Source organism: Eubalaena glacialis, chromosome 5 (assembly GCF_028564815.1).
Source record: "Eubalaena glacialis isolate mEubGla1 chromosome 5, mEubGla1.1.hap2.+ XY, whole genome shotgun sequence".
NCBI classification, from domain to species: Eukaryota; Metazoa; Chordata; class Mammalia; order Artiodactyla; family Balaenidae; genus Eubalaena; species Eubalaena glacialis.
In genome coordinates this window covers 109477364-109538311 of record NC_083720.1, presented here as the reverse complement: position 1 = coordinate 109538311, position 60948 = coordinate 109477364, and the positions used below count along the sequence as shown (strand labels likewise).

Here is a 60948-nt window from a genome sequence, read left to right as displayed (position 1 = left end):
TGCGGGCTCTAGAGCGGAGGCTCAGTAGTTGTGACACACAGGCTTAGTTGCTCCATGGCATGTGGGATCTTCCAGGACCAGGGATGGAACCTGTGTCCCCTGCATTAGCAGGTGGATTCTTAACCACTGCGCCACCAGGGAAGTCCCTGTAATTAATTTTCAAACAAGGCAGTGGGTATATTTCTTTTCTTGTGGCTAGTGGCAGTAAGGGTAGGGAACTGTAGAAATTTCAAACAGAAACAATCTTATTTAGATGGATGAGACCACAAAGATCACTATAGTGAAAACCTATTTGATTGCCCAAATTTCTCTTCTTTTGTGAACTCTTTCCTGCTCTTCTTACCCCTGAAGTCTATGTAAATTATCACTGACAGATTGGTTTTACTGTGGACAACTGTCCAAAACTGGGCCAATCCTAATCTTCGGGAATCAGAAAATTCTTTCACCAGGTGGCTGGACCTGTAGGCTAATAAAAATTGGGGATGTTTTGGCAGCCAGGTTTTCTGCCATGTGGCTTGGGAAACAGAGAAAGTTGGTCAGCGAGTAGAGAAAAATGGTGCCAAATATTTCCTTGGTTCATTAGGATGCTGTAGGCATCCTACTTCCAGTCTACCGCCATGGGTCCCAGCCTCTTTATAATAAATTCTCTCAAGTTTTCCCTCTCTCTCCCCACAACTCTCTCCCTCTCTCTTTCTCTCTCTCTCACTCTCCCCATCTCCATCTCCATCTCCATCTCTTCTTAGTGCTGGCTAGGGTTGGTTTCTCCTATTTGCAGACAAGACAGTTCTAAAGAATACAACCACCCACCTCCCTTTTTTGTTTTTTTTCCCACCCTACCTGAGAATAAACAGCATGCTAATTATTTTTAAGGGGTGAGGAAAGGATATATTTTCTCCGCTACTGCCCTTATTCCATCTGCTCTCTCTTTTTTTAGCAAAACAATTGCAAACCATTTATTATCACAGTGTTCTTATAAATGTAATCAATTTAACTGTGATCAATTCAATTAGCAAATGTAATCAATTTAATTGTAGGAAGAGGTTATTGTATGATTGCCTTGGATATTCCTCTTACTCAAAAGAATTCTAAATCTTCTAAAGGGCATTCTAATTAATTATTTTTCTAGGCACAATCTTGTAAAGTAAGCATGTTTTGAGACATACTGTTGAAAGATTTTCTTGTTCAAAAATATTTCCCCATTTGGGGTGATGAAAACGTTTTGGAATTAGATAGCAGTAAATATATTTTTAAAAATCATTGAATTATCCACTTTAAATGGCAATTTTATGATACGTGAGTTAAATATCAATAACAATTAATAAAAACAACAACAACAACAAACTTAGCCACAGTGGGTAATACATGTTTAAATTAGAACATGATATAATAAAATTAAATTTGTTGATGTTATAATTCAGAAAAAAAATACCTCCCCAACTACCATGCCAAGATGCTTCTAATTCTATTAGTGGAGAAATTGGTTCTTTAGTTAAGGCATTGCCACTCTGGAAACCCCTATTTATAAGCAAGATATTTTGCAGGGTTACCTTTAAAAAAACCAGTATCAGCTGTTCACTCCTTTAGTTAACCCTCAGGTAAGCAGCTGTCGTTTATTGGGACCTTGAGGAGAGAAAATATGATGGAAAAGTGTAAGTTCTTTTCAATGTGGACAGTTGATAGGGGAAAGCATAGTGGTGAGAAGGTGGGCAATGGTCAAAGAACGAACTATGTCCTGCTAGGTCCTGAACACTAGAAGGTAGCATTAATGTTTGGGGCCTATGAGAGGGGTAGTGGGGGATCAGGTTGTGGAGTAGGGAGAAGAAAGAGGAAAGAAGAGTGTAAAAAAGGACAGAAGTGTTGGTGGGTAGGAAAGTACTTAAGCCACACTTTACCCCTCTTATAACTACCCCAGAGTGGATCCAGCCTGTTATCCTTCCTAGAATCCTGGCTTTCCATGGAAATTGACGTCAAAGACAGATCTTAGAACAAAACTAAATTATTAAGGGTCCCTGAAACAAATGGACTTTTTATCTCTCTGACCAGATGCTTGTTCTCCTTTGCTTATTAACTGCTGATCACACAGCTTACATTTCCCTTTGTTCCCCGAGAGGCACAAACACTTTTTGAATTCTTGCCATGTGACAGAATGACAGGATGGGGTTTCTATATGAGTTGTGATGGTAAGTCAGTTACACAGGCAGCCATGCACTAAACTTTTCACTAAGTCAGACCCCATTCCAAAGAAAGACTCTTAAGAAAACAATAAAAAATAAATTCTTTAGAAATAGTATTTACTGGGACTTCCCTGGTGGCGCAGTGGCTAAGAATCTGCCTGCCAATGCAAGGGACACAGGTTCGAGCCCCGGTCTGGGAAGATCCCACATGCCACGGAGCAACTAAACCAGTGTGCCACAACTACTGAGCCTGCGCTCTAGAGCCTGTGAGCCAAAACTACTGAAGCCCGCACAACAAGAGAAGCCACCGCAATGAGAAGCCCGTGCACCGCAACAAAGAGTAGCCCCCGCTCGCTGCAACTAGTGAAAGCCCACATGCAGCAACAAAGACCCAATGCAGCCAAAAATATATAAATAAATAAATAAATTTATTTTTTAAAGAAGAAATAGTATTTACTAATCTTTAAAAAAAATAATTAAAATGGTACCAATATTCCCATCCAAAATTAAAGTGAATTTACAGGAAGAGGATTAAGTGATGTCTTTGTAATTCAGTATGTGCGTAGAGAGTTTAGATAACATGTTACTTTCTCATCAAAATGTTTTGGGAGAAATTTGCCCTGACCATTGTCTTTACCCATGTGAATAACTGCCTATGAGCCATGATAGGTAAGGGCGTTAGCTACTACCCAAGAGAGACCAATTATGTTACATGAATGCAACGGTTATGGTTAGGTACTAAGATAGAATTGTTCTAATAATAATAGCTGAACTTTACTAAGCACTTACTGTGTACCAGGGTTTGTTCTAAGCATTTTACCCATGTAACTCAAAGTTTTACCACAACCCTATGAAATAGGTACTGTTAGTAGCTCCACTTACAAAATGAGGAAACTAAGGTACCAGCCTGGTAGTGGCAGCATAAAATCATGAATTACAGAAAGATCCCAAATATAATGTAAAATTCAAGAAGGTAAGTGGGTTTGGTTAGTTACTCCCCTCTCTCTGGAAATTCTCCTTCCAATGTTAAAACCTGGAGGTTCTGGGTTTTGTCTCATTATGTCAGTTCTGAAGCATGGTACCCTGAATGCCTTGTCCAAATCCCCTAGGACCTTCATGATTCTGTATGAATTCTGTGTGTATAGATCTAGAATCTCCCAGACTAAAATAAAGTGAGTTTTGATGCTTTGCTCTCCTTACCTAGAAGCCATGGTAAGGACTTCTGACTTTATTCAGAGTGAGATGGCAAGCCATCTGAGCATTTTGAGCAGAGAACTGTCATGATTTAATTTTTGCTTTTCACAGATTACTCTGGCTGATATGTATAAAATAGATTGGGATGAGGGTAAGGATTGAAACAGAGAAACTATTTGAAAACCAGTGAAATAGTCCAAGTGAGAAGTAATGATGTTTGGATTATAAGGTGGTAGAGGAGGTAACAGGAGATAGATTTTTAAAATATATTCTACAACTAAAGCAAATAGGATTTGTTGATGGCTTGATTGTGGGCTATCTCCAAGTTTCTTGGCATTAGAAGCTGGTTGAATGGTAGTATTTCTATTCAATAATATGGAGAAGTCCATGAAGGAGAAGGGAAGAAAATCAAGAGTTTTCTTTTTTGTTGTTGGGGGGAGATATTTCAAGTTTGAGCTGCCCTTTAGACATTCAGGTGGCAATATGAAGTTGGCATTTAATATACGAGTCTGTAATTTAGAGGATAGGTACCTTCATTATTTTCCCTCCTTCCCCTGTGTTCTCAGGCAAAGACTCAATTCATATCAAACTACAAATTTTGATGGAAATTTTACACATTCTCCTTTTAGAGATAGTTTAATTTCAATAAGGGACAAAGCATTATGCCATTTTCTGGTGGCAAAATTTCAGACATTCATATTGCTCCAATTTGGGGTGAATAAAAAAGGCACCTAAGTGCTACTTGAGCTATACCCCATAAGTAGGTATTTACAATACTTTTTAGTCAGTCCTTATGACAATCTCAATGATCAAGAAGCAGGCATCCTTTTAGAAATGTGAATGAGTATAGTGACATTTCACCACTTTGCAAAGGAAATTTCTTGGAGTAAATATGTTCTTAGATTAAACAGATAGCTGGTAAAACTGTGCTTAAGATAAACTATTTTGCTCAATAAATGACACTAGTTTTTTTAAATGGCCTAAGAGAGAGAGAGAGACAGAGAGGTAAATATCTTTCCAGGCTGAAACTTTATCAGGAAATAAAGACACAAAAATCACAGCACCATATCAGAATGTGTAAGAAAAATACAAAATATTAAAAATGTTTTAAAGTCAGTCTTTTTTAGATGCAAAAAAGCACAAGTTTTCTTTGTGAAGTACACTTAAACTTAACTGTATTTCTCAGTAGCTAAATTAAATTTCTCTATTTGGATTTATAGCTGGAAAAAAGAGAACTTTCCCCAAACGGGTTCAACAGAAAACACTGCCAAAACCACTCTTATTTTATTTTTATGTTATTGTTTCTTATTCCCAAATGTTCTTCAAAATAAAAACCTTTATCTTATTATGTTTTGCATTAAGAGTGTTGTGTTTAACATGTCTAAGTTATAGTACTTTAAAAAATATACTTACACATGTGTTATATTATCTAGCTGATCTCTACAACAACCTTTTGGAGCAAGTGTTATTAATATCCCCATTTTGCAAGTGAGGAAATTTGAGGCTAAAAAAGGTTAAAGGATATGCCTAAGATAATATAAATTGATGGCTATCGTCTAGTTCTTCAGATTCCATATTGTGCTACTTCTTTGCATTTTCCTCCTTCCCACCCACAATACTGGCTCAACTTTGACTCATTTTTCTCTACCTTGAAACAGTAACTTTTCTATCAATAGAGGTTTTTTCAAGAAAATACACACCACCTTGCCAAGATACTTACCCATGCCAAGGGTGAAAGGACAATCAAATGCTTTCTATGAGTCCGACAGAGAAAGGGGAAGAACTTGTCTGTATATGTCATTTGTCCCGTTTTCTCCCCAATTTCCCTCTTCCATCTACAAATCCTTTTCCAGATCTCTATTCTGAGCATATTTCCATTTATCTGATTGAACATAATAACAGCTGCTTTAAAGTCCTTTAAATTCTACCATCTGGGTCATCTCATAGTTGACCTCTGTTGATTTTCTTTCCCTTGAGAATAGCTCAGATTTTCCTAGTTCTTTGTAAGTCAAGTAATTTTGGATTATATCCTAGACATTGTGGATGTTATGTTGTAGAGACTCTGGATTCTATTTCTCTGAAGAATGTTGACGGTTTTGTTTTAGCACATAGTCAATTTGGTTAGACTCAATGGAAACCTTATCTCACCTGTGGTGGGTGGCAACTCAAATCTCAGTTCTGTTCTTTTATCTTTAGCTTCACTGCTTGCAGTCTGACATCATGAATAATTCAGGAGTCAGCCAGCATTTGGCACAAAGTTTACACACAAAATTTTTGGCTCCCTTCTCTAGCTCTTTCCTTTCTGGGATTCCTCTCTCATGTTCTGGCTACCCTTATTTGCCCCAAACTTATTGTTCAAATCAGAAAGATAGCTAACTTTCCATTGGAGTTTTAGTTGCTCTGTGCCTTCCTCTGACTTTGGTCTACACTCAGGGAAAAGCTGCAAGTAAATGGGAAACTCACCCTGTAATAGTCCCTTCTTCCAAGATTCAACTCTTCTCCAAAACTTACTGCTTTGACCAGACTTCATAGCCCTTGAGTAGTTGCTTCTTATATTTTTTCCAGAGTTTATAATTGTTATCTGCAGGCAGTTTGAGCTGATAGCTTCTTCTACAGTACCAGAAGCATAACTCTCCATATAGATCTCTATTTCAATTATCTGTTGCTATTATAACTAATCACCACAATCCTGGTGGATCAAAATAACAACTATTTATTTGTTCACAATTCTGCAATTTGGGCTGGACTTAACTGGGTGGCTCTTCCCCATGTAGTGTTGGATGCAGCCGTCTGGAAGCTTGAAGGGGGCTGAAAATCTAGAATAGCGTCACTGGTAAGCCTGACACCATTCCTCTCATTGCTCCTCCTCCTTCCCACACCTCTCCTTCTAACCCATCCTTCTTGATCATATTTATCGCACTCCCCACCTTCCACTAGTACCTTATTTTTATACCTTTCCCTTTTTTCTCTTTGACTGAGTTCAATTCAACTACCATTTGTTGCATGTTCAGTTATGGGCTGTCTGAAGTTGAGCTGAGTGGGTTAGGGCATAACCATGAAACTCCTGAAACAAAAGAGAACATTTACAATACCTATATTCCAGTCAACTTTGCTTCTGATTGATTTAATCACCGTTATTTAGTTCATGGGAATACGTACTTGATATAGTCACCAAAATTGCTAAGGATATCTGTAACAGGCTTCAGATAGACACAACTCCTTCAGGTGCCCAGATGTAGCATGAAAATAGTGAGGGAGAAAAAATATTCTATAATCAGTCATATTCTCTTGCTAGGAAACAACTTTCATTCCCTCCTTAACCTTCTTTTAAAAGGCTGAAGACAACCTGAAACAGAGAGCCAAATGTATCTTTATTATGCTGCTATGTTAGCACGTAAAGGTCATGTAATCTCTGCCTAGAGCAAAAAAGGAACCTCCCTAAAACACACAGAGTTCATTTGAATATAATACCTGCTGAAGAGTATGCAATGAAATAGTTTTATATTGCTTTGCATTTAGTTTAAAATCCTCAATCATCTAAGATTTCTATAAAGACAATCAATATTGAAGACAATGTCTTAAAAAGAGAATGAATGCTCAACATTGATTTCTAGAAAACACAGCAACCTTATTCAAGTTTCCTAATCTTGAAATTTTAAAGTAATTTCAGAAACCTAAAAATACTCTCTCCCATCAGAAACATCTGCCTTGGGACTTCCCTGCTGGCGCAGGGGTTAAAAATCCTCCTGCCAATGCAGGGGACACGGGTTCGAGCCCTGGTCCGGGAAGATCCCCCATGCCGCAGAGCAACTAAGCCCATGTGCCACAACTACTGAGCCCGCGTGCCACAACTACTGAAGCCCATGTGCCAAGAGCCCAAGCTCTGAAACAAGTGAAGCCACTGCAATGAAAAGCCTGTGCACCGCAACAAAGAGTAGCCCCTGCTCGCCGCAACTAGAGTAGGCCTGCATGCAGCAACAAAGACCCAACGCAGCCAAAAATAAATAAATAAATATAAAAGTACATCAATTAAAAAAAGAAAGAAACATCTGCCTTCCATTTGTTGTTGTAGTGTATATGTTTAGGGTGAAAAACCATCACTTTGCTGTCACATATATTTGAGTTTACACATTGGTGTAACTGTGTGACTTTGGCCAAATCAGCTGGCTTACCCGAGCCTTGGTTTTCTTTTTCTGTAAATTGAGCATACTATCACTTACCTCATAAGGTTATGAAGTTTAATGAGGTAATTTTATAAAATAACCACATAATACCTACTGAATCGTGGTCATTTAACAAATATTAATCTCCTTTCCCTGCTCTCCTTCTCGAGAAAAAAAATAAAGACACCCAGAATGCCTCTTCCCAAACTCACAGGTAAAGAATTTTGGTTCTGTTATCTGGCTTCGTGTTCCTGCCACCTGCACAAAGACAAGAGTATCCAGGTACATGGCAACAGCTTAATACAGAACTAAAGACTCCGGCCTTAGTGATGATGAAAATGATGATGATCATCGTCAGAGTTGAGGCACATTATTAAGGGCTCACATTTTAAGACTCTTAGATATTCTGGTATGTCAACCTCTTAGCACAATGCCTGATGCATGCTAAGTGCTATTCAGATAACAGCTTGCTTTAATTATTTAGTGTCCACTAAAGAGCCTCTTCATACACATCATAAAAAGGAAACAAATATCTATCTTTCAACACTTAGCCAGAAACACTAACTATTTATCCATTTGATGAGAAAGATTACACTTCTAAGGGTCCACTGTCCATTTACTAGTGTAGGAGCAGCACTGCTCAGCGGGCTGGATGAGAACTGCATCTCTAAGTGCAGGGGTGGACAGGGAACTTACAACGAAATTGCTCAGCTTTTGCAAAGCAAGTCAGCTCAGGAAAGCTGCTGGATAGCTTGCAGTCCTTAAGGCAGTGAGATGAGTGCCTTCCATCCTGCCCAAACTTCACTGCTTGCTCCTAGGGGGCAGCCACCGGAGCAGTGTAGGGGAGGGGTGGGAGTTAAAGAGTAAGAGGAGGGGTGATGAGGTAGAGAAGATTCCACACCACAGAATTTCTCCTAGGGAGAGCCCTGAAGCTCTGTTTGGAAGCTGCTAGTGGAGGAGGGCAGGGCATCAAGAGCCTGATGGGACAACAAAAGATGTAAGCAAGAATATGCAAGGAGCGAAGAGGGAGGAAAGGGGCTGAGCCAGTAGGACGGCAGAAAGCCCCACGCTTCCTCAAATCCTCAGAAAATTCTACAATCCACAAACACCTGGTGTAAATTGGTTTCTTGCAGAAATCAGTGAAGGGAGAAGGGCCAGGAGACCCCAGCTAACATCTGGGTTCCTACTGAAAGCCTTATCTCACCCTCTCTTCCTGACCTTTGAAGGGGTGATGGCCGTGAACAAGCGACAAAGCACTTCATCAGTCTCTCTGACCAGCCTCCAACTTAACCTCTTTGCTCCTATCTTAGATAACTATGTGATCTAAGGGCAGGACACTCAAATTCTAGACGCCTGACTGCCCAGTGCCATAGAGGCAAAGCTGTGAGACAGGTGTGAGAAGTATCATCCCATCTTGGGGAGAAATGAATTGAAGTACGTTATGTGATTTGCCAAAACAGCACTCTGAATTTAGCATTGGTGCCATCTGAAATTCTGCCAAGGAAAAACATCTAATCAGGGTGATTGAGCAAAGTGCTTTTCGCCTGCTATGATGCTGCTGAACTTAATCAAAAAGCATTTGTGAAGTACTTAATTATGGGTGTTGCTGTGCTGGATACCCACAGAGAGAACTAGGTGCCCCAGGCCCCCCTCCTGCAGTTTACAGTATAGAGAAGTGGGGGGGGGGGAGGCAGAGGGAGAGACAGGAAGGAAGCTAACATATCATGAGTTCCTCATTTGTGCCAAGTCCCATCAACGTGTGAGTTAATCCTTATGGAACCTTATAAGACAAGTATCATTTTGTCCATTTTATATATGAGGAAAGTGAGGCTCAGAGGGGAAATTGTAGAGCTGGAATTTCCTAAGTCCCAGACTCTTTTCTGGACACCACAGTGCCTCCGAGAGGACAGGCTGATGTGCAAAGTGTGCTCAGAGCAAAATGGCCCCTTAAAACAATAAGACGGCTTCCCAGCATTTGGGTATGGAAGGCAGAGATGATGAATGAAATGTAATTTGGGATCAAAGAAAGTATGTCCTGTAGACATCCTGAAAGAGACTTCTTTATTCAGTCCCGAAAACTTGAGGCAAAAACACTTTGCTTATTCTCTCAAGCTTGGGGTGCTGCAGAGTGCAGGGGGCTGAGAAGCGGCTGCCCCTCCCACGCCCCTCCAGGCTGTTATGAGATCCCGAGATTGCCCTTCGTATTTAACGCCTCTGGACAGTGAATCTGCCGCAGATGCAGGACCATTCGGAGAGTAAGGCTGCAAGGCTACGGCGGGGTCCACAGAAACGCCCAAGTGCGGAGCCCGCTGCTGCTGGTGGCCGGGCCGGGACCCTGTCACCACGCAGACGTTTGCTCGCTGCCTGGCATCCATCTGCCACTCACTGTCAGCATGGACTGTGTGTTTGGTGCCTCTGCTGCCCTACGCCAGGCACCTACACGGTTTATCTCACTGTGCCCCTACCAGCCCTTGGTGTTTCACGTAGACCTCGTTCTCCAGGTCTTGAACTAACTGAGGAGGGGCGCGGTGACTCCCCAGGTCAGTGCCCCTCAGGCCTCGCCCCACTGCTTTTCTGTACCTCTGCTCAACTGCCGCAAGCGTTCTTATCTCTTCCTCCACCATCCCTCTCTCTCCTCCTCCTTCCCACGTCTCTCCTAACCCATCCTTCTTGATCGTATTTATCCCACTCCCCACCTTCCAGTAGCATCTTATTTTTATCCCTTTCCCCTCATTTCTCTTTGAGTTCAATTCAACCTCCATTTGTTGCTTGTTCAGTTCTGGGCTGTGTGTGTGGATCACCCTTTAAAGCATCTGATTTTAGGGGGGCGGGGGGCGTAACCATGAAACTCGGCGATTACAGGAAATCATTATTGGAAGTCAGACAGAAACACGGTGTGGACTGGAATCTAAAGAGAAGAGAAAGGCTTTGGTCTTCTTTTTAACCTTCTAAACTCTAAATATCTGGTTTAAACTTTGCTAATTTCTCAGTCACTAAAGGATAAAAGTCAATTTAAAATGTATGTTAAAAGGTATGAGAAAAAGATACCTGGAAAGAAAGAAATTCAGGTTTGTTACTTTCAAGCGGCTGGAGAAAATCTGCTGTTAGGGAAGGAAGAGGAGCCACCGGTCCAGACAGGATCGTCAAGGAGCCAAGGGCATCCGTGCGTCTTCTCCTGAGTCCGGCCTGATCCTGGCTCAGGAAACCTTTACTCTCTGACTCCCCTTGTCCAGGACTCCTCCTCACATTCCTGTTGATGTTTGTTCTCCTTACAGTATTTTTCTTAATTTCTTTGGTTATAGTTTCCCATCTTTGATTCAATATATTTAATTCAAACCATGTTTTAGGCATGTTGACTATGAGGTAGGTTTTTAAGTCATTGTCCCCCCATTTTATTTCTCTTGGCTACTTTCCAATGACACATAGAGAGACACCTTCAGCCTTTAAATATATATTCTATTTACACTGTTGGATACTTATGTCTGAACTTTCCAAATTTATGTCTAGTAGCCTTCCAAAGCATGATTCTTTGTCAAACTATTTTTAATTGTAAAAATAACATACCTGTTGCAGAAAATGCATCAAGAAGCACAAGTGTACTTAAAGAAGGGAGTAGAAAAATGTTCATTTATTGCGTTATTTGAAATATCAAATAAAACAAGCTAAATATCCATTATTTGATGATATTATTATTTGAGGATATATATTATTTGAGTTTATATAATATGTGAGGATATATATTGAGGTTAAATGAACTATGATATTCATAATTAGAATACTATTCAGCAATTTTTTTAAAATGAAGTGGATCTATATACATTATCCAAAAAAACTCGGTTCTACAATGTAGAAAAAAATAGTTATGATATCATTTTATTCATTAAAAAATGTATACATAATAGAAAAACCAAATGCAAATATATGCTATAAAAGTACATGGAGGGGCGGGGCTTCCCTGGTGGCGCAGTGGTTGAGAGTCTGACTGCCAATGCAGGGGACACGGGTTCGAGCCCTGGTCTGGGAAGATCCCACATGCCGCGGAGCAACTGGGCCCGTGAGCCACAACTACTGAGCCTGCGCGTCTGGAGCCTGTGCTCAGCAACAAAAGAGGCCACGATGGTGAGAGGCCCGCGCACCGCGATGAAGAGTGGCCCCCGCTTGCCGCAGCTGGAGAAGGCCCTCGCACAGAAACGAAGACCCAACACAGCCAAAAATATAAATAAATAAATAAATAATATTTAAAAAAAAAAAAAAAAAAAGGGTATATGGAGGGGCTTCCCTGGTGGCGCAGTGGTTGAGAATCTGACTGCCAATGCAGGGGACACGGGTTCGAGCCCTGGTCTGGGAAGATCCCACATGCCGCGGAGCAACTAAGCCCGTGAGCCACAACTACTGAGCCTGCGCATCTGGAGCTTGTGCTCCGCAACAAGAGAGGCCGCGATAGTGAGAGGCCCGCGCACGGCAATGAAGAGTGGCCCCTGCTTGCCGCAACTAGAGAAAGCCCTTGCACAGAAACGAAGAGCCAACACAGCCAAAAATAAATGAATAAATAAATAAATAATAAAAATAAAGGAATTTCTTTAAAAAAGAAAAAAAGTATATGGAAAAAAGTCTGCAAGAAAACACATGCCAAACTGCTCATGGTGTAGTCATGAATTACCTGTTTAATGAAACATTTAAAAGTTACCTGTTTAATGAAACATTTAAAAGTTAAGTGTTAAAAGTCACATACAGTAAACATTTTAAAGTGTGGAAAAATTTAACCTGGAAAGAAAGCATTCTTCAATACCCCTAACTCCTACTCAGTAGAGGTAACCACGACGGAAACATATATAATATACATATAATTGCAAATTGGAAATTTTTTATTTGCTATGTCATTGAGATCTACCCCTATGCTTTTTAATGTTAAGTTTCTTTAGTGCAATATTTTATTTAACTAGTCCCCTACTGATGGATATTCAGATTGTTACTGTTTCTATTTTTTATTTTTTTTTAATGCTATTCTTGTCTGCTTACATTCTTTTTATGTATGTATGTATGTATGGCTGTGTTGGGTCTTCGTTTCTGTGCGAGGACTTTCTCTACTTGTGGCAAGCGGGGGCCACTCTTCATCGCGGTGCGCGGGCCTCTCACTATCGCGGCCTCTCTTGTTGCCGAGCACAGGCTCCAGACGCGCAGGCTCAGTAATTATGGCTAACGGGCCGAGTTGCTCCGCGGCATGTGGGATCCTCCCAGACCAGGGCTCGAACCCGCGTCCCCTGCATTGGCAGGCAGACTCTCAACCACTGCGCCACCAGGGAAGCCCGTTACTGTTTTTAATAAAGAGGAGAGTTTAGAAACAATATTCCAACAAATGTCCACAAACAAATATCTTTCTTATCTTTTCTAGTATAACATCAGGAAAAACTCCTAGAGTCAAAGGATAAATATTTAAAACTTGGATTTGATTTGGTGGGTTAGGTAGATTTGGCCAAATTTTTCTCAGAATGGTGTGTGAATGTTTCCCACACTGTCACCCAGACTTTCCATCTTTGTCAATCTGATAAGTAAAATAGCATCTTCTGTTGTTTTAATTTGCCTTTAAAAAATTATGGGTGAAATTGAACATACTTTTCCTATGCTACTAGTATTTCTGTTTCCGTGAACCACTTATCATTTGCCCCCTCCCCTTTTTTTACATTTTTGTTTAACAGTGATTTGAAGCACTCTTTGTATAATAAGGAAATTAGCTCTTTATCATGTGAGTTAAAGTTAGAATCATGCAATGATTCATAATTACACAGTAAGCAGTTTTGTGTGTGTATTCCAGACTTTTTATTCACTATATTTTTATTGTGGTAAAATATTTATAACATATCATTTGCCATGTTCCCAATTTTTAAGTTTACAATTCAGTGGCATTAATTACATTCACAATATTATGCAACCATCACCACTATTTATTTCCAAAAATTTTCATTTCCCCAAACAGAAATCTTTACCCATTAAACAATAATTCCCTACTTCCTCCTTTCTCCAGACCCCTGGTAACTTCTGATCTAGTTTCTGTCTCTATGAACTTGTCTATTCTAGATATTTCATATAAGTGGAAACATATAATACTTGTCTTTTGTATCTGGCTTATTTCACTTAGCATAATATTTTCAAGGTTCATCCATGTTGTAGCATGTATCATTCCTTTCGATGGCTGGATAAGATTCCATTGCATGTATAGACCGAACTTATTTATCCAGTCATCTGTTGATGGACGCTTGAGCTGTGAGTGAGGGGAGGTGCTGGAAGGGAGAGGCCTGGCCTCCACACCCCCACCCCTGCAGAGAGAGGCTCATGTCCCCGAGATGCCCAAAGAGTTCAGACCAGGTGCTGGGGCCTGACTGGCACAGGAATTGCTAAAAAAGGAGTTGTAAACAGAGGACTTGGTGGGTGATTATGTGCATGGTGTGACTGCCCTGTGTGTCTTGCCATGCACCTGTGAGGAACAGCTCAGCTCTGAAGCTCTTGGTTCCATCTGTTTACATTTGTGATGTTTCCAGAGCCTCATCTGTCAATCTTCTTAATTTCAGTGGCAGGAAATCATAACTCTAGCTGAAAATTACAGGGATTTAAGTCCCCTGACTCCTTTCATATGTAAATATGTAAAGTCTATCCTATGTGTACATATACAGTATATATATATATGTATATTCACACACACACATATTACCATTATTGCCTTTAACAAGACTGCTATTATTTCTACTCATACTATTTAATGATGTTTATATTTCCTATCTGTAATTCTAAAATAAACATGGAGAACTGCAAAACAACAACAACAACAAAACAGAAAGAAAAGAAAAAGGAGTGTTCCACCTTTTGACTATTGTTAATAATGTTGCAGTGGACACTGTCAGACAAGTACCTGAGTGCCTGCTTTCAATCCTCTTGGGTATATACCTAGGAGTGGAATTGCTGGGTCTTATGGTAATTCTGTTTAGCTTTTTTGAGGAACTGCCAAACTGTTTTCAGCTACATCATTTTACATTTCTACCAGCAATGTTTGGGGATTCCAGTTTCCTCACATTGTTGTCAATGTTTGCTGTTTTCCATTTTTCTGAGTATAGTAGGTGTGATGTGCTATTTCGTTGGTGTTTTGATTTGCATTTCTCTGATAACTAATGATGTTGAGTACTTTTTCATGTGCCTGTTGGTTATTTGTATGTCTTCTCTGGAGAAATGTCTGTTGAAGTCCTTTGCCCAACTTTTAATTAGGATGTTGTTGAGTTGTAGGAATTCTTTATATATTTTGGATATTAAACCTGTATCAGATATATGAGTGTCAAATATTTCTCATTCTGTGGGTTGTTTTTTCACTTTCTTGATAGCATCTTTGGATGCACAAAAGTTTTTCATTTTAATGAAGTCCAATTTATCTTTTTATTCTTTTGTTGCCTGTGATTTTGGTGTCATATTTTTAAAAAATTGCCAAATGCAAGGTCATGCAGATTTGACTCTATATTTTCTTCTAATAGTTTTACAGTTTTAGCTCTTAAATTTAGTTTTTAATCCATTTTGAGTAGTTTTTGAATATGGTGTGGATATACAGTTTTCCCAGCACAACATGTTGAAGAGATCATTCTTTCTTTCATTGAATGATCTTGGCACCTTTGTTGAAAATCAATTGATTATAGATGTGTGGGTTTATTTCTGGGATATCAGTTCTATTCTACTTGTGTAAATGTCTTACCTTATGCTAGTATCGCACTGTTTTGATTACTACAGATTTGTAACAAGTTTTGAAATCAGGAAAAGGATGAGTCTTCCAAATTTGTTCTTCCTTTTCAAGATTATTTTGGCTATTCTGGGTCACCTGAAATGCTGTATAATTTTTAGCATGAGCTTTTCCATTTCTGAAAAAAATACTGTTAGGATTTTCACAGTGATTGCATTGAAACTGTTTATCACTGTGGATAGTATTGTCATCTTAACAATGTTAAGTCTTGCAATCAATGAATGTGGATGTCTTTCCATTTATTTAGGTCTTTAATTTTTTTCAGCAATGTTCTTCAGTTTTCAGTGTACAAATCTTGCACCTCCTTGGTTAAATTTATTCCTAAGTATCTTATTCTTTTTGATGCTATTTTAAGTGGAGTTCTTTTATTCTGGAATGTTTGTTGCTAATGTTTAGAAATGCAAATCATTTCATGAGTTGATTGTGCATCCTGAAACTTTGCTGAATTTGCTTCTTAGCTCTAATGGTGTTTTTGTGGATTCCCTAAGGTTTTCCAGATGTAATATCATGTCTTCTGTGAATAGAGATAGTTTTACTTCTTTCTTTTTTATTTGAATGCTTTTTATTTTCTTTTTCTTGCCTAATTTCTTTAGCTCTGTATGCTTTTATAGCATATATTTGCATATCAAAATACTTGTTTTTTGCATTATGTGTGTACTCTCTTTTTCATGAAAAAATTTTGCAACCTGCTTTTATGACACATAAAATTATAGAGCTGCTTTTTTTTTTGCCAACATATATAGATCTATCTCATTTAAAAAATTGTTGGATAGTATTCTAATTATAGATACCATAGTTTATTTAACCATTCCACAAATAATGGATATTTAGGTTATTTTCAATTATTTGGCATTTATATTTTGAGTTTATGCTGTCTTTTTTTCTTATGCAAAATTTCAAACCTTTTATATAGTCAAATTCATTACACTTTTTTCCTTTGGTGCCTCTGGGTTTGGGGTTATGCATGGAAAGTCTTTCTTTACTATAAGACTATGTTAAAAATGTTCTTTTTTCTAGCACACTTGTTGATTTATGTTTAAATCTTTATACTTTTAGGAACTTATTTTGGCTTAAGGAATGTGGGAGTGATCCAGTTTCATTTTCTTCTAAATGGCTGTCTGGTTTTCCCAACATCATTCATTAAATAATCCATGAACTAGGAGGTACTTATAAAAGAAATATAAAGTTCAAGTTGAAAAAGGACTAGGACATTTTTACTCCTAGGAGGGTTATGCAGACAAAGACTCATAGTCTGGAGCATGAGTCTCCTGAAAGAAGATGAAACCTACTTATCATTCAGAACTGAATTGGAGCCAGATTAGGAACAACTGCTCAGCCCAGTGTGTGAGACTATGGCTTCTAATTTGGGTTCTTTGCTCATTCCCTTTAATCTAAATATCCCTCCCTTTCTACTTTTCTCTGTGAAATCCAACTCAGTTACCACCTCAACCACAATGAAATATTTATTTGCTCTCCAAAAGTTTCTGGTTTTTCTCCTGCTTTACTTCAAACACACATATCAGGACATCCAGGAATCCTTTTTAACTGTCAGCTGAGAATAGAAACCTGAAAATGGCAAAGGGTTGACAGGAGATATCAGAGAATTGGACTAACGCTGGAGACCAGAACATCGTGTGAGGGTATAATTGGGAGAATTATGGGCATTTGTGAGTATAGTGTACTCAGTCCATGTAGAAATTAAGCCTGAAGACAAGAGTCTAAGGGCAAATCTGAGAGCAGCATTTACAAAGACTAGCCAGGAGGCAAAGAATAGAAACAAGGAAACAGGACTTACTAATTTTTTTAGTTTCCCACAGTGCCTATCAGTTTCCCATGTTGGAGGACTTTAGCAAATATTTATTGATGAATGAATAAATGAATGAGTGAGGCAGTGCTGAACATAAAGTCAAACTCCAGTGTCCCTGTGATTAACAGGTGATCTTGGGAAAGTCATTTAAACACTCTTACCAATTTTCTGAACTATAAAATGAAAGTAATAATATTGTGCAACCCCACCTCTGAGGATTATCATCAGGACCAAAATAGAAATGTTGTTTAAAAATGTGTAAAGTCTTTGTCAATTGTCATGCCCCCATAAATGCTGTACCTAGGATCCTTCTTAGAGAGAGGCAGGATATACACAGGTCCGTGTACAAATTTACATATTATTCCTTTTTGTCTTCTGTTTTTTCTCCTTTTAACACTCTAGTAACTTAATTTTCACTTATTTTAAAGAACAAATTCATCTCTAGCTTATATTAACAAAGATGCTGTAAACAGCAAATCATCACACATCCTGCTTTATGTCACCTTTGCCCACACAACTTCAGAGACTGAAGCTACAAGCGTTTCTAAATACTGGAAAATCAAAATAATTATTTTATAAGTTATTGGAGGACATTTCAAATGTCACAATTCAGCACACAGAATTGTGAATTGTATTTTAAAAGAAAAATTTTACTTCTTAATCTTACTTGATTAAATGAGACATCACTGCAGAAAGCTGAAAGCCTCATCTTCTGGTTATTTCTGGTATAAGGAAATCCTCCATGAAAATGTTAAGAACTAATCTGGCTGAATTGCAGAGCCTGGGACTTAGCATTAGAGTAGAATAAGGCAAGAGCAGAGATCAGATGAGACCAGCTCTAGAATTACTAAGTAGTAGCCTTGATTTCCATGAAAGTTACAAAATTCATTTCTTCCTGAGTTATGGTAAAAGTTTTTTTCTAAACTTTCAGGGAAATTTTGGTTCTGGTCTAAAACTTCACATATTTGGTGCCTATCCAAGGACAAATTATTTTTGGAAGTTTTAGCAAATTTTTTCTCCCACTCTCGAATTAGTCAGTGAAACCAAAATAAAAATTTTCTGTCTTCAAAAACAAGTGTGTTTTTAAACGTCAGGCACAAGAACTCCTGGAGAACATAAACCAATAACGTGGGAGGAAGTACTGGATAATGTCTGAAATTTCACTGGTTCTGAGGACCTCTAATAGACCATTTTCACCCAAATTTGAAATGTGTGGTTGCAGTTGGATTCTATTTGTGGTACACAGTGCTCTGAAAGACACGAACATTTATGGAACAAATAAATGGAAACTGTGGAATATTTCCAATTACTCACAATATCCTTACATTTCTTTCTGGAAAAAGTTTTCTAGAAAAAGTACATAAGCCAAAAATAATTTGACACACTAAAATAACTGTTGACTTACTTTTTCTGACTGTTCATTGAAAGGGAAAATTTCAATGACACATCTCTGGGGAGCTAAGAGAAACTTAACTACAAAGCATTATCCAAAGCCAGAATTTGGAATATGTGCATTTGTGAGGTACAGGGAAACTTAAGAGAATTGTGAAAATGTCACAATTGTGAAAGAGAGTAAAGAGATCTCACTTTAAAATCAATGATGAATATTAATTAGGCACCTATCGTTTGCATGATACATGATACTAGATATATTAGGCTGAAAAATGTGTGAAATAAAATTTGTATTTTATGGCAAGACAAGAAAAATTTAAGCATAAAAAATTTTCTCTGCCTTTTGGCCTCCTATCTCCCCCCACTGTGCATTGTGTGTCTGCATTATTCATTGAACAAACCTCCCCATTGGCAGAAATACCTGCTCAACCATAAAGAGCAACATTCTCCTAGCACCAACAAGACAACTCCTTTAAAGATAATGTTCCTTCTTAATCTTGTAAGGGGCCACAGTGACCCATGACCCACTACTCGCTTTGTATGTATACACCTGGATTGTGTAAACTGTCAGTAATATGTACGTCATTTGATGGACAACTCTGTCTCAAAACCTTATGTAACTGTGCTTTGACTTTTAATGGGTAGACTAGTTTTTGGAGCTTTCTGAGAGGCTGTTCCTGGCTTATAATCCTCACTTTGGTTAGAGTAAAATTTTCCATTTCTTTGTTAGATCAACATTAATTTTTCGTTGACAAATGGAAGTTACAGTGAATTAAGGACACATTGTGTTTTGATGTTGGAAAAAATGAGATATTATTAACACTGTAGTATCTGTGACAGGGGCTAAGCACTGTGCTTGGAACTGTATAAATGGTGACAACACTCATAGGAAAGATGGCACTTCAGACCTGAATCTTTACCAGGTGAACTGTTTAGCCGAAAGACAGATTCTCTGCTCTCCTCTTACTCCTCATAGGTAAACAAGTGCAAGAATCTTCACCAAAAATATTTTAATCATGCAAAAGCGAAGTGTCAGACACTTTTATAAATATAATTTCTTCATAGGGCTATGTTTATTTAACTTGTTTTGTCTATCACTAGAGCATTATGTAGACATGAGATTTTAATCTTTCCTGATGATGAATAAGTTTTAATTCCCCATACCTATCATATATGCGTTTGGTTCTATAAAAACACCATCTGGAGACTGAATTTCGGACAGAATTCCACAGAACCATATTCCTGTACCTAACCCATTGTTTCTGCTTGTATTCTTAGTATGGATATTGATGACTTTTAGTGGCAATTATATATTTCTCTTTATTTCTAACTTTTGACCCGGACACAGTAAACATGACATAGCACCTACTCCTGCATGTCTAGGCCTACACAAATTGGTGAGGCAAAGATAAACTTGTTCTACTTCTTCCTTCTGAATATTCACTCTTACCTTTCCATAGAGCACCCTTTCCCCCACTCACTGTTATTCCTGGAAGTCAAGGTCTCCTACAGAAGCACACCTCCTAACCTGACAACCTCACTCCCCACCAACCCACTCCAATAAAACCTCATGAAGTTCAGAATTCTATTTCTTAAGACCATTGCTCCCCCTGGTTTATACTGGGTAATCACAGATTATTTCTACCCTAAAGTGTAAGCAAGTCCTTTAACCTATCAAGTACACCATCATCTTTGTCCCCTTGTAATAGGGAAGAACCTTTGTATTCTAAGTTAATCACTAAAGGGATGTTGCCTATAAGCTTAAATTATACATAATGGCCCATCTCTGGGAACCGTGCCTCCCAGGTAATGAGCATTAAGCTAAAATACCTTTGTTTAGCTCACAGGAAACATCCTGACCAGGCCCACCTGTGAATGACTGCAGGGAGGAAGAAATTAACACATTCCCCTCCGGAGGCTGATGGGAACCAGGAAGTGTTTGATTTTACTCCCTCCCCTTTTAATATAAAAGAAGCCTGAATTCTAACTCAGGCAAGATGGTTCTTTGGGACACTAGTCCACCATCTTCTTGTTTGGCTGGCTTTCCAAATAAAGTTGGTGTTCCTTGCCCCAACAACTCGTCTCTCGATTTATTGGCCTGCTGTGCAGCAAGCAGTACAAGCTTGGACTTGGTAACACCCCCAACTTTTTTTATTTTGAAAAATGTTAACCTTTGGAAAAAAGACTTGCTGAACTATTTGAATAACAGTATTTTAATGTGTTATTAAAACAGTGACTATGCATATTAATAATGCTTCAACAAACCTGAATTAGACAAAAATGTGACAAATATTTGCTGGGTGCTTTGTAGAGACCACCCGTACAAGAGCATTACATGCATATTTCATTTAGTCAAATAGCTCTCTGAAATTAGAAATAGTAACAGTTCCATTTTTACAAATGAGGAAACTGAGCCCTAGAGAACTTAAAGATCACACCCTTAGTAAGATGCAGAATTCAAACCTCCATGACTAATTCCAGAACCCTGGCTTAACCAGTTTACTATACCTGTTAAAATACATGTCAACATAATAACTAAATGCAGTGTGTGAACCTTGATTGGATCCTAGATGGTGGGAAAAAAAGCAGCAAAAAAGACATTTGGGGGACAGTTTGGAAATTTCTTGCAAATATGGCATTACTATTAGTTTTCTTAAGTGTAATAATATAATTGTAGTTAGGTAGGAAAATGTCCTTATTTTTAGGCAATGAAGTATTTAGGAATGAAGTTTCATTATGTCCTCAACCTACTTTCAAATGCTTCAGTTAAAAAATGTGTGACACACACACAAGCACGCACCCTCACATAGAGCAACTAACTGTTGGCATAATGCTAACCACTGTTGAATCAATGTGAAGGGTACCTGGATGTTCACTGTACTAGTCTTTCAACATTTCCCTAGGTTTGAAAATTTTTTAAATAAAATGTTGGGGGAAATGCACATTTAGACAAGGCTCTTAAGAAATAATTCATAGAATCTCAGGAAATTTTAAAGATTTAAAATTTTCATGAGATTTTAAAGATCAAGTGGAGTCTTACACCATCTTTTTCTTTGCTGCTACTTAAATGATTTTATTTCACCAACGGTATAAACAAGATTACAACATACACAATGTACAAATAAGCATTAAAAAGTATGAAAGTGTATGTATTGTAGTATCAGCATAGGGACTGGTATTAACAGAAAATTTTACTTTCCTTACATTTTTACAACGATCGTGTATTTTCAGAAAAATGTCATAAAATTTTCTTTTTCAATTCCACTTAAAAAAAGGGAGAGAGAGAGAGAGAGAGAAAGCCCTAAAAATTCCTTATTGCCTCCTGTCCCACTGGTGAAAACTGTATGTTCTGGAAATCAGTCTTTATTCTGTTCGTGTCCCTCTGCAGGTGGAATTTTGAGCTATAAATGGGAACCTGGGATTCCACCGCTGGTTCTGTGCACGGAGCTGAGCCGCAAACAATAATTAAGCAAGACCGAGAAAAGTTAATGTTTTACAAAGAAGCAAGTGGCGGCCGGAAACAGTTCAATTCTTGGATTTGGAACGCATCCTTTAGTCCCCAAATCTCCGGCCAACCTAGGACGCGAGCGCAGGTTGCGGGATCCCCAGGCACCGTAGCCTTCCCAGAGGCAGCGGCGGCCGGAGGCTGGTCTTCAGGGAGTAAAACGTCCCCCTCCTCCTCGGCCATTCCGGATCTAGGTGTCGGGGCATCTGCCAATAGTAAGCGAGAGGCGAGGCGCGTCCATCCTGTCCCCTCTGCCAATCGGGAGCGAGGGGGCGGGTCCGGGAAGGCCGCTGGCAGTGGAGCCCTGGAGCGAGGAAGAGGGGTCCGCCCTCTGCGCTTCGGCTAATTGAAAGCGAGGGGAGGGTCCCGGGGCGGGTCCCGGAAGGCGGTGCCAGGCGCAGGTGCGAAGGCTGGGCGGTAGCGCTGCGGCCTCCGCCGGCGGGCAGTATGGAGGACGTGAGTGCGCGGATGCTGCTGGCAGCCTTGGCCGGAGGGGCGCCTCCTGCGCGGGGCTGCCCGGGCGCGGGGTTGTGGGAGGAGGCACCGGGGCGGTGTCGGGGTCCACGCCGGCCCCGGGCTTATTTTCCCGGCGGAAGGCCGGGCGGGCGCCAGCCCCATGCGGACGCGTGTCGGGTCCCGGAACTGGGGCGGCCCTAGGTGGGCGCGTGGCCCCGGGAGCGGGGCCGCTCGGACGCCCGGGCGCAGGGGCGAGTCCCCCTCCTCTTGGGTCCCGGCCTTGGCCCTGAGGGCTGTGACTTGGAGCGGCTGCGGCGTCCCGCGGGCAGACCTGTCGTTATCATCACCCGAAAACCCACATTGGAGAAAATGTCGTGATGTTTTGAATCGGGGCATGGTAGGAGTGAAGGGATTTTTAAATCTCTTTACTTAGATGGATCCAAACCAGATTACTAAAAAACAGTGCATTAGTTACAGTGTATATAGTGTACAGAGTGAAGAGTAATTGCAAAAATCTTTGCTTAAATGTATTAAAACATTTTTAGGAAAAGCATGTATTTGTACCCAAAATTAACTGGGTTGCGCATTGGCACAAAATTCTTGCTCTTGAAAAATGCAAAGTTGATAGTTATATTAAAGCACTGATTTGAGTTAATAGATTAATAGGAATATTACTGTGATCCTACCACTGAATGAGGTGCATCAGGCAAGACACATGAAACAGTTCCAGCCCTACACAACACCTTAGATTCTTGTGCAAATAGTGACTATAGTTCAGTTATCTTGACTAAATAAAGACCGAACAATTTCTAATGATAAGACTAAAAAATTCTATTTTTTTTTTCAGTTGAGAACATGAAAAGCTAGCTGTAACACCTGGAAGTAGATTTGAGACATATATATTTAAAGAAAAACTTATTGTTTCTAAATTTTTTAAGGGTGAGATTCATGAACTGACAATGTATGGAGAAAATGAGTAAGGAAAATTAGAGACTCATCAAAATGTGTGCAGTAAATGCTTCTTGGTTGGTGCTAAGCTGCCCCAGGGTTCTTGGGTCTGTAGCTTTTAGCGTTAGGATTAGTACAACCCTAGAAATTTGTTTCACCAAACAGTTGGAGAGTAATGTTTTACCAATAGCTACATAGCTTTAGATCTGAGCAAGTTGCCTGCTTTTGGTATTTTGTGGATATGGTCTCTACCACTCAGTAGAAAGCTAAAAACTGTGTGCCATGTCTTAGGCCCAGACACCTCAATGAGTTAAAAGAGGCAAAGGCTTTTTAGTTAACGGTTCTTTGTTTGCAAGTGGGTGAACCAATTGTGGCTACTTTAAGGAAGAAAGGGATTTATGTGAAAGGATATAGGGTAGATGAACACCTAGGCCTCTGAAAGGATCCAAACAAGGGCAGCTCAAGGGATCCAGAGACACAGGAGTCCTTTCAGAATCTGTCCTGGGATGGATCGCCTCAACCATGGACTCTGTTTGCTTCGCTGCTCTGAGAGAGAGTTGGATTGGCCCAGCCCTTTTTGGTTCCATGACCACCCCAGGCCAGAGGAGGGTGAAGAGCATCAAAAGATGTTCCCCTTGAGACTTAAAGCAGAGGTAGACATTGGGTCCCCAAAGGAAGTAGCTGTTGTCACAAAAGAAGAGGGAGGAGATGGTGTGGAAAAAACAACAGCTATCTTCACTTGCAGATGGCGGGTGCTGTTTGTATGGTTTTCCCACATTTCCTATAGGCTCCAAAGGGCAGTGTATTTGATGTAGTCACCAAATACTCTGTATTTCATGAACATTGAATAAGTGACATAGAAACCATATTGTCCCCAGCCCCTTCAGTGTAGTCAGGGAAAACAAAAGGCATACACATAAAGGAAACAATACAAGGCAGCATAAGAAATATTCCAAATTAATATTATGGGCAGTACTTTTTTAGGAGTTTTAAGGTAGAAAGAAAACACTTGGCAGGACAAGTTTTATAGAGAATATAAGTTTTGGTTGGGCCTTGAAGGATGAGTTGGATTCTGAAAAAGATAAGAGAGGATATTTGTGGGGCATTCCAGAAAGCTCATGCAGGCTAGAGGAGAAGGTGCATGAAAGGGAACGAGTGGGAGATAAAGTAGACTATTGTCTTACAGTCAGGGTTTCAATGCTACCTTTTAAAAAGTTCCCAGATCCCAACTGTTCAAGAAGTTGGGCCGTCTTTCATTCACTCAGCACACATATTGAGTACCTGCTGTGTATCAGGTACTAAAGGTACAAAGAACATAGTATAATGTAGAGTCCTGCCCTTGTGAAGCACACCTTATTCGAACCACTTTGATACCTTGTCCTTCCTTCTGCCTGAAAGAACCAAAAACCTGTATATAATATATGAAAAAACAGGCGCGGCCGCCCCCGGAAGTGGACTTCACCTCCCCAGAAGCGGTTTCACGGGGAAGGTTATCAGGAAGGCTATGAAGAAGGAAGTAGTTTGGGTATGATTGAAGGAAGACAGTATGGCACGTTACATGGAGCTAGAATTGGATCTGAGATCGGGTGCTACCAGGGTTTTGCTTTTGCTTGGAGATGTCTCCTGCACCGCTACGCCACTGAGAAAGACAGCAAAAAGATGAAGGTCTTAGAATCGTTGATTGGAATGATTCAGAAATTCTCTTATGATGACCCTACTTATGATAAGCTTCATGAAGACTTAGAGAGAATTAGAGGGAAATTTAAGCAGCTTTGTTCATTACTAAACGTCCAGCCCAACTTTAAAATTAGTGCAGAAGATTCCCGACTTTCATTTTGAGGATGACAGACGCACAAAGACAAAACATCAGGGAACAGATGTTCGTGTGTCAAGTGTTTAAAAATGTGATTAAAGGCAAAACAATGATGGGGGATTCATTGTTTTGCAGGGAGGGTTCCAGCTTGGCCGGTGAAAGGGCTGCCTTCCCCCGAGGTCTGCCGGGTAGCCTCAGTGCCGCCCCCCACGGGGCCCCTCCACACAGGCCCGTCCTTTGTTGGGCCCTGTCTGCTCTGCAGCGTGAACGCGGCCCTGGCAGAGCCCTCACCAGTCTGCTCTTCTCTGGTCCAGGGTCCAGGCTCCTGGCTCACGGGTTCTCGTCACCTGGCAGGCCTGGCTGGATCTAGACTTGGGTTGGCTCTGGATAGGATAAACCTCCCCTTTACCCCCCGGGCTTTGGTCAGCGCTCAGAGGGACAGTTTTTTTTTAAATGAGAGCCACAGGGTTGACACGAAGCAGGTTAATGGGAAGGAGTGATGGGTACTGTGACATTTATTGACCCTTGAGATGTGCCAGTGCTGTGACCTGCTTCTCATGTTTTATTTAGTCCCTTCAAGAGCCCATGAGGTAGGCGTTATTCCCATTTTATAGACGAGGAAACTGAGGCCCAAGAGACTGCCTGGTCCAAGGGCAGTGGGCGGCAGAGCTGGGACTCCAGCCCTGTCTCCTGGTGCCCGCTCTGGAATGCATGGTCGCACCCACAGTCTCGGGGTCCCTGCCTGCATGTCCCCGCTATGCCCCGTGGAGCCCTGGGGCATCTCATGTGGCCATGGACGTGGGCGTCTGGCTGAGAGGAGGAGAGGCCAGCCCTGTCCCCAGGGAGCCGGGACGTGCTCTTCCTGTGTCCCCGGGTGGGTAGGGCTCTGCAGCATCAAAAATGGTCAAGGGGAGGAGACTTTAAGGCCACCGTTCTATGTGCAGAAACTTTGGAGCCTTACTGCAGCCTTCCTTCTAGTGTGAGTTCTTCTGTCTTCTGCCCGGACTTAAAAGGCATCATCTGTATGCGGTGCACGGCCTCAGGTGCGCCTTTGTCACAGACACCAGCAGCGCTTATCTCTGGCTGGTGGGATGGAGGGGCTTTTGTTGTCGTTTTCCTGGGTGGATTTTTGTGCTTCCTATGCTGTCTGTTTGGATAATGTATTATTTTTATAATTGGAGAAAAAAATAAAGAGTATATTTTAAAGCAAAAAAAAACCCAAAAAAACAAAACAAAACAAAACAAAAAATATATGAAAAAATACTTGTTGAGATCATAGACATCAGGCGATGAAGGACAGTGAACTTGGAGAGATGGGAAGCAAATGACGTGAGCCATGTGATTGCCCCAGCTCACTGCCTTGAGAGAGTTTTCGGGGTGGGCAGAGGAAGGGGGACCAAGTGGGGCTTCAGTAGACCCCGAGTTGAGGAGATGGAGCTGAATCTGGGGATACCGAAGCAGCTGGAGTTCACAAGACAGAGAACCCAGAAAGGAGAGCGCTGCGCAGAGGGAGAGCTTGGAAGAGGTGCAGAGTCCCCTCAGGTATTCAGCTGAGTCCTGTTCTTCGTGCCTCTGAGGAAACTCCCTGAGGACTGGGGGGAAAACCACTCAGAAAGACTAGAGGGAGCAGTGCTGTCATGCAGGGCCGGGAATAGTGCCTGTTCTTCCAGCCAGACTGGAAACCTCATAATCACAGGGTATTAGGTTTTCAGAAAGGTCTTGCCTCACTTGTGGGGAATAACTAGCACTAGACCAAACATGGTATGATCCCACCTAAGAAAGCACCTTAAAAGAAAGACCAAAAAGATCAAACTGTTTCAACTGACTTAACTGAATCCCAGAACAAAGCTCAATAATATAGGAATACAAAAATGTCCAGCACCCAAAGAGGTAAATTTTGCAATGTCTGGCATCCAGACCAGAATTACCAGGCATTGCTAATTATGTGATTTAGTGGAGGTGTTAGGTAATGCTATGGTGGTAATCATTTTGCAATATGTAAGTGTATCAAATCAACTCATGGTATGCAAACTTACACAGTGTGACATGTTAATTATATCTCAATAAAGTGGAAAAAATGATCAAGCATGCAAAGAGGCAGGGAAATATGATATAATGAGTCAATTAAAACTGATTCAAAAATGACATGCTAGAAATAGCAAACAAGGACATTTAAAAAAATTATTATAACTGTTTTCTGTATGTTCCAAAGGTTAAAAAGACACATGGGAGATATAAAATAAACCCACTCAAACTTGCAGAAATAAAAACTACAATGTCAGATGAAAAAGGCAGTAGGAACAGCATTGAGGCATCAGAGAAGGCAGCATTTTTGCTAAGACAGACACTTGACAGGTGGGGAGGGATGCATGGGCACAGAGGCTGGAAGGATGGCCTGGAGAGGTTCATGGACATTAGTTAAGGGAAGAGCCATAAAGGTGGGACAGCTGCTAACTGAGAAAGCTAGAAGCAGAGGAGTCTGGAAGAGAATAGAAATCATCAGAATTGCTCCATGAGTTATGGCAAACTAAACAGGAAGCTATCTAAGCATTGAATAAAAAAAATTGCAGCAACATTGAATGCCTGGGAGTGGAAATTGAGAAGCCCATTCCAGATCTGGTCATTTCCCAGATGGCTGTGTTATCTTTATAATCCTGGTGCACAGCAGCCTGCCCTTACACCATTGGTCCCCCTCTCTACCCCTTCCAAAGTGAAGAGCCCATATCCTCTATCTCCAAATCCAATTCTCAGGCTTCGCCTTTTCCCACTAAATTTTCATTTCCCTCTTGTTCTAGTGCAATTATCTAACCTAAATTTTTTGCATCATTTGTGCTATTCATTTGCTAATTTATTATGTACTGCCCCATAATATGCCACACACTATATTCTATTGTGCATTCTTATATTGTTCAGTCCTGCATGCCTTTATCCTAACCTCCCTGATGAAAATATAATCTCCTTTTGAATAGGGACTGTGTCTTATATTCTTTTATCTCAGGAACAGTGCCTTATATGTAACAGTTTTCAGTAAGGCTCTGAGACTGAGAGATTGTTTTATGCACCAGATACCTAAGATGCTGTTCCTGTCAAGACCCTAACTTTAAACATGACTAACAAGATTTTGAGGTTGCAGCTCAGCCTTTGCTGGCTACTTCAGTGACATTGCAGCTAGTTGTTTTCATTGAGAATCTGGTATCTACAAACTGAAATCTCCTGGAGGGTCTATCAGGGTGATCTGTTTCTATTAACACTCTAACATATTTCTCTCATGATTGAAAGTTTAAGACCTCTTAGTAAAGCCTCAACCAGCTTTCCAAAATTTTGTGGAACATCGAGATATAGCTTAAGAATTGCAACCATATGTAATTATTTTTATCAATAATATAAATAATGTTGGGGACTACCCTGGTGGTCCAGTGGTTGAAACTGCGCTTCCCACTGCAGAGGTCACGGGTTTGATCCCTGGTAAGGGAACTAAGATCCCACATGCTGCACGGCACAGCCAAAAATGTAAATATATATATATGTGTGTGTGTGTGTGTGTGTATATATAATGTTAAATAAATCAATATCTAAATTTTGAGGGCTTGAAGAAAATTATTTGAGATTAATGAGATTAATAATTGATAGTTAATGAGATTATTTATACATAATCTCATGTCTTACCTCATTTGGAGATAAAGAATTAAGATTTCTTCTACTTGTTTTAATAATTGTTTTTACCAGTTTGTTTACAGTAGTCATCAAGAAGTTTATGGTATTTTTTCAAAATTGGCTTTAGGTAGGGAGTGTGTTTTCTTGTCTATAATTTGTGTAATGAATTTTAAATCTTTATAGTTCAGTAGATTTGTCTTGGAAACATAATCCAGAGAGTGGTGATTATAGCTTGCTTCCTTTTTTCTGCACCTCAGGGTTCCTTGGATCTCATCCAAAGTATTGAAGATGACCCCCTTCTGGATACCCAGCATCTCCCACATCACTCATTACACGCTCATTTTAGGCCCAGATTCCACCCTCTTCCTACAGTCATCATTGCAAATCTTCTCTTGTTGATACATGTAAGTTAACTGGGAGAAAGTGATCCATCCAAAGGCGATGTTTTTCAAAAATTTATAACCTCTTCAGAGGGCAGTTTGGCTGTATCTATTAACATTTAAAGTGTGCATACTTTTTTACTCATATCTCTACTTCAAATAATTTATTGTAGACATATTTGCACACATGTAAGGATATCTTTTATGATAGCAATGTTGTCTGTAATATGAAGAAACTACAAACTGCCACCATCCAGAAGATGCTTTGTATGTCCTGTCCATATGAAGGAATACTTATACAATATTAAAAGAGAAACTTAGAAGAGAAACTTGGGGTGGATGTGTATATATTTAGATTACCCTTCATTGTTGAATGGAAAAAAATGAGGTTTACAATGGTGTGTATAGAATGTTCCTATTTGTACATTTTAAAAGGGTGTTGAGAGAAATGTGTATATGGGTGATATTGTGACTTATAAGAAATATATTTGGTCATTCAGATGATCAAAATATAGTTCTCATATGTCTTTGGTCTTCATCCATGGTTTCTGGCTCACAGCTCCCAAAACCCTTGGAATTTTCTGAGTGATAAGAGCAATGGGAGCATCTTTTGTTATAATTTTTGGTCTTTTGTCCTCAGTCCCTAAAATCGCTTCAAAGTCATAAAGGTGAAATGGGTGTCTTGATATTCATAACAACCCCTTTCCACCACTGCTGGATTTATGTTGGTGAGATGACTTTGGAAAGCACCTAAGGATGGGGGCTGTTGCCAGGGGAACCAAGCAGGAACAAAGGGTTGGAACTTTCAGTCCCACACCCTGGCCTCTGGGGATGCGAAAGGGGCTAGAGGTTAAATCATCCACCGATGGCCAATGATTTAATCAACCAGGCCTATGTAATGAAGCCTCCGTAAAGACCCAAAAGGAGGGGGTTCAGAGAGCTTCCAGGTTGGTGAGCTAGAACACTTGTTATGAACCACCTGCCAGGCCCCCTAACTCCACCAGGACAGAAGCTCCTTTGCTTGGGAACTGGCAGGAAGTATGTCTTCATCGGGCTATTGATTTGTATCTTTTAATATCCTTTGTAATAAATTGGTAATGTGGTGAGTAAACAGGTTTCCTGAGTTCTGTGAGCCAGTGTGGCAAACTAATTGAACCCAAGAAGGAGTTGATGGGAACCTCTGATTTATAGCCTGTCAGTCAGAAGTGCAGGTAACAGCCTGGATTTGCAAGTGGTGTCTAAACTCCAAGGAGGGGGTTGTGGGAACCTCTGATTTGTAGCCAGTGGGTAAGAAGCACTGATAACAACCTGGACTTGCAGTTAGCATCTGAAGTGAGGGCAGTCTTGTGGGACTGAGCCTTTAACCCATGGGATCTGATGCTCTCTCCAGGTAGTGTCAGAATTGAGTTGAGCTGTCTTCATCAAGACACCCATTTCACCAGTTGAGCTCCCAGTTGGTGTCAGAGATTTGCCGCCCCACTCCGCCATCCCCTCCCCCCGCCCACACATTGGAATTGGTACTGGAAACTTTTAACGTTTATTCCTGTATTCTGTGATAGAATATTTCCAGAAGCATTCACAAGACCCTTTTAATGCTAGTTGCACTGAGCGCCTCAGTGGAAGGGACACCTAATATATTTTAATGTTTACTTTTTGTACTATTTGAATTTTTTTTTACCATATGCATGTATTACTTTTTCAGTTATAAAAACAAAAAAAGATACAGATAAATCTATATATGTTGACATGGAAATTTATCTATTTATTTACACCTAGGAAATAGTGTTAAGCAGAGAAATCAGTGTACTGTTGCCCCATGTTTTATATGATAAAATTACAAATGTCTGGGGATTTTTAAAAATGTGTGTTGCAACCACTAGATAAATAAATCCTGGAGATCTAATGCATAGCATAGTGATTATAGTCAACACTAATATAAATTTCAAAGTTGCTAGGAGACTAGATATCTTAATTGCTCTCACCACAGAAAAAGAAATGGTAATTATGTGACATGATACAGGTGTCGGCTAAAGCTACGGTGGCCATCATTTTGCAATATACGAATGTTTCAAATCAACACATTGCACACCTTAAACTTATACAGTGTTATGTCAATTATATCCCTCAATAAAAATAAATAAAGTTCAACGTCATAAAAACAAAACAAGACACATGTATGAATGGTCTTGTAGGCTTACTGGGGGCTCTGCTCTAAGTCTGTTAATTATTTCCTCATTTTGGTTACTACAGTCTCAAACACTAGGGGCTGTAGTTGTTCTTTGCTGCAATGTGAAAGATCAAAAGAAGGCAGATTCTCGCCACTCCTTGGGTGTTCATGAGGAGGGGGGATGTGGTTGAGGACTGGCCCAGCTGCTGCTCCAGTGAGGTGCACTGTGGAAGACTTGCACTCAGGACTGAGTGCATTGAGGACAGAGGTGCACCCGTTTTCCTCATGTAGATCTAATAAGTGGCCTGATTCTGCCATGGCTTCCTGATCCCCAGATAGCAGCTGAAGCGCTTCTTTCCTTGTGCCTCTTTGTATTAATATAATTTATAAATTATATAATTATAAATTATATAAAGAGTATAACATACTCTTTATGTATGTACAGTACACACACACACCACTTAAAAAAAACTTTTTACGTTAAATTGCCTGCCTTCGATACTACGGGATTGATTGCCCTAATTTTAGGACTAAGAAAATCTTACGTTAAAGAACAAGAAAAACTAATGTCTTTATATGCTACTTTGTATAAAATGGATCAGTTGGGTTCAATGTACAGTATATTACAGTAGAGGGAATATGTTGACTTTTCCACTTTTTGCTTTATGAGGATGTGCATCTTGAGCTGCTATAGCAAATATTACTGCTCTTGACAAACCACATAAATTTTAAATAGATTTATTACATGCTAAGATTGGCTGCTATTGGATGCTTGGTGATGGAAGCTAATGACAGCATTTAAAATTTCCTTTGATTTTTTAAAAATTACAGAATAATACTGCCTTACGGTTAACAAGTAAAACATTACCAAAGTATACAAAGATATAATCTTCCCTTTTCTCTGCTTCACCCCTTCTCCCTGAGTTAATAAATGGGGTCAGTTCACTGTATCTCTTTCAGTGTCTTTTGTTAAGTTCATACAAATGTATACAAAAAGATTACCAAGTTATAAAAGGATGTCCCCCATTTCCAAAAAAGAAAAGATTGGATAATACGGTATTTATTACTCAACAGCAGTGTTCTTCAAACTTGAGCATGCACCAGACACCCTGGCAGGCTTATTACACTACAGGCTGCTGGCCACACCCCCAGAGATTTTGATTTGGGGCCTGAGAATTTACATTTCTAACTGGTCTGGAGACCACACTTTGAACTACTACTTTACACCTTACTTTCTTTAATCTTAACATGTCATAGATATCCACCCAAACTAATACATAGAGCTTTAGTTAATTCTTTTTTTTTTTTTTTGGCTGTGTTGGGTCTTTGTTGCTGCACTTGGGCTTTCTCTAGTTGTGACGAGAGCGGGGGCTACTCTTCGTTGTGGTGCATGGGCTTCTCATTGCGGTGGCTTCTTTTGTTGTTGAGCACGGGCTCTAGGCATGCAGTCTTCAGTAGTTGTGGCACCAGGGCTCAGTAGTTGTGGCTCGTGGGCTGTAGAGCACAGGCTCAGTAGTTGTGGCGCACGGGCTTAGTTGCTCCATAGCATGTGGGATCTTCCCAGACCAGGGATTGGCAGGAGGATTCTTAACCACTGTGCCACCAGGGAAGTTGCCTAGTTAACTCTTTTATAGCTGAATAACATTCTATTATGTGAGTGGGTATACCTTAATTTATTCAAATATTCTGCTATGGATGCCTACATATACTTGGGCAATTTACAGTTTTTTTTTCAAATACAGAGAACACTGCAGTAAATATATGTGTCCATATATCCTAGGTACTGTGCTTTTACTTCTGAGTGATAGGGTCCTAAGGTAGGATTTCTGGGTCAAGATATTTCCAAATTATTTTTCAGCAGCACTTCCCAGACCAGTCAGCATTTTATGAGGCTGTCTGTTTGCCCATATGTTGACATCAATCTTTTAAATTTTTGTCAGTCTAATTGGATAGTTATTCTTGTTCTCTTAAAACTGAAGCTAGAAATAAGCTTTTTTAATTCATGATTTTTATTAGTTAGTTTTGAGGTGCTAAATTAACTTTTTACTCTTTTTTTTTTTTTCACGTTCTTATTTATTTATTGATTGATTGCTGTGTTGGGTCTTCGTTTCTGTGCGAGGGCTTTCTCTAGTTGTGGCAAGCGGGGACCACTCTTCATCGCGTTGCGCGGGCCTCTCACTATCGCGGCCTCTCTTGTTGCGGAGCACAGGCTCCAGACGCGCAGGCTCAGTAGTTGTGGCTCACGGGCCCAGTTGCTCCGTGGCATGTGGGATATTCCCAGACCAGGGCTCGAACCCGTGTCCCCTGCATTGGCAGGCAGATTCTCAACCATTGCGCCACTAGGGAAGCCCCTACTCTTTTTAATAAAAGAGAAGTGGGCAGGAAATTGAATTTAACATTAAGTACTCATCTTTGTTAGATGGGATTTGGGGTGATTTTTATTTTCTTATTTGTGATTTTATCTGTTTCCCAAATTTTCTGCAAATTTTTCTCCAGATTATCTGTTTAAAAAGTTTGTAAAAATGGCAAAAAGAAAGTATTTTTAAACTCATAAAAGTAGGATACTGAAAGTCATAGGTATAAGAGTATGTGCTGGGGATGGTCATTATTGTTTCTTAAATCCAAATATTGAATATTAATTCTACTGTTTTCCTTTCCACCAGATTGTGTTTGTTATTTTAGCATTTTTAACAGGTGTGCTTTGTTCTTACCCCAATCCAATTGAAGACAAGTGCCCAGGAAACTATACCAACCCATTGAAAGTTCAGACAGTCATAATCCTCGGAAAAGTGATTTTGTGGATTCTGCATTTCCTTCTTGAACGATACATCCAGTATCACCACAGCAAAGTAAGAAACCGAGGCTATAACAAGATCTACCGGTCAACAAGGCATCTTAAAAGCCTTGCGCTGATGATACACTCCACTGGTAAGCCCAGTTGTCTCACTCAGCTATTCGGCGGCTTGCTTGAGTGTAATAAGTGACAGCAGAAAGAAAACGTTAAGTTTGATTTTATAATCAAATACATGCTCTCATTTTTTTTTAATTAATTAATTTATTTATTTATTTTGGGCTGTGTTGGGTCTTCATTGCTGCACGCAGGTTTTCTCTAGTTGCGGCGAGCGGGAGCCACTCTTCGTTGCGGTGCGTGGGCTTCTCATTGCGGTGGCTTCTCTTGTTGCGGAGCACGGGCTCTAGGCACACGGGCTTCAGTAGTTGTGGCACATGGGCTCAGTAGTTGTGGCTCACGGGCTCTAGAGCACAGGCTCAGTAGTTGTGGCACACGGGCGTAGTTGCTCCACGGCATGTGGGATCTTCCCGGACCAGGGCTCGAACCCGTGTCCCCTGCATTGGCAGGCGGATTCTTAACCGCTGCGCCACCAGGGAAGCCCCATGCTCTCATTTTTGTGAGAGTGATGTGGCCACTAAAATTAGGATCACCTTAATGTCTTGAAGTTTTTCTTATATTTCCCTTTGAAATCTGTATTTGTTATGTAGGGGAGGAAAAATATTCCCTCTACCCTTCTAGGTTCTTGGCTGAGATTCCACCAATAAAAGACAGATTAACAGGAGAAAAACGAATAGAAGTTTAATAACATTATACCTCCTGTATACATGGGAGAGACCCAGGAAAACTGAGTAACTCCGCAGTGGCCTAAGCCACCCTCTTAAATAATATCTCCAGCTAAAGACCAAAGAAGATGGGGAGGGTTGGGGGAGGGGCGATAGTTCTGGGAGGTGACCAGGAAAAGCACAGTAAACAAGGGTAAGTTTGTTATGCTTGCCTTCTGCATTGATTAGAGTTTCTAGAGATTTAGAGTCATCCTGGTACAGAGAGGGATATAACCTTACAAATGGAGATTTCCCTTATAATTGTAAATGTCTCTTATAAAAGGTAACTCCTACTTGGTTTTCAGAGCTTCATCTGTGTCTGCCGTTTCTTAAAAATAATCAGCTTAAAATAATCCTTAAGACAAAGGAGGCATATTTTGGGGTAGCATTTTCTGTCCCCTTCATTATGAGCAAGGTACCCCTGTGTGAAATGTGGACTTTTTCCCCCTTTTGATACTAGCAGACTTATTCATCTCAAGGAGATATACAGCTGATGCTAGTTGATACTTGTAGGATAAGAGGGAATTGTTTTATTTTAAATGAAGCTCGGTGCTTTTCTCGCAGTAAGAGAAAGACTGTTGTATAATAAGATGTATTACTAAAACAGAAAACCTGGAAAACAATTTTGAAGGCAAGGTCAGAAAGTCCATCCAGGATGCAGACAATTTAAAGGCTTAATGGAATTAAACTGAACTTCTTTAGGTATTTTTGCCTAATTGTCAAGGTTTCTACCTTTTCTAAAAAGCCCTCTTTTTCAATTTGAGTCCAGAATAAATGTTTGAACATTTTGAAACCAAATTAGAAATTAATTTTTCCCCAGAAAAACAGCTCTACAGAATTTAATGTTTTTCCTGTGTTCTGGTAGTGCATTTTCTTAAAGGGCAGGCTGTGAGTTCATCTGCTCAGCGAGGTTGTCAATGGGAGCGGGAGGGCCCAGCGGTTGCAGTGAAAGAAGCGTTGTATTGGAATGGCTTGTCTTGAAGCATCTCCAAGGGGCGGCCCTTACTGCCCCCAGAGGAAGAGTGCGGTTTCTACATTCTACTGCTGATTGCAGTACTTGTTTATGGCCAGAAGATGTCCCTATAATCTTTGTGCCTCTGACAAAGAGAAAAGCAGAAACCTATTTGTATACTGACCAAAATAATGTTCAGTTTCTCCACTGATGGTCTGGAAATAGTATTTTTGAGGCCCACCAAGAGATTGTCTAATCTTTGCCTTTCCTCTGACTTTCAAATTATTGCTACACATGTGACCCTTAATCACAATCTGTTTCTAAACAATTGGACCCTCAGTTTAATCACAGACGGCATCACTTTTAAGTTACTCATATAAGGACCCAGAAAATCCAGGAGAATTGGGGCAGGTGTTTACTTTGTTTCTATTTTCTTTAAATATTTTTTTATTTTATTTGAAGAAAAAGAAGGTAAATCTATGAGGATATAGAACTTCCAGCTAATCCGAAGAGTGTAACCATTCTTTTTTTTTTTTGCCTGTGATAGTATTGCTGGGTATCATTAGCTTCATCCTGATGCTTGTTATTCTCTGCAGAGAGAAAAATAAAGTGATTTTACTTTATTTTGTGGAGATGGGAGAAGGGGCTTTGCTTTCCTTCCAAATAAGTTGAAAATGTTTATCTGATTTATCTGTTCTCCTTCCTTAGATCGAAATACATCCTGAACTCTATCAAATGTTATTAGCTGCATAGCAAGTTGCATATTTAGTTGTTCTTTTCACTGAAGCGAAAACTTGACCCTTGGAGACATGGTGCTGGGCAAGGTGCTCTCATGATGTCCACAGTGCTTATCATTCAGGGGAATGTCTTACTTCTGCAGTCTCTTCTGCCAGCCTGCAAGTTCACCCTGTGACCTGCCACGCTGCTGACACAGGCCTTGCTCAGGGCATCAGAAATCCTCTGGAAACTGTGTGTTCACTTTCCCTGCAGAGGTTTTTCCCTAGTTTTTTCCTCTCCCTAAAGCTGTAAAGTTGTATATGTCTTGTACACAAAACTAATTCATAAATTGAGCTATTGGTCAACATGCTAAGGCACTGTGACATTTGTGAGTGTAAGGGAAGGGCTTAGGGATTTGTGCTGGACCATTGCTTTGTGTAGAGGGACTTCTGATAGGTTATTTAAACAGGGTTCTTGGGCTCACAGTCACCCCTTTGTACCAAGAAGCAGAAGGTAAATCAAATTAGCATCTCCCCAGCCTTGATCAGACTTGGATAGATATGTTAGTTTTAGGAAATTCTAAGATAAAACACTACAGGAATGACTTCTGCCCCTAAACTTTTCTTTGACAGTCTTCAGACTGTAAGTGCAGAATGAGGTTAAAATGGTCTTCAAAAATAAATAATGGATATGCTGAGCAGGGGGGAAACAGCTCATATTTATTGTCACCCTATTTTTCAGACGAGGAGTGGAGGTGTTAGGTCATCTGTCCAAGGTCAGCAGCGTGTCCCCGGTTTTTTTCTGGATGCTCGCCTCGTCCTTGACTGTGCTGCACGACCAGAAGGGGCTACCGGGTCCTCGTAGAAACTCACTCCTTGAGTTTTAAAAAAGTCCAGATTCTTACGTATTTGTGTTATGGGGCATCATTTGCTCTTAGCCGTGTTGTGTTTGATTTCCATCCTCTACCTTCCTTCGTCGCCGCGTAGCTGGGTGGGTGCCCGCGCCCTTGCGGTACCCCTGCGGGGGCTGCGGCAGTGGCGGCGGCGTGTGATCGGGGACTCCGCCCCGCCCCACCCCGCTCACGCACCCACGCTGCGTCTCCTCCCCGCAGGCAGCACGGCGCTCCTCCTCCTGCTCTGCCTGCAGCACTCCTTCCCCGAGCCTAGCGCGCTGTACCTGGACCTCATTCTGGCCACCCTGGCTGTGGAGTTGGTCTGTTCCCTGACGTGCCTGCTCGTGTACACAGGTGAGAATGACAAGGAGCCTGTTCTTATAGAAAGGCCTTTCACTGCTGGTCGCATCCCCACCTGAAGCCCAGCCCATTACCTTTCTGGCGGGAAACCCTTTCTACGTGGCCGAGACCCTATTGAGCACCCATAGCTCATTGCTGGCCACATCCAGACTCCTCTAATTTAAAACCACCAGGAACATACCGGTGAGTCGCATTTCTAAAGTTGTGTCATCAACAAATTCTTATCAACTAGAATGAAGGCTTTTCATTAAAAAAAAAAAAAAATGAAAAAAAAGATCTACAAACTTTTGCGTCCTCAAAGGCAACTGAGATGTAAGTCTGGCTTTAAATTAAAATATAGCTAAATATAGGACTTCCCTGGCTGTCCAGTGGTTAAGACTCTGCGCATCCACTGAAGGGGGCATGGGTTCAGTCCCTGGTAGGGGTAAGATCCCACAGGCTGTGCGGCAAAATAAAAGTAACATAAAATAAGTAAATAAGTTAATACATGCAAAACTGCATTTAGCCCAAACTTGATTTTGATAAACCATTTAAGAACCCACTTCTTTCTAAATTTAGAACTGTCTGAGGATTGTTCCGTCTGACTGTCTCTCAGAACTCTCAGTGGTAAGATTAAATAAGCTTCAAACATGTTAACATGAAAAATAGATGGAAGGATACTTGAAGAGAAAAAAATCCAAGCCCGAAAGAAACAAGATTCATTCCTGCTGCAGTACTGACATGCACTAAAATCTGTAATAGCAGCTAATTTGGTGGCATTGAGCAACAGTTGTTTTGTGACAATAAAATACCTTATCTGTCCATTTTGAAAGAGATTATTTCTTCAGTTATGAAGGAAAAGTCACATGGGCCAAAGCTTGTGTTTCATTTTACTGTTTTGTGCCTCTTCTTAAGGCTTCTAGGACAAATGTTGACTTTGTTCAGTGTATCACAAAAAATTTAAGGTTGATTCCCTGATACATGCATTTTTCTTGCTTCTCTATATTAAAAAGATTTAAAAGATACCTAGTTTTGGTAATGCTGATAGTAACTCTTCATGACATGATTCTTTGATATAATAATTCTAATCTAAATTTGACTAATTTGTCTGCAGTAAAGTGGTTAATCTCTAGAAGTCAAGACGGACTCTTCTCATTGGGCACCTGACTGTCTCTGTAGGAAAAAACTAGGAAAATAAAACTTAAAAGATTTGTGGTGATTTGATTAGCTTTCCATTTGTTTAAAAATAAGCAAGGATTCAAAAAAATGCCACTCAGTTACCAGCCTTCCAGTAGCCCTGATGATCGGGCTTCAGCTCAGGAGGAAAGGACTGTAAGGGGCAGCAGGCCCATGTCCAGTGTCCTGCGGTTTAGTGAGAGCTTTCCTTGGCTTATTGTGGTGGAAAGGAAGAGTGGAAGATTCTCATTCCATGTAGATTGCACTGGTGTTATTGCCTGGCCTGTGATCTGATATATGCTGACTGCATGCAATTTAATTTATTTTAAAAACCACAAACACCAGAAACTATCACAACATTGTAAATCAACTGTACTTCAATTAAAAAAAAAAAATGGAACACCTTCAGGAAAAAAAAAAACCCACAAAGATGAGTCTGAAAGATGGACATTTTTATATTGTTGAGCTATTGTCTTTTATTTCTGCCTCTTAACTTTTACTTTAATATTCTGTAACTGTTATTTCCTTTTCCCCAATTCAAGAAACTTAAACTTGTTCCAAGTTTCTTCATTTATCTTGGAGTTATTATGTGGAAGACACCATTATAAGGAGATGCCATATGAACGTAACTCCAATTTAGAGGCAAGCCTCATGGGACAGTCGAGTCTCAGCCTTCATCTCCTGAATGGCACTGGACACAGTGGCTCGCTCCCTCCTTGAGATGCGTTCTTTACTTGTCCTGGGAAGCTGGCTTCCTGGCATCCCGCCTGGCCCCCTAATGGCCCCATCTTCTCTTTTGTTGAGCTCTCCCGGCCTGCGTGGTGGAGCCCAGCGCTCAGTCCCCGTCTGCCCTTGGGTGGGCGCGCTGTTCTCGTGCCATCAGAAGCCGAGGGGCTATTCATATCTTTTTTTTTTTTTTGAAGTATAGTTGATTTACAGTGTTGTACTAGTTTCAGGTGTACAGAAAAATGATTCAGATATATATATTCTTTTTCAGATTCTTGTCCATTATAAGTTATTACAAGATATTGAGTATAGTTCCCTGTGCTATACAGTAGGTCCTTGTTGTTTATCTATTTTACATACGGTAGTGTGTATCTGTTAATCCCAAACTCCTAATTTATCCCTCCCTGCACACCCCATTTCCCCTTTGGAAACCATAGTTTGTTTTCTGTGTCTGTGAGTTTATTTCTGTTTTGTAAATAAATTCATTTGTATCATATTTTAGATTTCACATATAAATGATATCATATGATATTTGTCTTGCTCTGTCTGACTTATTTCACATAGTATGATAATCTCTAGGTCCATCCATGTTGCTGCAAATGGCATTATTTCATTCTCTTTCATGGCTGAGTAATATTCCATTGTATATATATGTCACGTCTTCTTTATCCATTCATCTGTCAGTGGACATTTAGGTTGCTTCCATGTCTTGGCTATTGTAAAAAGTGCTGCAATGAACATTGAGGTGCATGTATCCTTTTTTTTAAAACAGATTTATTTATTTTTATTTATTTATTTTTGGCTGCGTTGGGTCTGTTGCTGCGTGCGGGCTTTCTCTAGTTGTGGCGAGCGGGGGCTGTTCTTCATTGCATTGTGAGGGCTTCTTATTGCAGTGACTTCTCTTGTTGCGGAGCACAGGCTCTAGGTGCACAGGCTTCAGTAGTTATGGCTCGAGGGCTCTAGAGCGCAGTCTCAGTAGTTATGACACATGGGCTTAGTTGCTCCACTGCATGTGGGATCTTCCCAGACCAGAGCTGGAACCCGTGTCCCCTGCGTTGGCAGGCAGATTCTTAACCACTGCGCCACCAGGAAAGTCCCCTGCATGTATCCTTTTGAACCATGTTTTTCCTCTGGATGTATGCCCAGGAGTGGGATTGCTGGATCATATGGTAAATCTGCTTCTAGTTTTTTAACAAACCTCCATACTGTTCTCCATAATGGCTGTACCAATTTACATTCCCACCAACAGTGCAGGAGGGTTCCCTTTCCTCCACAACCCCTCCAGCATTTATTATTTGTAGACTTTTTATTTTATTTTATTTGTATTTGTATTTGTAGACTTTTTTTTTTTTGTAGACTTTTGATGATGGCCATTCTGACTGGTGTGAGGTGATACCTCATTGTAGTTTTGATTTGCATTTCTCTAATTAGCCATGTTGAGCATCTTTTCATTTGTCTGTTGATCATCTTGATGTCTTCTTGGAGAAATGTCTGTGTAGGAGTTTTGCCAAATTTTTTATTGGGTTGTTTGTTTTTGATACTGAGCTGTATGAGCTGTTTGTATATTTTGGAAATTAATCCCTTGTTGGTCTCGTGGTTTGGAAATATTTTCTCCCATTCTGTAGGTTTTGTTTTTGTGTTGTTTATGGTTTCCTTTGCTGTGCAAAAGCTCTTAAGTTTAATTAGGTCGCATTTGTTTATTTTTGCTTTTATTTACATTACTGTAGGATATGGATCCAAAAGAACATTGTTGTGATTTATGTCAGAGTGTTCTGCCTATGTTTTCCTCTAGGAGTTTTATAGTCTCCAGCCTTACATTTAGGTGTTTAATCCATTTTGAGTTTATTTTTGTATACAGTGTTGGAGAATGTTCTAATTTCATTTTTTACATGTAGCTGTCCAGTTTTCCCAGCAACGCTTTTTGAAGAGATTCTTTTCTCCATTGTATATTTTTGCTTCCTTTGTCATGGATTAATTGACCATAAGCGTGTGGGTTTATTTCTGTGTCCTCGGTTCTGTTTCATTGATCTGTGTGTGTCTGTTTTTGTGTGAGGGGCTTCTCATTTCTAACTCTCTTGGCCACCACCTAAAAGTCAAGGGCTTCTTGTTACATTCCCTCACTTGGTTCTTTCGGCATCTCACTGACCACTTCCTTCTGGTCCTTTCTGATGAACCCTCTGCATGTCTCCTAACCTTCTCACATTTCTCTTTAACTTCTTTGTTTAATCTTCTTCAGCCTCATTCTCATCTGAGAGTCACATCAGAATCATCTGTGGGTCCTGGCAGTTCCCTGACAGGTTGAACATATGACTCAGCACATGCACTTCTGGGTCCATGTGTACTTTTACACAGATGTTCCAAATGGCATTATTTATAGCAGCCAGAAGTGGAAACAACCTAAATGGTGTTAGGATAAAGTGATGACTAGACCAACAAAAGGTGTTCTATCCATACAGAGGATAGTATTCAGCCACAAAAAGGAAGGAATAATGGAATGAAGCACTGACACTTGCAGTATGGATGAACCTTGAAAGCATTATGCTGAGAGAAAAAAAAAGCCAGTCATAAATATTGTATGATTCTGTGTACTTGGAATGCCCAGAGCAGGCACATCTATAGAGAAGGAGAACACATTAGTGGTTGCCTAGTCCTGGAGGTGGGGGTACCTAGAGAGTGACTGCTCATGGATCCCAGGCTTCTTTTTGGGGTGACAAGATGTTCTAAAATTGATTGTGGAGACGGTTGCACAACTCTTTGAATGTACTGAACCATTGAATTGTACACTTTGAAGGAATTGCATTGTATGTGAATTATATCTCAAGGGTTGTTACAAGAAAGGAAAGAATCATATGTGGAGTTTTAAAAAATTGTGCTGGGGCCTAACCCACCTCCCCTCCCCCTTCCCACATGTTGAATACTTGACCCATTTGGAGCTGCACGAACAATTCTTAAGGCCAGTCTCATTGGACAGTCACTGCCATCACTGAGGCCTGGCTCAGCCCTTTCTCTTGACCCCTTGTCACCATCTGTGGTGGGAGTGCTCATTCCAGCCGTGTCCCAGGGTTATTACGCAGGTGGGGCAGGGCCCCCGGACAGTGGCTCTTACTCAGACATGCAAATTGTTCGGCTCAGTCTGTAGCCAAACCTGCGAGGTTGGGAACAACAGCCTTGTTGTGTCTGATTATTCAACTCTCTGCAGCAGACTTCTACCCACGTGCATTAGGCTGCTGGGGCTGCCAGAGCACATACCCAGCCTGGGTGACTAAGACACACAAACTTATTTTCTCTCAGTTGTGGAGGCTGGACCTCTGAGATCAGGGTGTTGCAGGCCTGGCTTCTCCAGAGGCTTCTCCCTTGGTGTGTAGGTGGCCGCCTCTCGCTGTGGCCTCACGTGGCCTTTGCTCTGTGCAGGTGCATTCCTGGTGTCCCTTCATCTCTCAGATCAGCACTGCCCCCATTACTTTGTTCTTACTTTGATTACCTCACCAAAGGTCACATCTCCAAGGACACTCATGTTGGGGTTAGGGCTTCAGGTTCGTCAGTGGCCTCCAGGTCGCCGAATTCCCTGGCTCTTCCACGTGTCTTCACTTCCGGGCAATGAGCGCTGATGGCTCTTTCCTGACTCTTCTCCTGCCTCTGCATCAGCATTTCCATTCCCTTTTAGCACATTTTCCCTATTTGTTTATTCACTTTATGAACCGTTTTTTTTTTTTTTTTTTGCATATTACTTGAAAAGAATAACCAATTACTAATGAAATTTGAATAAATGGAATTAGAAAATTTTTCGTGATTGGATAACCTGACAATAATGACTTTATTATTTTAGTGAAAATTCGAAAATTTAATAAAGCCAAGCCACAGCCTGATGTACTTGAAGAAGAAAAAATCTATGCTTACCCCAGCAATATTACATCGGAGACTGGATTCAGGTAAGTATGGAGTAAAAGATTAGCGAAAGAGATTTATAAGTTTATTCCATCTGGAAATCTAGAGACCATTCTGATGCTTGGAGTTTAGGACTCTGCATATGTTAAAATATGTCTACAACTATGTTTGATTTGTTTACTTCCTCTCAGCTGTGGTGAAACCAAGTCTAAAGAAAGAATCTTGTTTGGGGATATTGCCTTGGCTTATAAAATCTAAGAAAAAGTAAACGGATATAACGTGCTGTACTGAAAACTAGTAGAGATCCATTTGCAAAGAGACTGTTGGTGAACATGTGTAACCCATGAATACCTTGGTTCTGTGCAGGACTCTCTCGAGCCTGGAAGAGATTGTGGAGAAGCAGGGAGACATCATAGTGTACCTGAAGCGACACAATGCCCTGCTTAGCCAACGTCTGCTGACCTTCACGTCTTCTGACCTCAGCTCTCAGCCAAGTGGGATTTGACAGCAATTCCAGAGGAGTCAGAGTAATTTAGACTGACCGGCTACCTGACAAGCTGTCTTAGGGAAATGCAGCTTTGCCAAGTAACATTCTACAATTTCTGTTGGAAACCTGAATTTGGTTCTCACCTGTGTGGCTGTTTAATAAGTAGGACTCGTGGATCATTTGAAAGACACTTTGTAGCGCCTTGCGAACTCAAGGGGAATGTCTGTTTTGCACATTTTGAAATTATTTAACTGCCTGGTTTATGCTAGGATCAAAGGTATAGATTAAACATCTCCTTGACCAACACTTCTTCCATACTCACTGGGACCTGGTAATAATTTGGCTTTTTATAGAGGAAGTCTGAAATGACAACCTATTTAAAACTGGGCTTGAGTTTTTCCCACTTCTGTACTGGTGAGAGAAGTCATCATTTCTCATGGTTAGTGTTTTATCCTATGGAGCCTTATGTATTTTATATGCTTGTGTGGTATTGGATGGCCTTGGCCCTTATAGCTTTTATAAGAATTTCGTCACTGTAGGACCAAGGTCTCACTGGATGATTTACTTTGCAGCCCCTACAGGTTTCCATTCTCCAGAAATAAGATTTGAAGATTACTTGGACCAGCGTTAGACCGACCAGTGCTGCCTGTGAAAGCAGGAGCGCCTGCCATTGGCAGCAGCTGAAATAGTTAGAGAAGACTTCGGGCTTTCTCTTTATTTTGGCCCTTCTTTGAGAGGTAGCCATGTATTTCAGTATTGACTGTCTTTGGATCAATAAGTTCAGTGATAGGAAAGGGGTCTTCTGTAGCTTTAAGTTTGAAAGGAAAGAAGAATAAGTTTTTTAGTCTTGGATTATACTTAAAAATTATGATGAAAAAAATGTCATATCAACTTATATATAGATATTAAACATATCTAATTCTCCAGATAAAATGAAGCATATTTATGAGTAAATGGCATTTTTTCTCCAGTTTTCCTGGCATGCCCTTTTCATGTATCAGTTTGCTTTTGGCACCTTTACATGCTGCCTCAGAAAGCCTTCTGTGTGAAAGCTTAACATGAGGGAAGGGGATATGTGTGATTATGTCTGCTGCTAAATTTTTTTTTTATTTAGCTGAATAATCAATATTTGATTTAAAAATCCTTGAGCTATACATAACTATTTGGCAAGGGATGTGTTCATTGGGTCATACCATACATATGAAAGGCAAACATCTGTTTCCTTTAGATACAGCCATTGTGGAGCATTCTCAAGGTTTTCTGCTGAGGTCAAGGTGATTGTGTGTCACCTGTAGTCAATACCATTGAGTCCCCAAATTGACAACATTCACAAACTAAAGCCAAAATTGTATTTTTAAAGTTAAGATTGTATCCAAGTTTCCTGACTTTTCCTTCCTCTCTTTTTTTCTTTTTTCCTTTCTTTTTAATATGTCTCAAAGCCATTGCCTTCTGTGGAAACCTGTCTCTATGTTCTGGAAGAGCTTTTGCCTTTAGCTGTTTTCCTTAGGGAAAATACATGTGGTAGATAATTAATTCTCATTTACTTTTAAATTCAGTTTGGATCTACAGTCAGTTTCTAAGGTTTATGTGATGAACATTGGTTTACAGAGAAAGGTATAGTTAAAAAGTTATAATACTCAAGTTCTGATGGGCTGTCTGTATAATCACCAACACTCTTTTCTAAACTCAATACTGAACATTTCAAACAATAAAAGAAAATGAAAGAAAGGAATGAACAAAACAATTTAAATGTTAATCATTCTGCGCACCAAGTAGATACTGTGCTAGCACCGTGGATACAAAAATTAATAAGACAGTCGTAGCTTGTAGCTTACATTCTAAGGAGAGGACTAGGATTTCCAGGCTCTGTGCTAAGTGAAATGATGACAGTAAGCCCAAAGTGCCGTAGGGGCTCCAGGTCATAGAGTTTCCTGGGGGGAAAGGCTTTAGGTATTCCAGGGAAATTTATGAGTAAACAAGAAGGTCGAACAGCTACAGATGATCATCTGCACTGTGTATAGCTTGAGCCCAAAGAGTGATGCTGGACATGGGAGGAGGAACGACCAGTGGCAGATTCTGGGGACCCTAACGCTCTCTAGGCCAAGGGGCCTGCAGCGGAATGGGGCCCACTGAAGGGTTCCAGGCAAGGAAGTGGCAGTCGGTTTTAGTTTCAGGAGGATCAGACTGCCAATGTGGTGTAGGAAAGTGGGTGGCAGAGTATATGGCGCTGAACTAGGGCAGGTAAAGTAACATTTTATTATGGGTATATATGTATACATCTGTATTGTATTTCTATATTGTTAATTTGGGGATTTTATTTCAAATGACAATAGCATCATGACTTACTGCATTTCTTTGAATACTAATGAATTAGAGCTTTTTCCCCATATTCTTTGGCCTTTTACAAATCTTTTGTGATGTACATGTGTAAGTCTTTTGCTTATTATTCTCCTGGGATATTCTTTTTCTAACAAACATCTTCCTTTATATATAAGGATAGTCTTCAGTTTATATTTGTTGGAAATATTTTCTAGTTTGTTTTGGGTTCTTTTGCCATGTACTCTTCAAACACTACAGCCTGGATTCTGTCCCCGTAGCACTGGTGGAAAGTTCACACAAATGAATTCCTAAAGCCACATCGGGTGAGAGCCAGCAGTGTTTGAGGGAATTTTAATATACCCATGCTTGGGAATTCCCTGGCTGTCCAGTGGTTAGGACTCTGTGCTTTCCCTGCTGAGGGCCCAGGTTCAATTCCTGGTCAGGGAACTAAGATCCCACAAGCTTCGCAGTGCAGCCAAAAATACACACATGCACACACACACACGCACCCGCACCCCTAGGCTTCTGCTGGAGGCCGTTTTTCTTCACATGAATTAATTCTTTTTCCTTTTTTCTCTAAGGCAGGGTTCTCTAACCTTGGCACTATGGACGTGTTGGGTTGTATAATCTTTGTTATGGTGACTGTCCTGTGTGTTGTAGGATATTTAGCAGTATTTCTGACTGCTAGGATGCCTGTAGCAACCTCCAGTTGTGACAACCAAAAATGTCTCCATACACAGGCATTTCATTTCATTTAATACTTAACATTTAGTTGAGAGCCGGTGTGCACCAGAGAACAGGGGTCAGTCAGACAGAGGTGGTTTCTGTTCTCGTGGAACCTACATTCTCATGGCGGGGTTGGGGCATGACGGGGGAGGAAGTGAACACAGCAGACAGACAAGCCAGTATCGGGATTGAAGAATACAGTTCTCCTTCTGTAAATTAGGCCTCATGGAGATTCTGATGTTAAGATGACTTATGGAAAGAATTTAGCTTCTGTTCAGAAAACTGAATGGCAAACAAAATGAACTTTACATCCTCTCCCCATCCTTTTTACAGAAGACACTGTTATTTGGTAATCTCACAGACTGATCAGAGATGCTCTTGTGAGCCTTGAATACAAAACTCCCATCTGTTAGCCTCTTGAATTCTTCAGGAAACAAACCTTGAATATATGCCAATCACAAATCACAAAAATTTCAAAACATTTCCTAGGTTTCCTAAGGAAGGTTGTTTATTTGTAAACCACGTAAGCCTGTCTCTAATTCTTCCCCTCCCAGCCTCTCTAGTCTGGCCCAGCTTTTCGTCCTGCTGTTCCACTGGAACTTCTTCTCAAGGCCAAGGGTAGGATACCTCTTACCAGGGCTGAGTGCCCTCCTCAGCCTGCCTGCACCCTTCCTCTCAGTTGCCCACTCCCTCCTTGATTGATTTTCTTTACTCTGGCTTCCAGGACACTGCAGCCTACTGTCTTTCTTCCAGCCACACTGGCCTCCTGTCCTGTCTCCTTTGCGGGCTCCTTTTCTTGGTGTTAGTGTCTCCTGGGCCTCTTCTCTCTCCATAGGCACTCACTCTTGCTGACCTCATGGCTATAGCGCAGTGTACAAGCTGGCCACTTCCAGATGTGTCCTCCCTGACCTCCAGACGTGTATACCCAGCTTCTCTTCTAGATCTCCACTGCAACGACTGAAAGGCATTTTGCAAAGCCGAGCTCTCCTCCAGAGCCTTCTCTATCTCCACGGGGGTTGCTGGCTTTTCCTTTAAAATAGAGTCAGACTCCATCACCTTCACATGGATTGTTGCAATAGTCTCTTAAGTGGTCTTTCGGATTCTAACCACCACCCTCCCCCCGCCCCTACTCCCCCACACAAGCATCAGTGTTTAGTGTAGCTGCCAAAGAGATCTTTCTAAAACACACTTGACATACCGTGTTACTCTGAGGTTTCCCTAATCAGTAAAATCCCAAGTCCCTGGCAGTGACTTCCAGGGCTCTAGAAAATCAGCTCCCATCCACCTCACCTCTTCCTGCTCCTTCACTTTCTCTGTTCCAGTCACATTGTTGTTTCTGGACTCTGAGACACCCCCACCTCAGGACCTTGCACCCCTGTTCCCTCAGCCTGGAATGATCAATTCCTATGTAACTTTACCTCCTTCAAGTCTTTTTTCATGTCTCTTTCTCAGTGAGGCCTCCTCCCCACTCAGCCCCTTCTATCTCCCTTACCTTAGGGGTTCAGAATATGTCATCTCAAAATATGTCACTTTGGCATATTGGTTATTTTGAACTAAAGTTACTTGAGAAACATCCACTACAAGAAGTAAACTCTTGGAACTTCCCTGGCAGTCCAGTGGTTAAGACTGCGCTTCCACTGCAGGGGGCATGGGTTCGAACCCTGGTTGGGGAACTAAGATCCCACATGCCCTGCAGCATGGCCAAAACAAAACAAAAACAAAAAATCCCAAACAACAACAACAACAACAAAACGCTACCACTCATAAAAGTCACTTAAGAAACAAAAAGCAGAAGTAAACTCTTACCCTCCTTTTTCCCTGAGAAAGCAGGAGATAAATCTGCCATGTGAAAGGTACCCTCCCCAGTGAAACTGAGCAGGACCCGGCAGGGCTCTCCTGGGTACAAAAGCCCCTCTATGTCTCCGTTTCTTGTTTGTTTGTAGAAAAGGGCTTTAATCTCCTAGGCCTTCTCTGAGTTCCAAAGAGCAGGCACAAGCAGTTACTAATTAGAGGAGTGAGGGAATGCAGACACAAAGGAAAAGCAGTCAAGAAACAATACTGCAGAGATAAAAAGAGTCCTGCTTCCTCCTCAAGTGCTATACATAGCAATCTGATGCATATCTTTGAGTTGTTCTGCAGGAACTAAGACCCCACTCAGGTGGAGGATGGCGACTACAAGCTGACCACAAGCGTGTAGACCGCAGACTGGTTGGAACCAGAAGGTTGATGATTAAGGTTCCTGGAACACCACCTGGTTACCTCACCACCAAACAATCAGAAGAAAGTCATGTACCCTGCAACCCTCACCCCAATTGTTGCCTTTAAAAGCCTTTCCCTGAAAGCCATCTGGGAGTTTTGGGTCTTTTGAGCATAAGCTGGCCATTCCTCTTACTTGGGCCCTGAAATAAATGCTGTACTTTCTTCACCACAACCTGGTGTCAGTAGATTGGCTTTGCAGCATGGTGGGTGAGTGGACCCAGGTTTGGTCTGGTAACACCAGGAGGATAGAAGACATCCTTATCACCAGACAGGGAATTTAGGGCCAAGAAGACTGTATAAACAAACCTTGTGTAGGGGAGGAAAAATAATATCCCTCTATCCTTTTATGTTCTTGGTTGACACCCATCTGTAATAAAAGATAGTAAACAGGAGACAAATAGAAGTTTAATAACATGTATACCTTCTGCATACATGGGAGATACCCAGGAATACTGAGTAACTCCCCCAAGTGGCCCAAGCCACCACCTTAAATACCATCCAGCTAAGGACAAAAGAAGATGTTAAGGAGTGGGAGAGCTGGTTATGGGAGGCTACAGGCAAAGCACAGTTGACAAGAGTGTGGTTGTTATGCAGATTTAGGTCTTTACCTTCTGCATTGGTAAGACTTTATAAAGATGTAGAGTCATCTGCCTCTTTTTTGGCACAGAGAGGGAGATACCCTTACAAATAGAGATTTCATTTATAAATGTAAATGTTTCTTACAAAAGGGTAGCTTCCTGCTTAATCACTTCTTCACAAGTCATCTTTTTATGAGGCTTCCATGCGTACAAAATTAAATTTGTTTTTCTCCTGTTAATCTGTCTTATATCCATTTTATTATTAAACCAGCCAAAGAAACTAGGAGGGAAGAAGGGAAGATTTTTCTGCCTCTACACCCTGTTTGTTTTTTTCCCATTGCACTTCCCACCCTCCATATTATATAATTTACTTATTTACGTTGTTTTTCTCTCCCATGACTGTAATGTAACATAACAATTTCAGATGTAGCAAAGATTTAAAAGTAAAAAATTACAACCATTATCCTGCATGATACACAAGTGCACAAAGACATGTAAAATCATGGCAGTAATGTTTATAATAGTGAAAAATAGGAGAGGCAAATATCTCAATATGATAAAGGGATTTCATAATACATACACTGAAATCGTTTCAGGTGATTAAATATATATATACAAATACACATATACTGATATAGAAGATGGCTGGTACCATATATAAAATTAAGAATAAACCTACCAGTATGGGAAAAATATTTACAATGCAAGAGTCAAATATTCCTATTTAAGATTTTCATTTTGAAAAGAAAGAATGCAACAGAAAACGGACAAAGTTAGTAGGAAACGTCAGATATGTTCCCATTTACATCAGAATTAAGACAAAAATATCCACACATTATTATTCTGGAGGTTCCAACAAAATATTCAGATAAGAAAAAGAATACTGGTCTTTATAGATTGAAAAGGTAATGAAAATTACCTTTACTTGCAGATAATATGATTGAATACCCAGAAAACTCCAAAGATCCTGCTAGAAAAACTTTTATTAAAAAATATAGAAATAAGAGCATTCAGTAAGGTGGCTGGGTGAAAACTTAATATGTAAATATCCGTTGCTTCATACAAGCAACTACCAGTTAGAAGATACAGTTCAAGAAAAGGCCCCATCTATAATAACAACAAAAAAGATTAATCTAAATCTTTTTGAAGACAACTTAAGAACACTACTGAAAGTTAACAAAAGAAGACTTGAAAAGGCGTGGCATGTCCTCAGATAGAGACTTGACACCAGAAACATGGTGATTCCTCCTCAGTCCATCTATGAGAGGACTAATGCTATAGGAGATTGGGCCCATTATTATAATAACAGTAACAAACAGTGAGATACTGTCCATGAATAGTCAGATCAAAGAAACGACATAGGAAATAAAGACATAGACCAAAGTGTTTTTGGGAATTTAGTACATAAAGGTGACCCTTAAAATCACCACAGAGAAGTGAGCTCAATAAGTAGATGGTATTAAGACAACTGGGTAAAGCACCAAGGAAAAAACTTAGGTTATTAGCTCTACCTTACAGTTCATAACTTCTGAATCAGCTGATTCAAAGATTTCATGGTTTAAAATGAAACTGTTAAAGTATTAGAAATAAACAATGGGGTATGTTTTCAAAATCATCTCAGAGAGGGGAACTCTTAAGAGTTTTTAGGATTGGCATAGAAGCCATAAGTGGAAAGCCTGATATATTTAACTACATAAAAATTAAAGTTTCCCCTTGGGAAAAACTGTTGTAAGATGAACATGACAAAAGTTATAGGACAAATAAACTGGGTAAAAAATATTTACACTTCAAGTCACAGGCTGAGAGTGTGATTTATAATAAATATATATTTGACACAGAGCTCCTAAAACCCTTGAAATTTCCTATGTTTAACAGCAATGGGAGCATCTTTTCTTATGTTGTCATCATTTCTTGAATAGCTCCAAAGCCAACCGCAGCTGAACTGAGTTTCATGAGGTGACTTTTGGAAAGGCCCTAAGGATTGGGGTTTGCTGCCTGGGAAACCAACCGAGTGATCAGAGGGCTGGAACTTACAGTCCCCTCTCTACCAGCCTCCAGGAAGGGGAAGGGAGAGAGGCTGGAGGTTGACTCAGTCACCAGTGGCCAATGATTTACTCATTTGTGCCTTTGTAATGATGCCTCCCTAAAAACCCCCAAAGATGGGGCCCAGGTGTTCTTGACGAGCACTTGGAGATGGGGAGAGGGTGCTGTGCTCAGGGCGGTGGGGGGGGCAGGTCCGTGCCCCTTCCCACACACCTCGCCTTATGCATCCTTTCCATCTGGCTGTTCCTGAGTTATTAGAAGAAACCGGCAATGCAGTCAGTAGAATGTTTTCCTGAGCTCTGTGAGCTGCTCTAGGAAATTAAAGGAAACCAAGGAGTGGCTGTGGGAAGCACAGGCGATGATGCGGGCTCATGACGGCTCCCCAGGCGTGTGGGGTGGGTGGGACCGGCAGTTTTGTGGGACTGAACCCCTAAGCCTGTGGGAGCTGATGCTGTCTACAGGTGCATGGTTGCAGGATCACAAATTGTGGGACCCCCAGCTGACCTGGCAGGACTGTTTGATGTGTGAGAGGAGAGCAGACACACAGGCTGCGGGGGTTCCTTACACAGACTAAGGGCAGAATTCTCTAATATAAAAAGAGCAACTGCCACCGAAAGGGCCAAGCACAGGAACAGAGTTCACAGAAAAAAACCCACAAATGCTTCATAAGCCTTTGAAAAGATGATAAATCTCAGTCATAAAAAAAATGAGAACTCACCTGCACTGAGATAGCAAACCAGACGTGAGAACGTGTTAACTGCTCCGTGAGCGAGGGTGTGGGAAGCAAGCGCACTCGTGTCCCACTGGGACCTGTAAACTGTGGAAGGCAAATTTAGAAATATCTGTCAAAATCACAACTGCATATGTCCTTTGACCCAGCAACACTGCTTCCAGGAATTTATCCTGGGGATATACTCCCACCAATTCGAAAGCATTAATTGCATGATTATTTGTTTTAACCAAAATTAGAATACAAATTAAATGTCCATCAGGAGAGGATTGGTTAAATAGCACCATCAAAAAGAATGAGGCAACCTTCTATTTACTGCGAAAAAATAATCTCCATATATGTTTTCGAGTAAAAACAGGTTACAGACTAGATAGCATGCTACTGTTTGTGTAAAAAGAAGATAAGTGTACATTTTCCTTATACATGCATTTCCTTATATATCCATTAACTATCTCTAAAACTGTAAAAACTAGTATCTTTTGTTGCCTCTCAGAAGGGGAATTAGGTGGAAGTGAGACTTCATTGTATATCCCTTTCTACCTTTTGAATTTTGAATCTTGATTTTTATACCTATCCAAATATTAAATTTCAGATTTAAAAAAGCAAAGCAAAGAAAAATAAGCAAAAGAAATACATGCAGCTTGTAGATGACACATAGTGGTCAAAACTATAGGCACACCTCAGAGATGTTGCCGGTTCCGTTCCAGACACCACAGTCAAGTGAATATCACAATAAAGCGAGTCACATGAATGTTTTGGTTTCCCAGTGCAAATAAAAGTTATGTTTACACTATAGTCTATCAAATGTGCAATAGCACTGTATCTAACAAAACAATGTACATACCTTAATTAAACAATACCTTATTACTAGAAAGTGCTAACCATCATCTGAGCCTTCAGCAAGCTGTAACCTTTTTGAAAGAGTAACATTGTGAGAATAACCCAAATGTGACACAGAGACAAGAAGTGAGAAAATGCTGTTGGAAAAATGGTGACGAGTTACTCAAGGCCTGGTTGCCACAAACCTTCAATTTGTACCAAACACAGTATATTTGAAGAGTAATAAACCAGTAGCTCTCACTAGAAAGAGGTGACTCTGGAGTGGGAGACTGAAAGGTGAGGGCTGAACAAGGGATTTGGGGCTCTTTATTCTATTTCTGTATTAAGATTTTTACAGTGACTAGGTGTTATTTTCTAATTAATAAAGAAATGTTCAACATATATTAAATTTTAAAATGTAAGTTACAACCCAACCCACTTAATAAACCACCTTTTAAGTAATAACATGTGCCATATATACAAAGAAAATCTGGTGTTTGCAAGAAAGGAGGATGGGTGGATTGAACATACAGACTTACTACTCTTTCCTCCTTAGACCCCTAGAATGATAATAAAGAAAATTTTAAGGCATAAACTCACAATGACCAAAGAAAAAGAGAGGAAATGCCTTTTTGAAACATGGAGATTGTAAAACAGGTGGAAGAACACTTCTAGAGTGTGGCCAGCCTGCCCAGATGACGGTCTCTGGGCTGGTGCAGTCCTGAGATTAAGGTCCTGAGCCATGATGTAAATCAACATCTGTCAGCAAGTGTGAAGATGAGCTGACGTTTTCACAGCAAGACTTCTCAGCAGAGGAGGTGGTGTGTTGGTTTGCATTCCCCTGCCAGCTCCTTATCTCCTGGGGGGCCAGTAAAAAATACTTCAAGGATGGCGACTGGGGTAACTCCAGGCTGTGTTAACTGTCTCTTCTCTGATTCTCTCTTGACCTCACATTTCTAGCTCACTTGTGCTTCCCCTGCTCCACAGAGACTGCTGTTGTCAAGGTGGCTAGAGGCCTCCGTGTCTCTGAGATGGTTCTTACCTCTTATTTTCCTAGATGTCAGCAGCTTCAGAGTTTATCATGCCCTCCTTGATATACTTTCTTTACTTGGCTTCCAGGTCAAAAATCTTTTTTTTCTTTTTCAATATTTCAATATTTTCAATATTTCAAATTTGTTTCATTGATTACATCAAAAATTCCACAGAAGTCCATACTGTGGGCCAAGTGTTTCATAAAAATTTCTTGGAGAACCATCTTATTTGGACAGACTGTTTATTGACATTTGATAAATTATGGGTAATCTATCATTGAAGGGATTCCTTTTAAACATTCATTGATCTGCAGGTCACCACAGTCTTGGGGTTTCTTTCCACCTCACTGGTGGAATTCTCAGTTTCCTTTGCTCTTTCTTCTTTTCCTACCCCCACTTTTAACATTTAAATACAGTAAAATTCACTGTTGGTATGCAGCTTTATGACTTGAAAATATACATGTTAAGTTGTATAACCAATACCACAATAGTAGTAGGTTGGGACTTTGGGGAGGTTGAGATGAGGTGAATGTCTTTTGCGTGGGGGGGCAGATGTGAATATTTGGGAGCCAGAGGATGGGCTGTGGTGGACAAGATAATGCCCCCCCGCCAAGATTTTCATGTCTTTATCCCAAGAACCCATGAACTTATTCCCTCACATGGCAAAAGGGACTTGTAGGTGTGATTAAATTAAGCATCATAAAAGATGGAGGTGCTGGTGGGCCCATTGTAATCACAAGTGTCCTTATAAGGAAAAGAGGAAAGCAGGAGAGTCAGTGAAGGTATAACAAGGGAAGTTGACAGATTAGAAGATGCTACACTGATGGCCTTGAAGACTGAGGAAGGGACCTTGAGCCAAGGATTGTGGGCTGCCTCTGGAAGCTGGTAAAGGCAAGAAGGAAGTTTCTTTCCTGGAGCCCCCAGAAGGAATGCAGCCCTGCCAACACCTTGATTTTAGGACTATTTACCATCTTTACTGTAAGATGGTAAATTTATGTTGTCTTAAGCCACAAATGTTTTGTAATTTGTTATAGCAGCTATAGGAAACTCTTACAACAATCAAGAGAAAGAACAGTGTCAGCAGCCCTTTTCCCCAAAATACCCTAGTTCTACATTCCCTTTATACTCAGACCTTACCCCCACTCTTAACTTTTGGCAAGGATAGATCTGTTCCCCACCTCCATAGTTTCATCTTTTCCAAAATGTCATATAAATGGAATCCTACAGTATGTAGCCTTTTGAGTCTGTCTTCTTTTGCTTAGCGTAATACATTTGATATCCATCCATGTCCTGAGTGCCAATAGTTCATTCTGTTTCATTACTGAATAGTATTCCAGGAATGTACCACAGTTTGCTTATCCATCTCCCAGTTGAGTGACTTTTGGGTTGCTTCCCAAAAGGAAGTGATTGGGGTGATTATGAATAAACCTGCTGTAAACATTTGTGTAAAGGTTTTTGTGTGAACTTCCCTGAAGTGAAGCTTGCATTTCATTTGGGTAAATACCTAGGAGTGGGATTGCTGAGTCATATGGTCTAACTTTATTTATTTATTTTAAGACAAAAGGTTTTTATTCAAAAAACACCAAGTATATAAAAAAAAAAACTCTTTTATTCCCCTGTACAGTATTTCACACAGATAAAACCAGAAGGCCACATGCTGCTCAGAACACAGCCCCAGAGAGGATGCGGAATGTACACCATCCAGAACTGCTTTTCATATATCCACCCTATATACATAAGTCAGCTACGCCCCTCCCCCATCACCCAGGAACCCCATACCCACTTGGGAAACCAGGCCAGGGGGCCTGCAGCAGTCAGGGAGCTGCAGCAGCTGTCCCACCTGAGTCCTGTCACCCTATGAAGGAGCAGAGCAAGCGCTGCAGCCCTCCCCAAAAGGTCCCCAAGTCAGAGGAGGAAAGAAGAAAAGAAAACTATGGTGGCAGCCATGAAAGCTTGAAGCAGGAAGGGAACCAAATAAATAAATACATAAATACATAACGTTGACCTCCAGGTTAAAATGCGCATCTTTCAAAAAAAGCCAAAACAGAACAAAACAAACCAGGTAAAATAACTTAAAGGCAAAATTTAAAAAGAATTAGATAAACTACAATCCTTTTGTACACTACCATGCCAACTGTACACACATTTACAGTTTTGTGGGGTTTTTTTTTGGATTTGCGTTGTTTGTGCATTTTGTGTGTGTGTGTGAGGTCTTGGCTTAGAAACAGTTAAGTAAAAACCAAAAAGGAAGACCAGTTCACTTGGGAGTTTTACTAAAGGAGGTGGAAAAAGGGCAGGTGGCTCAGCATTTGGCCCTGTAGCCTCTTCCATGGCACCTTTCATGTGAAGGACGGGGCGGGGAGAAGGGGTGGGGGAGAAAGAGAGGGAACCAAACCCAGGCAGATTTTTGGAGAAGCAACAGGTAAAAGACGCAAGTTCAAGCGCTTTTCCCAGCATAGCCAGAGTCCCCAGAGAAGGCACTCAGAGGAGTCGGAAGAGGTGACAGGGACTTAAAATGGTGCTAGTCCTATCCCACCCCAACAGATTTCCCCCTACCTGACCCATCGCGCATTCAGCAGAACTCCTGATGAAGGGAACAGTTCCATGGCAGGATTCTGACACACGCCCACCCCCCCACCCCCGGGGATTTTGCAGAGTCCAGCGATGCTGGACTCCATGAGAAGGAGAGCATCTGTGGGAGGAGTCGAGGCCTAGGGCGGCTGGAGTGGAGTCTCTTCCTCCCTTTGGGAGGCGGCCTCCAGGGCCTGGGGTCTGGAATGAGTTGTAAATGTTGTTCCTGTATCAAGCACTGTCCTGCTTGGAGAGAAGTGTCACTGGTACTTGGGACGCTGGGAACAGACACTTCCCCTCCCGTGAGCATCTGACAGAGAGGGGAAAACCTTCTGCAAAAGCTATTTGCTGGGCCCTGGTGACAGGCTGTGGAGATGGATCTCAGCAGTTTCCTGGGGCAGGAGGACATCTTGCATCCACGGATGGTTCTGGATTTCTTCGAAGGATGGCTGATCTGATGGTCTCAGGGCCAAGCAGAATCTAATGAGATGCTGTCACCCTGAAGAGAGCCTCTGCCTGAAGAAAACCTCTGCCTTAAGAAAACTTGGCCCCAGTGATCTCTTCATTATGCTCAAAGGGAATATCTCCATAGACCATATCCTACAGCAGGATCCCCAGAGACCAGACGGCCGCCGACCTGCCATGGTATCCATGGCGGCGGATCCACTCTGGAGGACTGTACACTCGGGTCCCATTAAAGTCCGTGTAGACGGCGTCCTTGACCCGAAGTCGATGAGCTTGAACTCGCAGCGACTGAGGCGGATAATGGTGTTCTGGTCCTTGATGTCACGGTGCCTCCAGGACCTGCCAGAAGAAGCTGCGGGCCAGTTCCTCCTGCAGGGCCCCACTTTCCGTGATCAAGTCGAAGAGGTCTTGCGCCAGCTCGGGCCTCTCCAGGATTAGGACGAAACTGTCGGGCCTCTTGAACCAGTCCAGGAGCCTAATGACGCCGGGGAAGCCCGAGCTCACCTTCTTCAGCAGAACCACTTCCATAGACACTCGGGTGCCATTAGGCAGCTCTCCGCAGTCGGAGATCCGGTCCTTCCACGTGCTTGTTGGCCACGGGCCACACAGATGCCTGAGTAGTGGGCCCACCTGGTACTGCGACTCCAGGGGCTCCTTCTCCTTGCCGGGTGCCAGCTTGGTGCCGTGCAGATCGTGGCAGGGCGCGACGCGCAGGTGGGCAAGCAAGTTGATTTTGGAGAAGAGCATCCCAACCTCCAGGGTGTCGGCGCAGGGACTGTGTCTGGAGGAGCTGCAGCAGGACCCGGTGGCTGTGCCTACGGCTGGGGCTGAGGCTGCGGGTGGCGCGAAAGGCCGAAGGCAAGTCGGAGGACTCCTGGGGGCGCTGCCGGGCTGGGGGCCGACAGACACGCTGGCGGGGTCAGGCAGCTCCAAGGGCAGCGGGGCGGGCCGCTCCTGGGGCGTGTGCAGCAGCGCCCCGGCACAGGGAGCTTGTAGCTGCTGCTACCGCCGCCGGTGCCGCTTCCTCTGCCACTGCGGCCCTGGTCTAACTTTAAAAGAAGCTGACAAACTATTTTCCAAAGTAACTGTGCCATTTTGCACTCCTACCAGCAACTTGAGTTCCAGTCTCGACCTATTTGCCAGAGCTTGACACTGTCACTCTTTAAAAGTTTTATCTATTGTAATAGGTGTGTAGTAGTATCTTTGTTTTTAATTTGCATTTCACAGATGGCTAGGATTTTGAGCATCTTTCGTGTGCTTATTTGCCATCTCTTTATCTCCTTTGATGAAATGTCCGTTCTAGTCATTTGTCCATTTTTAAAACTGGGTTGTTTGCTTTCTTGTTGATTTTTAAGAGGCTTTTAATATATTTGGATGTGCCCCAGGCATGAGCCACTCAGGAGCTGTCTGGGACTTCCTGTGGGTTTACATTGCAGCTCATTTCTCAAAGCAGCTAGAGGTGGGCCTGGAGCTATCCACAGAGTTAGGGAATTCCCTTCTCCAGGTCCCACCTGCTTCCCCCACACGCGCTGACTTTCTTTTCCTATTACATGTGGACAAAAAGATGGTGTTTTCCTGCAAACTTAGCCTCCCATGCTATTGTGCAGTTCTGAGCAATCGGGCCTTCCCTGAGGACAAAGTGGCAAAAGAGAAAAAATAACAGGAGAATCCACCCCCCAACACACACACACTCTTTGTAAGAAGTGGTCTCTTTCCCCCGTTTCTGTAGCCCTGGAGTGCAATTTCCCTACTGGGTCGTGAACTGGTCTCAGGCAGAGCAAGGCGAGAACTCACACTCTCCATGTGCCCTTTCCCTGTCCTCTCACTAGAAGGGTCTTTCTCCAAGGGTTTGCCATCTTCGATTCACCATCCCACTCTTGGGTCAAAGCTGAAAGTAAAGGAGGGAAACCCCAGGAAACTCACTGCCACCTTACAGCTTGCTCTACAAGTTTTACCTTCCCTCCCCAGTCCGCCTGCCCTTAATTACTTTTCAGAGTCCTCAGGTAACTGCTTTTTGTATTTTGTCCAGGTTTCAGTTGAAATTGATGCAGGAGATAGATGGGCTCCAGGCTAGGCATTTACAACTGGCCTCCTGTTTACATTTCTTGGGGTGAGAAAAAGATGGGCTTCAGGCCAGACACTTACAACTAGCCTCCTGTTTGCATTTCCTGAGACAGGAGATAGGTGGGCTCCAGGTTAGATATTTACAACCTGCCTCCTGTTTGCTCTTCGAAAGAGAAATAACAGCAGAAACAGGGTAAATAGCCAGGCTTTGTCTCCTGAGGACAGAGGGGCTAAACCCTGTTGGAGTAAAGATCAGGAGGCCACATATTTCCCATCCTTGGGGCAAGGGAGACACTGCACGTGGGCAGAAAGGCCCCTTGCGGGTCAAAAAGGAGGGGGCGCCACCCCAGAATAGGTGATGCCAAGGCTCCCCCTAGGCCTCTGGGTTGGAATCCATCTTGGAAAAAAGTTGCACACGCGTGTTGGGGAGGGCCCTAGGGCAGGTCAGGTGTGGAAAAGGAAACCAGATAATTGGCTAAGGGTAAACAAAGGCCGGGAAGAACTGTCCTATATAAATGATTTAAAGGCCTCTTTACTGAACTCCTCCTCATTAGGGGGGAGGCCCACACCATTTCTCTCTGGGTGTGTGTCTCTACCATGCCTCTATCTTAAATAAACAGACCATTTCTCTGTGTGCTCTCCCACTTGTTGTGCTGTGTCTCTAATAATAAACTTTGTACCTGTTTTTACAGTTTTTACCTCCTAAGAAATGCAGTTTTCACTGGGGGCAAGAGCCAGGGAAATCTGCTTCTAGCCTCTAGACCTTGCTAGTCAAGAATTCCGGGTCTTCATCCAGGCTACCCAGGTCTGATTCCTGGGCAGAGAACTAAGATCTTGCTTCAAGCCACTGCCCACTGCTGCCTCTCCAAGATCAAAATCAGTGGGAGAGATAGACTATAGCAGGCTTATTCCATTTTGTTTGGCAACCGAAGTTTCTCTCCCCGGATTTTCAAGGTTGGAATGACCAAGGGCTCAGTCCTGGGCCCTCTTGTCATCTCTGTCTACTCACACCCTGTGACTTCATCTACTTTCATCGCCCAGAAATGTTTAACCTAGGCACCCCACGGCCAGTCAAGTTGACAAGTAAAATTAACCCTCACATAAATATATAAGAAAATATTGGAGACCAT

General features: G+C 41.3%; 1 protein-coding gene and 1 pseudogene across 2 annotated transcripts; one reads left to right on the top strand and one right to left on the bottom strand.

The window, feature by feature from the left end:
* The first annotated feature begins 22319 nt into the window (after positions 1-22319).
* Positions 22320-46683, top strand: TMEM192 (transmembrane protein 192). Of its 2 annotated transcripts, none has more exons than XM_061191569.1 (6): positions 22320-22465; positions 29138-29284; positions 34091-34355; positions 37820-37954; positions 43668-43770; positions 44093-46683. In XM_061191569.1, exons 1-6 carry the CDS (start codon positions 22457-22459, stop codon positions 44229-44231), a joined length of 798 nt encoding a protein of 265 aa, XP_061047552.1. In that variant the 5' UTR covers positions 22320-22456; the 3' UTR covers positions 44232-46683. The 2 variants fall into 2 exon arrangements, with proteins under 2 accessions (XP_061047552.1, XP_061047550.1); XM_061191567.1 differs by lacking the exon at positions 22320-22465 and adding an exon at positions 22494-22862.
* A 10947-nt stretch (positions 46684-57630) lies between these two features.
* Positions 57631-58675, bottom strand: LOC133092304 (serine/threonine-protein kinase pim-1-like; annotated as a pseudogene).
* Positions 58676-60948: the final 2273 nt, after the last annotated feature.

What these genes read in the sequence shown, in the direction of transcription:
- TMEM192 (XM_061191567.1), top strand. Translation starts at nt 22,626, where the DNA reads ATGCGGACGCGTGTCGGGTCCCGGAACTGGGGCGGCCCTAGGTGGGCG. An exon ending in GTGCCTGCTCGTGTACACAG is followed by an intron (nt 37,955 to 43,667) that starts GTGAGAATGACA and finishes TTATTATTTTAG; the next exon opens with TGAAAATTCGAAAATTTAAT. An exon ending in ACATCGGAGACTGGATTCAG is followed by an intron (nt 43,771 to 44,092) that starts GTAAGTATGGAG and finishes GGTTCTGTGCAG; the next exon opens with GACTCTCTCGAGCCTGGAAG.